Source organism: Phoenix dactylifera, chromosome 6 (genome assembly GCF_051530095.1).
Source record: "Phoenix dactylifera cultivar Ajwa chromosome 6, Ajwa_hap1_PhDact_Kaust_v1.1, whole genome shotgun sequence".
NCBI lineage: Eukaryota > Viridiplantae > Streptophyta > Magnoliopsida > Arecales > Arecaceae > Phoenix > Phoenix dactylifera.
In genome coordinates, this window is record NC_143195.1 from 2701415 (window position 1) to 2772959 (window position 71545).

Below are 71545 nucleotides of genomic sequence, written 5' to 3' on the forward strand. Positions count from 1 at the left end.
AATGCCACTTGGGATGCAAGTGACAATCTTATGGTGCCGAGCGTCTTCCGATCGAGGACCTCCCAGTCTTCATCGGACATCTTCTCTGGTTTCTTCGCTCTACCTCCAAGAGGTAAATAGAGATCCTTCTGGTAAAGATAATCCTCTATTTGCATCTTCCAAAATTCGAAGTTCGTGCCATTGAACTTCTCAATTCGCAACTTCCCTTCATCCGCCATTACAGAATACCAATAGCTCTGATACCACTTGTTGGCGACGCCCTGCACCGGAACCCACTCACACCGGTACAACCACCAACGTCGGACAAGCAAAGAGAGAAGCAAACGGATAAGCACTCTCTCGCTCCCTCGACACCGGACTCAAGGATCACCGCTTCGCTTCCGCTACGAAGGGCAAAAGATTACCCCGTGGTATCAATAGGGTAAAACACTTGAGCACCGTAGCAGATTATCAAACCAAAAGAAGAAGAAATAGGAAGAAAATAGCAAAGCAAACACAAAGATGTAACGAGGTTCGGCTACAAGTAGCCTACGTCCTCCACCGCTCCAAATCTCAGTTAGGATGAACAGATTACAGAGATAGCACACACCCGAACGATCACACGCGATCGCTCTACAAGAGATTCACACAGAATTCCCTTTGCACAAGAAGTAGGATCCCAATCCTCTTCTTCTCTAGAACCCTAGCCGCACAAAATAAGAGTCTCTCTCAAAATATCCTTGAATATCTATCCTCCTAGGGCTCTCATGAGTCCTATATATAGTCTCAAGACCTTCAGATGATCATAGCCGTCGAAACGCTACCAACAAACACCAAAAGAAAATCGTCCGTACGATTTTCTGCGAGCCCGAGTCGACTCGGCTGTGGTTCGAGTCGACTCTGGCACGTCTGGACAAAACTGGCATGATCTAGGGTCGACTCGACTGTAGCTCGAGTCGACTCGACGATGCTTCGAGTCGACTCGACTGTAGCTCGAGTCGACTCTGACAATCCAGACAGAAACATGGTTTTCTCGGTCTTCTGGTCTTTCTCCTCCCGGGTCGACTCGACTGTTTTCGAGTCGACTCGACTGTTCCCGAGTCGACTCGACTGTAGCTCGAGTCGACTCCGACAGTCCGCCAGACAGAATTATGCAGAATTGATTCTCCTTCAATTCTCTTCATCACCAATGGTCTCCACATACCCCAACAGATGGGACCGAGCTCGGTGAGAGGTCGCATCATATATTTGGCGATGTCGGCTTGTCGGGTGCTGAGGTCGCCCTAGCTTCCTCGGTTGAGTGCCCCAAGCTCGAGGGTCGGGGCGTGTTGATAGATAAGGTGCCCCGAGCTTGGTCGGAGCGGATCGGTGAGTATAGAAGGCGCCCCTAGCTTGGTCGGGACAGGTCGGCAAGTATAGAAGGCACCTCGAGCTTGGTTGGGACGAGTCGGCGAATATTCCTAGGTTCGAAGGAGTTTTTAGGCTCGCAGTTGACACAGCAGGGCGTCTCGAGTTCGGGCCCGGTACGTCATTATAAGCATCAGAAGTAGTTGCTGTAGGTCATGGTAGTGGAGAGATTCGGCCGAGGTCGACTGAGTCTTCGGCGGAGTCTGAGGTCGGGCTGGTTCTGAGCTGGACCACGGTTCTGTCTGGTCGGTGTTGTGGTCTGCTTGGCCGAGATAGGACGATCCTTTGCCCTGAGTAGGACAATCCATTTTGCCCCCCATCATTTGCCGTCCGACTTTCGAGGTCGAGTTGCTCTTTAGCTCGGATGAAGGAAGTAGTTGGATTGTTAGTCGTCCTGCGATATGGCTAAGCGCTTATGAAGATGCGCGCATCGAGTCAGAAACACTTGGTGTATTGTTGCAGCCGATAGATTTGAGTCGGGCTTTCTAAGCCGGGCTTGGGTGGCTTAGGCTGCCACGTCACTCCAAGCAGAAACGGCGGTGGGAGCTTCTTAATGTACCATGTGCGCACTCTTTTCTGAGGCATTGCTAGATGGAACACGAAGGGGGGGCAACCATTAATGCTCCGTCCTCCGAAGCGCCTTGCCTGATGGAACACGAGAGGCCGGTTATTAATATTTCGTTCCCTAAAGCGCTCCCCATAATGGCCGGCTTTTAGTGCCGCGATCCGGAAAAATTTGTTGAGATCGCTCCTAGGCCCACCACACGACGAAATTTGGCTCGCTTGATCGCTTAGGCTAGCCAATCAAAGCCGTTGTGGTGGGCAATATAAGGCATGGAGGGGACCCTAGGGTCCTTATTTGATCCCTCCTGCCCCTACTCCTTTTATTTCTGGCCGCCATTGTTGTGGTGTTCGAGCTTCTTCTTGGGTGTTTTTAGAGCTTCCCGACGACCTTTGCGACGAGGTTTGCTCTCGCCTCCCGGCGATCATTTTTCTTTTCCCGGTCATATTCTTCGGCAAAGTCTTGAGTAGGTGTTTTATCCCTTTTCAGTCGCTCGTAGAGTTTCTTATCCTCCCCCCTTCTTTTTTTCTGACTTTTTGTCAAGGCAATGAGGTCGCCTACAAGGATCCTAATGCTCGGCGCAGGTTCATCCCGAGCCCAGGCTTCTTCAGATGTGGAGGAGACTAAGCTGAGGTGAGCTAAGGTCCGTATGGGACCGGCTTGATCATGAGTGTAGAGGAGCTGGGCCTGGTTTGGGCTCGGTTCTTCTTTCCGCTCGAGTTCGTGCTTGAGCTCCCGGAGCTTGGGGCTCGAGTCACCAATCCACCTAAAGGTTGGATCGGGGTGTATACAGAGACACTCCGAGCAGGGCTAAGGTTGTTTCCTCTGCACGGGTTCATGGACGAGCTTCTGACGGCTTACCATCTCATGCCCGCGCAACTTGCTTCGAACTCGTTGATAATGATAACCGACTTCCTTGCTCTCTGCCTTGTACATGGTCTACCGCCCTGGTGAGCACCTTTTGGAGCTACTTTATATTAAAAGGCAACCCCGCAGACAAATGATGGTGGTACTTCTTCCAAGACGGCCGTAAGCACTTCCGAGGCATTCCTTCCTCTATTCATAGATGGAGAGATAAATTCTTCTTTGTTTCCTCCGAACAGTCGTGGGGGTTTAACCCGATCTGGAGCTTTTCATGGGCCACGGTGAATAACAAGCTTCCCCAGTTATCGCAATCTGAGCAAGGCATTCTAGACAGTTTGCTCGGGCTGGAAGGAACTTCATGGCTTTTCGATCTGCTCTGCGAGGAGGCCTTAGTGAATGTTGGCCCGAGCTCGGCTTGTCCCGAGGGTAAGGGCGGCACAACTGGTTGTCTTTTCCTTCTTCCATGCTAGATACTAACAAAATCTTTTACTGCCAGAAATCGCAGGAATGATCTTCAGCACCGAGACTTTGATGGCCAGGTACAGAAAGAGTGTGGCCGCCTCAGACGGAGCTCAGTCTGAAAGAAAGCCGAAGAAGGCCAAGACTGCCTCTAGCTTTGGGATCGAGCGGGGCAAGCTTGCTCAGATTGGGGCCGCCGTCCCTACTTGGGCCGGAGCAGGTTCCTTTAGTGGAGGTCAAGGCGCCCCCGTCAGCGCCAGGAGAGGGCCCTTCTTAACAGGCGGTGACCATATCCGTTGGCCTAACTCGGGAGGCTCGGGAGGCCACCTGGTTACACAAATCGAGTCTCGAGTCGGGGAGCGTGCTCGAGATCCCAACTCTTTCCGAGGTCCCGACTTCCGTTGGGGCCACGACTCCTCTTGAGGCTCCACCCTCAGCTGGGGCCTCGGCTCCTTTTGAGGTTTTGATCTTAGCTGGGGTCGACTCCGTTCCTTCCAAGCCCGGGAGGAGGCGGTTCCGGCCTCAATGTCGACTGTTTGAGGATGACATGGCCCTCGAGTCCGGCAACGTCGCTCACGAGTTTGTGCGCAGTGTCATGCTTCTGCGTGATTGAGCTTTAATGGATGGGGAGGACCTTGATGACTTCGCCAGTCAAGCTTATTTAGCCAACATCATGGTGGGTAACATAACCCTCTCGCTTCTCATTTGTTTTATTTGTAAGTGCTTGACCTCGGCTGACATTTTATCTTTTGTGCCAGTTCCTCCATGTAGTCGACATGCTAGTATCTGACATGCTTGCCTATCGGGGGTAGATGAGGGTACTCCAGCCGAGGATGGAGCATGCTGTGCTTCGGAAACAGGAGGCTGAGGCTCGAGCGATAACTGCCACGCATCGGCAACAAGAGGCCGAGGATCGAGCGACGGCCGCTGAGCAACAACGACACGAGGCCGAGCAGAAAGCCACGATCATTGAGCAGCGGCAGCATGAGGCTGAGGAGAGGGCGGCGGCTGTGGAGCTGCGGCGTCAAAGGGCCAGGAAGAAAGCATAGGCAGCCGAAGTTCTGATTAAGGACAGACTCGCCCGGATCTAGGATATGGAGGTCGAGCACGCCCGGGCTTATTTGTCCGCTGAAGGTCGTATCTTCGAGCTCGAAGATGCACTGAGCGGTCAACGAGATGAAGCCGAGGCCCTAAGATCGAAGGCCGGTCGACTTAAGGGGCTCATGGGGGAGACTGCTCGGGAGGTCGTCGAGAAATTTCGTCAATCCAAGGAGTACCTCGACGAGCTAACGGAGGGGGCTACTAGTGCTATGATCCAGGGCTTTGAGAACTGTCATGATCAAGTCCAACGGCTCTGCCCTAGAGTCGACCTTAGTGGCCTTGAACCAAACCTGGATGAAGCCGCCGAAGTAAACAACGGGGGTGCTGTAGAGGCCATTACTGAATTTGTGCCGGAGATCATCTCCGAAGTCGCCACTGGGGTGGAGTTAGAAGCTATTCCCGAGATCGGTGCCGAAACTGAAGCTGCTCCCGAGGTCGGCGCCGAGGTCATCTAAGTCGGCTAAGCCAGTTTTTATTTTCTTTTCGCAATGTCGGCCACTCGAGCCTTTTGTATCAAGCCGACCGCAAGGTCGGTTTCTTTTGCACTCGGCCCTTGGCCCTTTTAATATCAATGAAGCACACTTTTTTCCAATGCTTTGCATTTTGAAGTTCGACGAAGTATTTGAACTCGTTTCGCTTGGTACTTTGTATTAGGCTCTTGCGCTCGACTAAGTAAGCACCAACTCGAGATTAGAATCTAGCTCGAGGCCACCGGTCCGAGAATTGAATCCAGCTCAAGGGTAAGCACCATCTCGAGGGTAGAATCAAGCTCGAGGGTAAGCACCAGTTCGAAAATAGAGACGTCTCCGCTCAGATCAGGGCGCCCCTTTGGCTTGGGCGAAGGAAGTAACTGGGCGGTCGTCTTCAGATCGAGTTCTGCAAGCTGAGCTTGAAGGGATCAGGCCGCCACGTTAGCTGAAGCGGAAGCGGTCGCAGGAGTTCTTTGAAGTGTTACGTGTACTCTCCTTCTTATGGCGCCGTTGGGTGGAACGCAAGGAGTTTGCCATTAATGGCCCGTTCTCCGAAGCGGCTTTTATGACCGTTTCGGTCTTCAATGTTATGGCTTGGGAAGATCCATTAGGGGAGCTTCTGGAAGGGCCACATGGCAAGATCCGACTATTTGGGCATTTGGTTGACCCAATCTGAGCCGTCAAGATAGGCTATATAATACCTTAGGGGGATGATCTTAGAGTCTTCACTCGATTTCTTTTACTTTCATCTTCTTCCCCGGCCGCCATCCTTGCTATGAGAAGTTGCAGGGATGGTCTTCACCAATAAGATCCCGATGGCTCGACACAACGAGGTGGTTGCGTCGGATGGAGCTCGGTCTGATGGGAGGTTGAAGAGCCTCATCACCGGCGTGACGAAGGGCTTCCGCTACAAGATGCGCTTCATCTATGCCCACAGATGCCAGGTCGGGTCTACAAGATGCGTTGTCGAGGTGACAACCCACAATGCTGCGGAGGTTGTTGCTGCGGCCGGGTCGGAAGCTGCTCAAGCTAACATTTCCTAGTTTTTGTTTTCCTTTTGCTTTTGCTAAATAGGCTACTCAGCCCTTTTTGTATTTAGCCCGACTTTAGGGTCGGCTATTTTTGTACTCGCCCCTTGGCTTTTCAATCATGAAGGAAGTGGTCTTTTTTTTCAGTCTTGAAATCTAGCATGGTGTTTGAACTTATTTCGCCTAGGGCTTTATGCTTAGCCAGTAAGACCCGAACTGCATGGTTTGGGTATTAGCTCAGCCTCCATGCTGCCATGTAGCTCTGTAGAGTTGGCAAAGAGCTTGTTGAGCTTGCTGCGCCGAGCTCGGATGACACATCACTCGACACGTTAATGGCTACGGGGGCTCTTTTGGCTCGCGATTGACATAATGCATGGCGCTCCGAGCTCGGCTTAAGGGATGCCATTGTAGATACCTATGATCGCGAGAGCCATCCAGCTCACGATCGACACAACGCAGGGCGCCCCGAGCTCAGCTCAAGAGACGTCATTGTAGATACTGCAAGGCATCCCTACTCAGATTGGAGGCGTGCTTTTAGATTGCTGCGGCCAGGAGAGCTCTTCAAAGGCTCCCCGTTGACACTGCAGGGCGCCCCCCACTCAGATTGGGGGCGTACTTATAGACTACTGTGGTCGGGGGAGCTTTTCAACGGCTCTCCGCTGATGCCGCAGGGCGACCCCCACTCAGATCGGAGACGTACTTGTAGATTACTGCGGTCAGAAGGACTCTTCAACGGCTCCCCGTTGACGCCGTATGGCTCCCCCCACTTAGATCGAAGGCGTACTTGTAAATTACTGCGGTTGGGGGAGCTCTTCAACGACTCCTCGTTGACACCGCAGGGCATTCCCCACTCAGATCGGAGGCATACTTGTAGATTACTGTGGTCGAAGGAGCTCTTCAACGACTCCTAGTTGACGCCGCAGGGCGCCCTCCACTCAGATCGAGGGCGTACTTATAGTTTTCTGCGGTCGGGGAAGCTCTTCAACGGCTCTCCGTTAACGTCGCATGGCGCTTTCCACTTAGATCGGGGTGCACTTGTAGATTATTGCGGTCGGAGGAGCTCTTCAGCGGCTCACCGGTGATGCCGCTGGGCATCCTAAGCCGAGCTCAAGGGACGATTTTGTAGATTTGAATCCAGCAGCCGTGGAGCACTTTGGCTCTCGGTCGATGCTGCTGGGCATCCCGAGCCGAGCTCTAGGGACGACTTTGTAGATTTAGATCCTGCAGCCGTGGAGCACTTTGGCTCTCGGTCGACGCTGCGGGGCGCCCTGAGCCAAGCTTTAGGGATGATTTTGTAGATTTAGATCCTGCAGCTGCATAGTACTTTGGCTCTCGGTCAACGCTGCAGGGCGTCTCGAGCCGAACTCTAGGGATGACTTTGTAGATTTGGATCCTACAGCTGCGAAGCACTGTGGCTCTCGGTCAACGCTGTAGGGCGTCCCGAGTCGAGTTCTAGGGATGACTTTGCAGATTTAGATCCTGCAGCCGCGGAGCACTTTGGCTCTCGGTCGACGCTGCAGGTCGTCCCGAGCCGGGCTTTAGGGACGACTTTGCAGATTTAGATCCTGCAGCCGCGAAGCACTTTGGCTCTCGATCGATGCTGCAGGACGTCCCGAGCCGAGCTCTACGGACGACTTTGTAGATTTGGATGCTGCAACCGTGGAGCACTTTGGCTGTCGGTCGACGCTGCAGGGCGTCCCAAGCCGAGGTCTAAGAACGACTTTGCTAATTTAGATCCGGTAGCCGCGGAGCACTTTGGCTCTCGGTCGATGCTGCAGGGCGTCCCGAGCTGAGCTCTAGGGACGACTTTGCCGTTATATAACTCGTGTGGCGGAGACAACCAGAGTATATCGAGTTCATTAAAGCATTTCAAAGACGCTCTTGGAGAAGTCTCAGAGGATTACTTTTTTGATTAACATATTCTGAAATTTAAAAATCCTAACCTGGAGGCACAAAAGTCTCGTTTGGAGGTTGTAGCTTAAATTTCGGGTCATCAGACTCGGACTAATAGAGATGAGGCCTCTCCGCTGCCCCCGAGGTCAAGAAGCCGCAAGCATGTGGGATACACGGCTACAACGTTGATGATGCCCCCGATGGGACGGTGGTCGTTCTGCACGTCACGTGGACCTGGGCTCTGCCCTTCGGGCTCCTTTCCGTCGGCCTGATCACGGACAAATCGACCCAGCCGACCTTGGCAGACAAGTGCCTCGATCTTTTTACGGAGCTGATGGCAGTCCTTCATGTCATGACCGTGATTCTTGTGGAAGCAGCAGTACTTATCCGAGCGCTCCCGCATCCTTGACGGTCGTTGGAGGTAGCCACGACCCTCAATTTCCATTAGGATCTCTGCCCGGGTGGATGTATGGGGAGTGTACTTCCCAAACCTTTGGAGGGGAACATATTTTTCGGGCTTCTGAAGGGGAGATATCGGACGAACCTCACTCCTAGGTCGAGGAGGACCTCTCCTACGCCATGGGGATCTGCTCCTTGATCGACTGCGCTCCTCATGGCGTTTTGCGACTTGATTATGGAGCATCTGAATTTGTCGCTCCAATTCTTCGACTTTCTTGTCGAGCTCAGCAACGGATGAAGCTCCTACCAGCTGGAGGCCTTCAACAGCCGCGACAAGTGTTTGGACTTGCTGGGCGAGCAGGTCAAACTGCTCTGGCTGGACATGAAGGGTTTGGTCCGCCAGCATAAGTGCTGCAGGGGGTAGGCTTTGGAACGAGTTGCCGGGTGTTGGTACCCGGCTGCTCGATGCATTTGGAGCTCCGTGACTTCTTAACCTCATGATCACGACTCAAGTCTTTCCTCTAGCGCCAAATGCTGTGGTTCAAATTTAGCCCGAGGGTGACCACACCGGAGGAATCGAGGGAGCTGCCGAAATGTTGCGAAAGAGGGTGAGCCATTTCCCGCGCGACAGTGTACCTGCACAAAGCGGGTCGGCGAATATTTTTGGGTTCGAAGGAGCTTTTGGGCTCGCAGTTGACACGACAGGGCATCTCGAGCTCGGGTTCGGAACGTCATTATAAGCATCAGAATAAATTGCTATACGTCGTGGTAATGGAGAAATTCGGCCGAGGTCGACCGAGCCTTTAGTAGAATCCGAGGTTGGACTGGTTCTGCGTTGGACCGCGGTTCTATCTAATCGGCATCGTGGTTTGCTCGGCCAAGATAGGAGGATCACTAGTCTTGAGCAGGATGATCCATTTTGCCCCTCATCAATTTATATGATGAGTTAAGGTTAGAGATGGGATGGCTTCTAAACCTCTTTATCTCCATCAAAAATTATAATAAACTATAAAAATATTTTTTTCCCTATATAAAAATTAAAGTGACATAAAATTCCTTTTCAAATAAATTTATACATAAACTGAATAAAACCCGAATACGCACCGAAATTAACGTGGCCAGTGCTGCGCTTCGTCATGACTCCGACATGATACCAACCATAAAACGCGTCACTTGTTCGCGCCCTTGAGGTGGCGTTGGATATCGTTAAAATGCCTGCACTGCCAACGGCTAGCGGCGCGGCGGCAGCATGGACTTTCTTGGGACCCAAGAAACGATCCAATGGAAAATAACCAATCTGCCCCTCCCTAGATATTGGTGCATACAGTACCTCTCGGAGGACAAGTCCCGCATAGCGTTACCTTGACGACCATCCATTCAACCAGCCAAGTCGGCGATCCACTTCTGCCACCTCATAAAGCAAAGCCATCCGCGAGACACCGTAACGCCAGTCTAGTTCCGTGCGTGGACCAGAAATGATTCCGAAACGCGAATCCTGGAAGTTTCTCGATTGCTGCTCTTTTAATGGTAACGAACAACTCACATATGGAAAGTACGCTCCACACGTCTGGTTGGCACGTGCCAGTCCTTGTCAAATGGCCCCGCGGCTATAAAAATCGGCTCCTCTTTGGAGGGAGCCAGAAAGCCCTTTCCACAAACTTCCTTCTTCCCCTGAAACGCTCCCAACTTCTTGGTTTCCTCCCTTCCTTTCCCCCAATTCTTCTGAGGGAGATGATGAGTTCTCGGATGGCTGGGTCTGCCCTCATCCGGCAACTCGGCCCCCGCCTCTTCTCCGCCGGCGCCACGCGCGCCGCCGCTGCTGGCGAGCCCTCGTACACGCTCCTGCTGACGGGATCCGCCGGCCAGGCTACCGCGAAGCCCCCCGTGGCAGCGCTGATGCGGCTGTTCCCGGCGCGGATGGCCAGCACCACGGCGGCAACTCCGGCGGTCGGAGGCGAGGAGGAGTCGGATCCGTCGAAGTCCGCCGCCGCCGCAAAAGAGGCCTCCGCCGCTCCTCCCAACGAGCGGAAGGCGATCACGAGCTATTGGGGCATCAACCCCAACAAGGTCGTCAAGGAGGACGGCACCGAGTGGAGGTGGTCCTGCTTCATGGTAAGCTAGCGATTTTTTTTTTCTTTTTTCCCTCTCTAGTTTTTTTTAAAAATAAATATTTTAAGTTCAAAAACAATTGAGATTTATGGGTAACTATTTTTTTTAAAATAGCCGTGGGAGACGTATAAGGCGGATCTGACGATCGATCTAAAGAAGCACCACGTTCCGACGACGTTTCTCGACAAGCTCGCGTACTGGACCGTGAAGACGCTTCGTATCCCCACCGACATATTCTTCCAGGTAATACCATTGTCCTAGATATTTCCTCCTCCTCAAGAAACCGGGGTTTCTCTTCCGTGGCCTTCGTTATTTCGTACGATCCCATTTCCTCCTCCCCAAGAAACCGGGGTTTGTCTCCGGTGGCCTCCGTTATTTCGCTCGATCCGGTTTCCAAGCGGCAGGCGGCTGGTTGGGCCCCACTCAAACCTGTCTTCTGGGGCTCCTTGCAACGACTTATCTTGGTGGGGCCCGCCCATTTTTTATGACCTTTAAAAAAAGTTTTTTTTTTTTTTCCAATCCCAGCCGCAAACCTTCCGCGGCCGGTGGAATGCATCGCATTCATCCGAAGCATGATCATCAAAGCACAGCTGTACCATGATCGGTCACATCAAAAAGACCCTAGGCTCCGATCCCTCCCCGGTGTGCCTACGTCGTGTGTCACGACTCTTGAAGCACAGCTGTACCGTTGATCACGGGCGGTAGCGTATTTTTATAATGTTATTTGCGTGTGTTATATTTCTGCATTTGCGTTTATTTGCAGAGGCGTTACGGGTGCCGGGCGATGATGCTGGAGACGGTGGCGGCGGTGCCGGGGATGGTCGCCGGCATGCTGCTCCACCTGCGCTCCCTCCGCCGGTTCGAGCACAGCGGCGGCTGGATCCGTGCTTTGTTAGAAGAGGCCGAGAACGAGCGGATGCACCTGATGACCTTCATGGAGGTGGCGAAGCCCCGTTGGTACGAGCGCGCGCTGGTCATCGCCGTCCAGGGGGTCTTCTTCAACGCCTACTTCGTAGGGTACCTCCTCTCCCCCAAGTTCGCCCACCGCGTCGTCGGCTACCTCGAGGAGGAGGCCGTCCACTCCTACACCGAGTTCCTCAATGACCTCGACGCCGGCAAGATCGACAACGTCCCCGCCCCCGCCATCGCCATCGATTACTGGCGCCTCCCCCGTGACGCCACGCTCAAGGATGTCGTCACCGTTGTCCGCGCCGACGAAGCCCACCACCGCGACGTCAACCACTTCGCCTCGGTATGCATGATTGATTTCATATCTTGAGTCGATTGTAGGATGAGGTTATTAATTGGGTTATCATGTTGGAATTGTTCTCTCCCCTCATTTTGCTCAAAAAATAATGCTGGAATTGTTGTTTAGGATGTTCATTACCAAGGGATGAACCTGAAGGAGGCGCCGGCGCCGCTCGGGTACCACTGAATTGCTGCTGCTGAGCTTGATCTCGGTAATGAGATGATGGAGGTAATAAGAGATAAGAACTGAATTGCATAAGCAGTCTAAGAGTAAAGTGTCTGATGTAGGGTATAGAGAGGCTTGTTTTGTTCTGTTTTATTACTGACTATATATTATTTTAAGGATTTGATGATGTATTTCATAACCTGATGATAGAATTTGAGAAGAAAGAATAGAAACAGAAACTGTTTTACAAAGAAGATCTGGGATGAAGCTACAGTAATAGAGAAAACAGAAAGAATGGAGTTAATCCCTATAGTTCAGAATTACATTCATTTATATAGTAATGGCATGTATTCTGGATTGTTCTATGATCCGGTTGATCCAACTGGAGTTGATGTAGTCTGTCCAGCTGGGAATAAAGCTGAATCAGTTGATCCTCTAACTGATTCAGTTGAGTCAGTTTGCTTGAAGCTTCTAGAACTCAATACCCCCCTGCAAGCTGATGGGTGTGGAAATATCCGAAGCTTGGATCTGATAAGATGATGACGAGCAGGAGGTAGCGACTTTGTAAATATATCCGCCGGTTGATCAGTAGTGGAGATATGCCTTAGGCAAACTTCATGAGATTGAACTTTTTCCCGCACAAAATGGTAATCTACCTCAATATGTTTTGTTCTGGCATGAAAAAGGGGATTAGTGGCAAGAGCTAATGCAGATACATTATCACAGTAAAGTAGTGTAAGTGATGTCATAGCAATAGAGAAATCATTAAGTAATCTGCGAAGCCATATTATTTCTGAGGTAGTGACAGCTAGAGCCCGATATTCTGCTTCAGTGGATGACTTTGCCACAGTAGGCTGCTTCTTTGCATGCCAGGAGATGAGATTGGACCCAAGATAGATGCAATACCCCGTGGTAGAACGTCTATCATCTGTATCACCAGCCCAATCTGAGTCACAGTAAGCTGATAGAGCAAAGGAGCCTGAGGTGAAGAATAGACCATGATCAAGAGAGCCTTGAACATACCGAAGTATCCGTTTTAACATGATAAAGTGATGTTGCAGCGGTTGATGCATATATTGACAGATGTAATTTACTGCAAAGGTGATATCCGGTCTAGTAATTGTAAGATACTGTAAAGATCCTGCCAGGCTACGGTAGAATTGTGGATTGGGATATGGATCTGTCATATTGCTAGGAGCTTTTGATTTGAATGATAATGGGGAGGAAAGAGGACGACAGTGCTCCATACCCGCTTTTTGTAGCAAAGAGATGGCATATTTTTTCTGACTAAGATGTAAGCCGGTTGCGGTAGAAGATACTTGAATTCCCAAAAAATAGGATAAGGATCCCAAGTCCTTCATTTTGAATCTTCCTTGAAGAGTGGAGATAAGGTTTGTGACAGATTGCAAGTTATTTCCGGTAACTAAAATGTCATCCACATACACTAGAAGATACGTCACTGTGTCATCCTGATTGTGAATCAGTAGAGAGGAATCAGCACTGCTCATGTGGAACCCCAATTTGAGAAGAAAATTTGTGAATGTCGCAAACCACTGTCTTGGAGCTTGTTTAAACCCATAAATAGCTTTCTTCAATAAACACACATGGTCAGGCTTAGATGTGTCAATGAAGCCTTTTGGCTGCTGCATGTAAACCAGTTCATCAAGGTTGCCATGTAGAAAAGCATTACATACATCCAGTTGACGTATAGGCCAATGACAAGATATAGCAAGACTTAGAAGAACCCTTATTGTAGGAAATTTTGCCACTGGACTGAACGTTTCCAGGTAGTCAAGACCATATTCTTGCTTATAACCCTGTGCAACTAGTCTTGCTTTGCAACGGGCTATAGATCCATCGGCATTTCTTTTTATTTTGTAGGTCCATTTGCAGCCCAGGATATTTTGATTAGAGGACCGAGGTACTAGTATCCAGGTCTGTTGATCCAGCAGTGCATTGTACTCAGCTGACATGGCTGCTCTCCATCTCGAATCAGCAAATGCTTGAATAAATGTAGAGGGTTCAGTTGTAGCAGTCTTAGACCTTGTAAGCATTGTGTGTTTGTTTGCAGAATTGTCTACCGGTATCATACTGTGTTGGTTTGATGAATTGAATGAATTGTCTACCTGTACCGGTGTAGGAAGAGATGCTGAAGTTGGATGAGATGAATGTGTAGGTGACTGAGATGAAGGTGCAGAAGGTATCTGTGACAAAGCAGTGGAAATGGGACTGCCTGATGTGGACTGTAAGTCATAAGATGGTGGGACTAATAATGGAAACGGTAATAATGGAGGTAATGTTGATGTGGTGCTTTTAGCTTGGGCAAAAGGAAAGGAAGACTCATCAAATGTAACGTGTCTGGATATGAACACCTTTCCTGTTTGAGGGTTGTAACATCTATAAGCCTTGTATTGAAGAGCATAGCCCAAGAATACACAAGGATATGATCTTGGAGATAGCTTACCCACCGTGTATGGTTTCAACCAGGGATAACATTGACAACCAAACACTTTTAAAAAATGATAATCGGGCAGTCTCTGAAATAGTACTTCAAACGGTGATTTAGAGTTCAAACTCAAGATTGGGAACCTGTTTATCAGGTGTACAGCCGTTAACAAAGCTTCAACCCAGAAGTGTAGAGGGGCTGATGAGTGAATGAGAAGGCTCCTAACAGTTTCTAATAGGTGACGGTGCTTCCTTTCAGCACTTCCGTTTTGTTCAGGTATGTGGGGTGCAGATATTTGATGTTCAATTCCTGACAGGTAAAATAATTTTTGAAACCTGCCATTGCAAAACTCCCCTCCCCCATCCGAGCGAAAAGACTTAATAGTGGTAGAGAACTGATTTTCAACTAAAGCTTTGAAATGCATAAAATGCTGATATACTTCAGATTTAGCAGTCATAGGGTATATCCAAGAGTATTTTGAGAAATCATCCAAAAACAGGACATAGAAACGATACCCACTGGTGGATGCCATGGAAGATGGCCCCCATACATCTGAATGTATCAGCTGGAGAGGTTTATTTGAGCGCTCCATTGTTGATCCAAAGGGTAATTTGTGAGACTTTGCAAGGCTGCATGGCTGACAGAATCCAGAGCCTTTGGTTGAGTGAGAAACTTTCAGTAGATGAAGTATTTGGGAAAGTGTTCCAGCCACTGGATGCCCAAGGCGTTGATGCCAAATTGAAGAAGATGAACTGTCTGATAGTAGTGCACACTGGTTATTGGAAATTGCACCAGATTTTGGTGAAGCAAAGGAGAATGGAATGGTGTACAAGCCCTCAGTACAGCTCCCCTTGAACAGAATTTTGTTGGAATTTTTGTCCTTGATTATGCAGCCAGTGTCATCAAACATTATAGTGCAATTATTATCAGAGGCAAGCTTGTAAACAGATAATAAATTTCTAGAGATATGTGGCACATGTAATAATTTGGAGAGATGAAAAGAATAATTTGGTGTGTGTAAGATACCGGTACCATGCTGATTAATGGAAAGAGCATCCCCATTGCCAACCGTGACCTGTTCTTGTCCATGGTATTGAGTTGGCTTGTGAATAACGGAAGAGTTGCTGGTGATATGGGATGTAGCGTCGCTGTCCATCACCCAGTCTTGAATACGAGATGGTCCAGCAGATAAAAATGCTTGAGATTGATGCTGATTTGTTGCTAGACGATGAGGCTGATGCACAGATTCTTGATTCAGGCTATTGGTTTGTAATGAATTAACTCCCTTGTATCTGAAGTCAGTTCTGAACCAGTAATTAGCTGCTGTGTGTCCACATTTACAGCATATTTGACATTCAGGTAGAGGGTGTAGATCTCTTGTTCTACTGGTTGATGACCCTGTAACAGGGGGTTGAAAAAATCTGCCTCTACCTCGACTTCTGTTGAAGAAGGTTCTGCCTCGGCCTCGGCCTCTTATAGCTGACAATGCATATGCTGGATCTGATGCAGCTGAGGGGTGATTTTTATTGTTTATGATAAGTTCTTCGCTACTGAGCAGAGCATAGAGCTCATCTAACGATATGTTAGATGCTCTAGTGCGAATGGCAGTGCTAAAGGAGTCATATGACTCAGGCAAACCATTCAAGATGTGTAAGATCACATCCTCTGGATCTAGAACAGAACCGGCAGCTGAAAGGGCATCTACCTTGGATCTAATTGAATGAAGGCACTGATGCATTGGTAAATCATTTTTTCTGATGTTAGACAGCTCGTTCTTGAGCTGAATAATATGACTCCTAGTAGAGGAGTTGAGCCTCCGATCTAATGTCGACCATATCTGGTGAGTATGTTCAAGATTAATGATGTAGGGGAGAATCGCAGATGATATCGTTGATGTCAATGCCGTGACCAACAATTGATCAGTCAGTAAACTATTTTGGTAATCAGATGCAGTAGGATCATCTGATGTGAGTCTTGAAAATGAGTTTTCATCCAGAAACTCAAGAAACCCATTGGCTCGAAATATTCGGATAATTTGTGAACGCCATATGAGGTAATTATCAGTAGACAGTTGAGAAGATATCAGAATGTGGATTTTTGATAAGACGAACTTGAGTTTTGGAGATAAGAGGGGATCATCATCGCCTCTTGTGGTATCGTCTATTCCTTCGGTGCTTGCTCGCTTGATTCGGGTAGGAGGTCCTGAATTCATCTCTGGTTCTTCGTCTTCTTCAATATCAGGTAACGCTACCTCAAGATGGATTCGAGGCATATGATGATCATCTAACCAGTTTTACTGAAAGTGAAAACCGGTGTTACTGATTTTGCCAGATGAAGAAAAGAAAAAAAATCAAGAAGACTCCAAAGAATCTCCATCTTCATTGCAAATCTTGGAAGCTGTGGTTTCAGATCTATATGGAGGAACTTTGCTCTGATACCATGATAGAATTTGAGAAGAAAGAATAGAAACAGAAACTGTTTTACAAAGAAGATCTGGGATGAAGCTACAGTAACAGAGAAAACAGAAAGAATGGAGTTAATCCCTATAGTTCAGAATTACATTCATTTATATAGTAATGGCATGTATTCTGGATTGTTCTATGATCCGGTTGATCCAACTGGAGTTGATGTAGTCTGTCCAGCTGGGAATGAAGCTGAATTAGTTGATCCTCTAACTGATTCAGTTGAGTCAGTTTGCTTGAAGCTTCTAGAACTCAATATCTGATTCATGTTTCGTTGGGTGGGTCTGTTCATATAGATTGCTACCTGTCTTCCATTTTTTGAGCATGTATAAATTTCTTTGCTTCATTCAAATTTGTAAAGTTCTGCTATTTTCTTATTGCGAAAAGGATTAGAGGTTACTTTTGCATCTGATGTCTCAGAGGTTACAGGACATTATTTCTACCGTTCTGAAATCTTGAATTGTTGGTCTCCCGGAATCAGAATCATAGATCTAAATGAATATCTAAATGAAATTGAAGACTGACTTCGTAAAATTGTACCAGCACATAGTTATGGGATAGGAAAGAAATTAGAAACTCGATGATAGTGTTTGTGGAGTTAGAAGAATGGAGCAACAACTCGGTCTTGTGATGGGAAATCAATAATGACGAGTTGAGCCCAAAATCTTTGTTTATTTAATTCAGTTTACATTCACACATCAATTTCTTTTATTTTCAATTTTAGACTAACCACGGTAATATTTCCAGCTTGTGATGAGGCAATCAATATTGCATGGCTAGTCTAGAGCACCACATCAATTGTCTAATTATGCAAATATAAGTTATGCTCATATATGTACCCACCCTACTATCAATCATAAGCAAATATGAACAGAATATGATTTAATACCAAAATCATCATAAAACTATTCTTGCTTCATACTTATTTTGTTCATTAGCTTATCATATATATAGGTACAAAAATATTGATATTATGCAGGTCGATGTACAAAAATTCTTACCTCTTTACTGACAACCAGACAAACTAATCACATACCCACACTGCGATCTATGAATCGGGGTGCGCAGAATCGTGCTCAACGTTCTCTTGTCCAAAAGATTGTTCTCCTATATAACCAAGTCAACATCAAAATTTACTCGAAATATCTGATAACACAGAACCTTCTATTGATCCACTAAAGGGTCTGCCAACATATAGCAACCTAAGACTATCCAGCAGACCTCACATCCAATGATTGCCCTGGATCAAGCTTAGAGAGAGAAAGTACCAATAAGAAGAGAGAGAAATAAAGAGAGAGGAGAGAAAAGGAGAGAGAGAAGAAGAGAGAGTAACTCTCTCTTTCCTCTGTTCACGACATCCCGCCCCTTCCTCTCTTCCTCCCCGCAAGATCCAAGGGGGTGGCGGCCATGGTGGCCTGCCCCCACTTGATTATGGCCACGGCGGCCATAGCCCTGGCCAACGGGCGGCCGAAAGTGGCGAAGCAAGGAAGATGAAGACCGAAATAGGGTACCCCTATTTCGGCTGCAAAACTGGTGATTATCAGTTTAAATCAAAGGGATCAAAGGCCCAAACACGGTTAGAAGAAGGAGGACTCCCACCTCGGTCCAACGACGTTTTCGGCGAGGAATCAAGAGAAGAGATTCAAAATTGGAACTCGGAAAAGGAAGGAAGTCCGACGAGGATCGCTTGGGGTTTGTGAGCAAAACTTCGAAGGAAGAGGGGAGGTGCCTTTATAGACCGAGTCCTAGGGCTTTCACTGGAATCTGGTGAGCTCCAGAACTCCTCTTCCCCAACGGACTCAGGGAGGAAGACAACTCCCATTCGGAGTCCTCCTCTCCCCGTCGCACAGGCCAGTGCATGTTGGGCAGCCCAATACCCGGTCCAGCCCATTCCCAAGCTAGACCAGGCCGGCCCAGCCCAACCTATTATGGACCCTCACAAAAGAATAGATGAATCTACTTTGGGAGTTGGAGGAAGCAGAATGATAGTGTCAAACCTGGACAAAAGAAAATAAATGTCGTGCAGCTAATCAGTTGGAGTACTTTTGGCATCTGATATCTCAGGGATTATAGGACATTGGTTTTATGTGGAGGGATGTGTTGTGTACAAGGATGGCTCTGAATTCTTGAATTTGTTGGGCTCCAGAAATCATATTAACATCTAACAAGGATGACCGACTTCCTCAAATTGTACCACTACATGATTATGGGATAGGAAAGAAATCAGAACTCTTATCAAAGTGTTTGTGGAGGCAGATAATTGAACCAAGATCTCAGTGTGACTATGGATTACACCAGGGCATCAAGGCTTCTGAACGTTAGCAAAATGCAGAGACGGATAGCTAAGATGGTGGAATTGTCTTATGAGGTATAACTGGAATCTAAAATTAACAATTTACTCCAAAGAATATCTGTCAAAAAGTTGGAGTGCTGGCCAGTAGCAAGAAGCATATGATGATCTTGACAATATATTCAAGTGTAAGTTGGGATATTTGTCTATGAACTACTATTTGTACGAATGAGAAAGACCTTTTAAGCCTTTCAGTGATGACAAGTGTATGGTGGATAAGTGAACTCGAAAGGAGATGGAGGGGAGGCCTGAGAATTGTGAACAGATTAGTGAAATCGAACTTGTAGATGCACTGAAGTACTCAAGGAATCTTTTGGGACAACCTAAAAGAAGTAAAACTTAAAGAAGACTTGCTGTCTCTTGATTGAGGTCTACTAAAAGTTTATTTGTTGATAGGATGCCGGGAAGGAAAGATATGAGGTACTTCAGTAGTTGAAGTCCAAGCATGATGTGGCATTGTGATGGTTTAAGAATTTGCACTCACGATGGTTCGTTGATATGATTATTTTGGATGAGATCATGCTTTTTTGTGGTGTTTTCAAGCCTAAATTCCATATCATTGAATAACATTCAGTGCCAGCTATCAGAGGCAGTGGAATTTAGTGGGCTTAATGACTTGATTTTTTGGAAGGAGCTGCGCAAAGTTGAAAACACGAACCACAAGCTGAATAGTTGCTCATGATTGAGAAATGTTGCCAGGCATAACACTTGCTCGAGTCTTGAAACTTTTAGATGCTGTAAGGAAGAAGTAAAAAAAAAAGAAGAAGTTTTTTTTGCATGTACCCTCATATATATATATATATATATATATATATATATATATATATATATATATACGAAATTATATGAATATTCTTGTAAAGTCACTATTTGCATCTATATCCTTATAAAATACTTATTTTGTGCGTATACCATTCTTTTCTTTTCTTTTCTTTTTTTTTATTTGCATATATACCCATATCATCTAACGCGATGAAAAATAAATAACTAGAACCAGTTACTTCTACAAAGACACCTCAGAATTAACTGAAACCTCCATGAGCCGAGCTCACTCAAGAAATGAGTTAAACCCAGAGATAAACTTTTGGTACTCGAGAGAGGACAAACCAGGATCAGCCGGGACCTATGACATATCGACCCTCGATTTGTTGAAAAAAGATCGAACAAAAGTTAGACTCGAATGAAAGAACAAGTTCAGTTCCATCACTTGAGCCAAAAAGTTGTCAAAAGATCCAAACTCTTGAGGCTGAGAATGGAGGTCCTAGAATAAGAAGCTAACCTCGGCTTCACTAAGCCGACCTCAAATACAGATATCATAAGGTACAAGCAAAAAGAAAATTGCTTTTAGTAGGGCTCAAAATATTTGATCATAAAATAGGTCAACAAGCAATTTGATTACTTTCTTCACCCAAGCTAGAGAAAATAGTTCGGGCTCGAAAATTGGAAGGGGGGGCATATGATATGGCATAAAACCGACCTTTCTATTGTGGATGGACATGTGACAAACAATTTTGGAAAGATTTGAATTTTGGGCTGTTACAGCTTTGTAATTAAGAGGATCCAGAAATGGAAAGATGGTTATGGCTCATAACGAAGAAGTTATGGCCTATCCCTTGATTTCTGCCTCTAATTGCAATTGAGCCTTACTCCTACGCCTATATAAAGAGGGTCTCCTTGATCCCAAAGGGAGAAGCTCTCATAGCTAGGAGCTCACATAGCTAGAGGCTCTCGTAGCCCAAAGCTCTCATGGTAAGAACCTCTCAAGCTCTTATCAATCATTCTGCTCTTCTTTTTTTGGCAAGTCGGCACATGTCTATGAGATGCCAAAAACGAGGTGAAAAACAAGGCCGAGTTTAAGTCCTGAGACCGAGGTGTGAAACTGTAGCCAAAGAGAGAAGGTCGAGGATATTTTAGCAGCAAAGTTGCCATTAATAGTTAAGGGGGATATTATTTGTAGGATTTCCAATATTTTATGTTTTTTTTTGTTATACAATAACCTCTTTAAATGGCCAATGCACAGCCAAGAAAACAATCTGCACATTCTCATCCAGGATAAATTATTTACGTGGCACAGCATTCCGATGCCTCTTTGCAGGTTGATCTCGTTTCTGTTCCTTCCCTGTTTCATAATATTTTATTTTCTAACTTTGTAAGATGTTTTCGTAGTATGATCCTTCCCTTTTATCAAAAAAGAAGAAGAAGAAGAAGAAGAAGAAGAAAAGAAAACAGGAGAAAGCATCCATAAGTTGTCCACAACCCATGAAAGTCACTGGTTATATAAACAACAAAGCCAAACAGCCCTGCATCTCTGAGCATACCATTCTTGAGAGATACCACAACTGATGAGGCAAGGTAACAAATTTCCAGCTTCCTTTCCAATTTCCAATGGGGGACTTAACAAATATTGTACCTGAGAAGTCCAAGAGTCAATAGAAGACTTTTTGCCGGACAGACAAACTATTGAACAAATAGATACAAACTATCGAGCTCATGAGATTAAATATTATGTGAAAGTAGATGGATATATATGCCAACCTAACCTCACAGCCAAAAAAACAGAGTAGATTTAAAATGCCACCACCTTGTCACAATGCACGCTTTCTGACCCGCAATTAAATTTGCCCAGCAATTTACAGAGGTGCCCTCTTTGGCAGCTTTTACAGCTTAACATCACTGTAATGTAGTCTAGATCAAATTACAAAGGAGTGGGATGGTGAAAAGAGGGTAGAACATAGTCTGAAAAATTAACTTCAATATACTTGGGTGAGGCCCATTCATAGCTTGTATTGCTGATGTGCTCGGTTCATTTCATATACATGCTTTGCAGTTCACCTTTGATGTTAGGTTTTCATAAACCCAGTGAGCAATCTCCAGGACTCAAATTCTGGGATTTGGTTGAGGTTACTGCAGTGACTTCATCGAAGATCAATAAAATATATATATATATATATATATATATATATATATATATAGAGAGAGAGAGAGAGAGAGAGAGAGAGATGGAAAATATGCAATGAAAGACCTCCAATCTTCAAAAACATCCAGCAGCTGACAGGCTCGCTCTGCTGAGTCTGGACCTGATTTACTGCATGTTAAACAGCTCATGAACAAGGACAATGGAAAATGAGAAGAATGATATTTTCTTGGAAATAAATGCATATGCCTTTATCATAATTATGTCGACTGATGGAAAATTGAGGGGCAAATTTGCATGGAATTCACATCTCATATTAAACATATAAAGAAGGAAATAGATTAAAAAAGAACAAGTTGGCATGCTCTAAGATCATATAGATGTTAATAAACAAATAAATCAAGAGAGAGAAACAATTCAACTAATTTTTAGCTCGAACTTATTACTATTGGTATTTCAAAACAATATAACTAACACATTTTAATGTTTACTCGATGTCGCTAGCAAGAAGGCAATTTTATAGGGTGAGACCTGGATGACCAGCTGATGGGAACTTCGGATCATTGGCCTAGCACCACAAGCAAAAGTAGCCATCTTTTCCTTTCTCATGCATAGCCTTGTTGAATGTATAGCCAAAAAGACTGAAGCATAGGGCCAAAAGAACATAAAACAGAAGCATGCCAATGTTCAAGGTAATTTGAACGAAGTTGGTACGCAAATCATGTTTGTAAAATGCAACTCCTGGAACCCATTAAATTTGTTATATCCGGTTCTTGTTCCGTTGTTAATCTCATTGGTTACATATTTAGATGAGAAAAATATGTGGTAAGCCTCAGATAAAGCCATGCGACAAAAGGCCAGAAAAATGGGATCATTTTGAGAACAGGTGCAGTGATTAGCCATATGTAACCCACAATAGCTCTTCCACAATAAGTGATCTAAAGTCAAATGAATAAACTGCTGAGATTATTTATAGTCTCATACATAATTACCCAACTTCAGCATCTTACCTGAAGGTTTTCTTTTTCATATGGTAAAAAAAAACTAATACCAAAAATTCAACCATGACAATTATAAAACAACATCATGATTTCTCTCTAGGGACTCTTTCCACAATTTAGACCAATATATACAATAGCAAAGAAAAAATTGATACATAGAATGGAAAAGCAATCACAAAATAGTACTTATTATGCATGAAACAGCGGACAGCATGGAAGGCAATTAGTTACAGGAAGTGACGGATCATTTTTGGTGCTTTGTGCAAAGACAAGATAATAATTCAATTAACATATGGCCACTTATACAAGCAATGTCTCAATTAGTTTTCCAACCTTATATAGGCCAACTTGATTTTAAGTAATAAAGCTGATACAATGCACCAGATATGAACAGAAATTCAGCCATGTCGAACATTTGCAATAATTGGATCTCAACCATTGTTCCTTGGATGAATTTAGAAGCAAAGTAAAGAGACAGAATCACCCTAAAAAATATGTACTTTCTGGCTAAAAACAATGATCAGCCAGACATACCATCAAGCATGAAATGAAATGATTAAGATAACCAACTACCATACAAAATAATAGTCATACAATATTGTTGAGGAAAAAGCTACATTATTTTCATCAAAAGCACAAGGAACAACACCATAACCATTGCCAGTATCCTTAAGACAGGAGTTGTAGCCACTATCAGTGATTTACAACATGGGAAGTGATTACCTGTAGTTTTAGAAATGCATATATAAAGATATCATAAGAAAGGTTTTAAGATTCAGTTTTGGTCCCAAAACTCAGTTTCGATTTTAGTTAAGGTTTCAATTTCAGTTTTGGTTTCGGTAATCTTGCAAGTTTTGCTCCGAGTTTCAAAATTTTGTTCAAAAAAGTTAGAAAAAAATCCCAAAAAAAGGAGAAATTATTTTTAAAAAAAAGATAAGTTCATCATATTATTCTATTATGTTTTGAGTTATTCATGATTTTTTTTGTATTTTTGGTAGTTTCAGGTTGAAAGTAAATTTTATCAAGGTTTGATGTGTTATACTAAACTCTCCACTAACCATAAAAATGTATTGTATTTTCCTACACATTTCCCTAACTTTTGTAACCTTGATGTGGTATGCTAAACACTTCACTTGCCATAAAATGTATTGTGTTAGGAGAAAAACCCTAAGTCATACATCCACGGAGGCGCTCGGCCGAAGTACACCGACCGGAAAGCCGCTCGGCCGAAGAGCGCCGACCGGAAAGCCGCTCGGCCGAAGAGCGCCGACCGGAAAGCTGCTCGGCCAAAGGATGCCGACCAGGAAGGCGCTCGACTAGAGGGCGCCGACCAGAGCGCGCGCCAAGAGGTGCCCCACCCAAAATAAGCTGCTCGGTTAGAAAGTGCCGACCAAAGACAGCGCCAAGGCGCTCTGCTAGAAGGTGCTCATCTAAAGGGCGCCGACCAGGAGTACTCAAAGCAGCCCCGCCACAGGGCGCCCCATTGGGCGACCAGCTCGGCTCGGCACCCTTGCCGAGCCAATGCCTTTACCAAATGTCCAACCCCCGCCTAAAGTCCAAGGGACTTGACAACTCCTACGGCTTGCGACCTGCCACTATCTCCAAGCCATCAAGGCATAAGATCTCCGCAGGCGTTCGGCACGACCTGCCATTAATGCATGAGACTCCCTTAAGTCTCCGATGCACTCAGGCATTTAATGAACACGGCCCAAGACGATCTCCGGATCACTGAACCATCAGAGCGTATGGCTCTACCTGGCCGCCGGTTCATTCGGTAATAAATGCACTTACCATCCACAGACCCCAGGCCCGCTACGGCCGGCGGTTCAACCACTCCAACAGGTCCGATCGACCGTGACAACTCCCTGGTTCCGGTCTGATTCGGCCCCGTTCTCCACTACGCCATAAATGGGCCAAATCGTGCCCAATTATCACGGACAGGGACAAATCCCCCGGTTACCTCCCAGGTAACGTAATCCCCTCCTATAAAAGGGAACCTGGGAGAACCAAAGAGGGGGGGGGGGGAAACAAAAACGGAAACAGATCCCCGGGACTGAACCCGCCGGGAAGCACAGACGCAATTGAGGACATCATCCTCTTCGTCTTCTTTATCTTATCCAAATGTTCTTGCTGTCTTCTCCATATACTCTCTTCCCTGCTCTCTCCACATACTTGCCCCCTCTGACTTAGGCATCGGAGGGCCGGAGCCGGGGAGCCCGGCCACCGGTTTTCCTTGCAGGACTTGCACACCCCCCCCGCAGCAGAGGACGCAGCCAGCCCGCACACCGCCGTCCGCCCCCTGTAACAGCGGAGCTCCTCCTTCCCCGGCTTCGCGGCGGCCCCCGGGTCCAATTTCCAGCAACAGTTGGCGCTAGAGGAAGGGCCCGAGTTCGCTGCCATGAAGCTAAGGAGCAAAGGGGCCTCCAACGCCTCTCGACGTCCTCCACCCAGTCCTGAGCACTCCGTCCGAAACTCACCACCTCCGGCTGAGTCAGTTCATCAAGTTCGGCCGGAGCGGTTTGATGCCCTGGTGCAACAGGTGCAGGCCTTGGCCACCGCTGTCCAAAGCCTGCAACCTAGAGGCATCCCAACGGCACCACCTCCCCCGGCTCCAGTTCAACCGGAGCCCCCTATAAGCGGGCTTCCTCTTCGAGGTCAGGACTCTCAAGTCCAGGCCTCCCTCTGGAGAGAGCACCCAGTCAGAAATCACGGAGGCTGGCCACAACCTTCAGAAGCTGAGTCGGTTCCAGGGCAACCTGCACCCGGAGGAACCGCTGTAGCGATCCTCCAGAATGATGAACTCGACAAGAAGGTCGAAAAGCTGGAGCGCCAAATCCAGGCACTCCACGGGAGAAAATCGGGACGTAACGGCGACTTCGAGTTCAATACGAAGTCGCCCTTCTCCCAGGAGATTGAAGATGAACCGGTTTCCCTCCGGTTCAAGATGCCTCAGGTGGAGCCTTACAACGGCAAGGCTGATCCCCTTGACCACCTGGAGAGTTACCGGGTCTTAATGGCCCTACAAGGAGCCTCGGAAGCCATGATGTGCAAGGCTTTCCCGGCAACACTCCGAGGACCAGCCCGGCTTTGGTTCACCGGGCTGAAGCCGAGTACTGTCTCCTCCTTTGAGCAGCTCGGCAGACAGTTTGCCGGCAACTTCGCCGCTAGTCAGCCCAGCGGCGGACATCCGACTCCCTCCTCGACATTAAACAAAAGGAGGGAGAGTCCTTCAAGGAATATCTGGACCGGTTCACCGCCGCAACATGGGAAGTCCGGGAGCTTGACCAGTCAATCGCCATGTCGGCGCTGAAGACTGGAGCCCGGTCCTACAGATTCCTCTTCTCGATTGAGAAGAATTTCCCAGCGGACCTTACAGAAATGTTCGCTCGGGCCCGGAAATATGCCAAGGCTGAGGAAGCCGTGGCCGTCAGGCGGGGCGGGACCGAGCAGAACCCCAAGAAGAGGCGCCGCGAGGAACGCGGCCAGCCCAGAAGCCCATCTCCGCGACAAGCCAAGAATCCGCCCTGCCCGAGGAGTCCACCCCGACTGAGGGGACCGCCACAGCAGAGGTCACCACTCCGCCCGAGGTTCCCACTGCAGGCCCGCGCACCTGAAGGGAGGTATGAAAAATACACCCCCCTCAACACCCCTCGGGCCGAAATTCTCATGGAGATCGAGAGTCGAGATCGCATCCGGCTCCCGCCTCCGAAGCCTGATACCCGAACCCGGCGCGATAACCGGAAGTATTGCCGTTTCCACCGGGACAAAGGTCATGATACCGAGGAGTGTTACCAGCTCCGAAATGAGATCGAAGCACTCATCCGCCGAGGGGTGCTTGATCGGTTTGTGCAAGGCCGGCGTGAAGAAAAGCAGCCCGCCGAAGCAGCAGCACGGCCTGAAGGTTCGAATGCCAACAGGCCTATCGCCGGCGTCATCAACACTATCCGAGGAGGGGCCTCGGCTGGAGAAGCCTCGGAGGGAGAAACCTCATCGAAGCGCCCGCGCGCTTCTGAAGTCATCTCCTTTTCAGACGATGACTTAGAGGGAGTTGAAACTCCCCATGATGATGCCGTGGTCATCTCCATGATCATAAATAGATTTGATGTAAAACGCATCTTAGTCGATAATGGAAGCTCGGCGAATGTTCTGTACTTTGGTGCGTATTGTAAAATGGGGATGACCAAAGAACAGCTACGGAGGATGAATGCTCCGTTGGTTGGATTTACTGGGGATTCAGTCCCAGTAGAGGGCGAGATCAACCTTCTGGTCACGGCCGGGCTCGCCCCTCGTGAAAGCACCGTGGGGATGAGCTTCCTCGTGATACGTCTTCCTTCGGTCTACAATGCCATCCTCGGAAGGCCAGGCCTCAACGCCCTCCGAGCAGTAGTCTCCACTCACCATCTGCTCATGCGATTCCCCACCAGCCGGGGGGTCGGCGAAGCCCGAGGAGACCAAATGGTGGCAAGGCGATGCTACCTGGCGACCCACGAGGCAAAGCGACCCGCCGAAGTGCCTGCCCCAGTGACTGACCAGCCCTCAACCAAGGTTCTGGAGGCACGGGTCGACCCTCAGAAAGAGCGGGTAGAGCCCGGTGAGTTATTAATTCAGGTTCCCCTACGTGAGAACTCTCCTGAGCTAACCGTGCAGGTCGGCTCCGGCCTTGACGCGCACGAGAGGGGTCGCCTCGCCAACTTCCTACGAGACAACATGGATGTTTTCGCATGGTCGCCTGCAGACATGCCGGGGATAGATCCAGAGATCATGGTCCTCCGGCTCCAAGTAAAGCCAACCAGCAAGCCCGTGCGGCAAAAGAAGCGGGGCGCCGCCCCTGAACGACAGCAAGCAGCAGCCGAGGAGGTCAGCAAACTCCTCGAAGCTGGATTCATCCGGGAGATAGCTTACCCGGAGTGGCTCGCCAATGTGGTCCTCGTCAAGAAGGCCAACGGGAAGTGGCGTATGTGCGTGGACTACACTGATCTGAATAAAGCCTGTCCAAAGGACAGTTTTCCACTTCCCAACATCGACCAGCTCGTGGACTCCACTTCGGGTCACGAGCTACTGGCATTCATGGACGCCTTCTCCGGATACAACCAGATCCGCATGGCGCCAGAAGATGAGGAGAAGACAGCCTTCATCACCGATGGGGGAACCTATTGCTACAAGGTGATGCCATTCGGCTTAAAAAATGCCGGGGCAACTTATCAGAGGCTGGTTAGCCGGATCTTCAAAGATCAAATAGGCCGGAACATGGAGGTCTACGTGGATGACATGCTAGTGAAAAGCAAGGTGGCACAAAACCATATAGCCGACCTCAATGAAGCATTCTCCACGCTCCGAAAGTACCAAATGAAGCTCAATCCAGCTAAATGTGCATTCGGAGTCACCTCCGGCAAATTCCTCGGCTTCATCATTACACAGCGAGGAATCGAGGCCAATCCAGAGAAGATCCGAGCCCTTCAAAAGATGACGCCTCCTAGGACGGTCAAGGAGGTACAACGGCTCACAGGCCGAGTTGCAGCTCTCGGGAGGTTCATCTCCCGCTCGGCTGAGCGCTGCCTTCCATTTTTTGCGGCCCTCAAGAAGCCGAAGAACTTTCTGTGGTCGGACGAGTGCCAGCAATCTTTTGAAGAGCTCAAACATCTCCTGGCTTCCCCTCCCCTGCTCACAAAGCCGCAACAGGGTGAGATCCTCTACTTATACCTAGCGGTCTCCCCTGTTGCGGTAAGCTCGATCTTGGTCCGAGAGGAGGACAAACTTCAAAAGCCAGTGTATTACACCAGCCGGGTCTTGAGAGACGCCGAGACCCGATACGCCAAGCTCGAGAAGACCGCCTATGCTCTGGTCATTTCGGCTCGGAGGCTCCGACCCTACTTCCAAGCCCATACAGTGGCTGTGTTGACCGACCAGCCGGTCAAGCAGATCCTACAGAGATCAGACCGTGCCGGCCGGATCACAAAATGGGCCATTGAGCTCGGGGAATTTGACATCGAGTACCGACCCAGACCGGCAATCAAAGCACAAGCACTCGCAGACTTTATAGCCGAGTGCACCATACCGGACGAGGACGAACCCGAGCCGGAGCCACTCACGGAGCAGACCCCGAGTTTGACATGGACTTTGCATGTCGATGGCTCGTCAAACTCGGGGGGTAGCGGAGCAGGGCTCATTCTCACCAGCCCAGAAGGGGTGGTCGCCGAGCAAGCCTTGCGCCTGGAGTTTCCTGCCTCTAATAATATGGCGGAGTACGAAGCGCTCGTTGCCGGGCTCAAGCTAGCCAAGGAACTAGGAGTGAAGGACTTGAGGGCCTACAGTGATTCTCAGCTCGCCGTCAACCAAATTATGGGCAACTTCGAAGCCAGAGACCCGACCATGCAGAAGTATCTCCAGAAGGTACGGGAACTCGCCTCGGCCTTGGACTCTTTCCACATCCAACATATTGCCAGGTCGGAGAATCTCAGGGCCGACCAGCTGTCAAAGCTGGCGTCCTCTCGTATGAGCGAGCTTCCCAAGGGGGCCGTGCTGGAGTATCTTCAAAAGCCCAGTACAGACGAGCCCGAGCAGACCTTCTGCACCGAGTTCGAGCCAAGCTGGATGGACGAACTCATCAGCTATCTACAAGACGAAGTCCTCCCCACTGATGAACGAGAGGCTCGCCGAGTGAAGCGTCTCGCCACCCGGTACATACTATACGAGGGAAACCTCTATCGAAGATCCTTCACTTCTCCACTCCTCAGATGTCTCCGCCCAACAGAGGCGGATTATGCCCTGCGTGAAGTCCACGAAGGGATCTGTGGAAACCATCTAGGAGGGCGAGCGCTGGCCCACAAAATTTTGCGCCAAGGATATTATTGGCCGACACTACAGAAGAATGCCATGAACTTTGTCCAAAGATGTGACCGGTGCCAAAGGAATGCCAATGTTCAGCGCCGGCCCTCGGCTCCCTTGACTTCTATCAGTTCCCCTTGGCCTTTTGCCCAGTGGGGAATTGACATCCTAGGGCCATTTCCACTGGCCACCGGGCAAAGAAAATTTCTGGTCGTCTCCGTCGACTACTTCACCAAGTGGGTAGAAGCCGAGCCCCTTGCCCGGATCACCGAGCAGAAGATGCGGGATTTTGTCTGGAAGTCCATTATTTGCAGATTCGGACTTCCCCGCATCCTTATTTCTGACAACGGTCGCCAGTTCGACAACATCCACTTCAGAGAGTTCTGCTTCAAGCTTGGCATTGACCACCGCTTCACCTCGGTCGCGCACCCTCAGACAAACGGAGAAACCGAGGTAACAAATCGTACCATTTTGCAGGGTCTTAAAGCCAGGCTCGACAAATCCAAAGGACAATGGGTCGAAGACCTATATAATGTCCTGTGGACTTACCGGACCACGTTCCGTGTCCCCACCGGCGAGACTCCCTTCAACTTAACATATGGAACGGAGGCCGTCATCCCACTGGAGATTGGGCTTCCCTCTCCAAGAGTCGAGCATCATGATGCCAGCTCCAACTCTTCGCAGCTCAGAAGTAACCTTGACTTGATCGAGGAAACAAGAGAGGCCGCCCGAGTTCGTATGGCGAGGTACCAGCAAAAGACAGCTCAGTACTACAACGCCAAGGTCAAAATCAAATCCTTCAGACCAGGGAACCTTGTCCTCAGAAGAGCTGAAGCCTCCCGACCTGCTGAGCAAGGAAAGCTGGCCCCCAATTGGGAAGGACCGTACCGAGTCACGCGCGTTCGCCGGCCCGGAACTTACCAGCTGGAGTCCCCAGACGGGACGCCCATTCCGCGAAGCTGGAGCTCTGAAAACCTCCGCGTGTACCATCAGTAGAACCCTAAGGGGTTCCCCATTATTCGATTATTGAACCTCGTTTTATGAATTCCATTTTATAATAAACTTACGGTCCGTATACCCATTTTGAGCTCACCAATTTCTCCTGATTATCTCATGATGTCAGGTTTATTTCTCCTACCCTGACCACGGTCAAGATGCCCTGCCGCAACGGAATGCCCCGATCTGTCGGGACGGCCCGAGACGTCGGGAGATGAGTTAGCGGTCCTCTCTGACCGGACGAGCTCGGCTCGTGCTCCATCGGCTATGAGTTAGCGGTCCTCTCTGACCGGACGAGCTCGGCTCGTGCTCCATCGGCTATGAGTTAGCGGTCCTCTCTGACCGGACGAGCTCGGCTCGTGCTCCTACCCTGAGACGTCAGGATGCCCCAATATATTGGGATGCCCTGCCGCAACGGGATGCCCCGATCTGTCGGGACGGCCCGAGACGTTGGGAGATGAGTTAGCGGTCCTCTCTGACCGGACGAGCTCGGCTCGTGCTCCATCGGCTATGAGTTAGCGGTCCTCTCTGACCGGACGAGCTCGGCTCGTGCTCCTACCCTGACCACGGTCAGGATGCCCCGAGACGTCGGGATGCCTCGATCCGTCGGGATGCCCCGAGACGTCGGGATGCCCCGGCTATAGGGATGCCCGAGACGTCGGGAGATGAGTTAGCGGTCCTCTCTGACCGGACGAGCTCGGCTCGTGCTCCATCGGCTATGAGTTAGCGGTCCTCTCTGACCGGACGAGCTCGGCTCGTGCTCCTACCCTGACTATGGTCAGGATGCCCCGAGACGTCGGGATGCCCCAACTATAGGGATGCTCGAGACATCGAGATAAGTCAGCGGTCCTCTCTGACCGGACGAGCTCGGCTCGTGCTCCATCGGCTTCAGCCAACGAGTCCGGCCCGCTCTTCGTCATTGGATTTCTCTGGTACCTATGTATTTGATGTTTCTACATCATTTTATCTGTTTCTCTGCCGATGTCCTCAAAGAACGGACACCGAGCAGAGGAGCGTCTTCAATCGCCTCGGCGAAGGAGTGCTCATAACACCGACACATTATTGTACTAAGTCCGGTGAATCCCCGTCACGAGCTGACGAGTATCCAATCCATTTGCAAGAGAAGAATCCGGTTCGCCCCGGCAACTCGAGGCCCGGATTCGAAATTCGCCGCATTAAGAAGTCTTAAGTCCTAACGACCGCCCTAGGGCTTGGTCGAATTCTGGACTAGGCTCGGAAAAACTTTCCGAGCCCAAATCCTTGGTATAAGCACAAGCGTTGTTATACCACTAGTCGAAGAACCGAGCAATGGAGCTCGGCAAGCCAAACTCAAACTCAAACCCTGTGGCGGGAAAAGCTGAGGCCCTAGAGCCCATATCCTCGGAACCTAAAACGGATCCGAGCAGAAAAACTTAGGCTACGACAGACGAGTTTTCAAAAAAGAAATGTATATTCATTTCAAAAAGGCCCGTAGGCTAAGTACAAAATCCGGGTTTGGCCCTTACAGTATGGGAAGCCATCCCGACTTAACAAGAAATGACAATTACATCGGAGGCTCGAGCTCGACCACCTCGGCTTCGGCAGTACCAGGAGTGGTTGGCTCGGCTGCCGGTACCTCTTCAATGGCCTCGGCAGCAATAGGAGTAGCCTCGGGGGCGACCTCGGTCACTTCGGGGACAGCTACGGCCGCCTCGGCCCCCGGAGTTTCTGCCTCCACCTCCGGAGTTTCTGCCTCTGTTTCCGCCCTCCCTGCTCCCGGCTGGAGCAGGTTAACATCAAAATCCGGGAGAAGCCGCCGCAGCTGATTGCGGAAATCCCGGAAGCCTTGGATCAGCCCGTTCACGCCCTCCTCAGCCATGAGTTCGTGAAACTCTTCCGACTCACGGAAGAGCTTCACTGCGTTTTGGGCGTTCTCCCGGGCCTCTATCTCCCGAGCCTCGTGGTAAGCGGCTCTCCGCTCGAGGCCCCTCAGCTCCTGCTCGAGCTCCGAATGTCGGAGGCGGGCATCTCCCACCTCCAGCTCGCGGGAGGCCAACGCCTGCTCGGCCTTAGCCAATCGAGCCTCCGCGGCGCGCAGCTCGGACCTTGCCAATGCGTGCGCGCCCTTCTCTTCATCGAGCTCGGCGGTCAGAGCTCGAATCCTTTCATCGGATGCTCCGACCTTCTCTTGGAGCACCCGTTGTTCGGCCTCAGAGGCCCGGTACTTCTCTTCGGAGGCTTGGTACTTCGCCTCGGCGGCCATGTACCTTCTCTGGGCCTCCTCATAGCCGCGCTGGCACCTCCGGGCTTTCTCCCGGTATTCTTGAACCAGGTGCATCAGCATCTCCGTCTCGTGCAAATACTGTAAAGAAGACAAAGGAAAACATAAGGCGCCGCTAGTAGAAAAGCAATACAGATTACTCAGGCGAAAAATTTTGCTTACCCGGACGGAGTTGCAGCGCGTAGCGTCCATAAAAGCGTTGTAGCTCATGGACTGCACTATGGCCCGGTCGGCCGGGAGCAACGCGAGCCGAAAAACTTCGCGCGCCACTCGCGGGTTTTCGAGGGCCGAATCGCCCTCGAACACCGACCAGGTGGGTGCGAAGGGCACCCGTTCTTCCGAGCTCAAAGGGCCCGGGAGGCCAGCGCCATCTGGCCTAGGTGGAGCCGACCCCGAGGCTCCTTGACTGCTCCCCGGCTGGGAGCTAAGGGGCTGGGGTCGGGCGAGCGGCTGGTCTAACCGCCGCACAACTATAGCGGGGCGTGCAAGCACGGGACCCGCTGAACTCCTCCCCTGGTCGGCAACTGGAGCGTCCTGCCGACCAGGGACTTGCATCAAGGGCGCCGGGCATGGGGGCGCCATCGGGGTTCTGGAGCCCGAGCCCCCGGAGCCCGCGCCCTCTCTCCGATCAGCCTCAAGGCGCGCGGGCTGAGAAGGCCCCGCCTCGGAGATAGCGGGGCGAGAAGGCCCCGCCTCGGGATGCGTAGGGCGGGAAGAACCCGCCTCGGCCACCACCGCCGCCGAGGGAGTCGAGGTTACCGAGACCTTCTGCTTCTTTCTCGGCTCCGCGGGCTCCCCCGAGAGCTCGGCTGCCCTCTTCTGGAAGCGGGCGTAAAGGACTTCACTCTTGGTCACTATTTTTGCGATGTCTGCAAAGATAAGCAAAATTAGAACATTAGAACAATAAGGAAATAAAAAGTTGCTGTAACTATCCTTACCCTGAGGACGTGCCGAGCTCAAGCCCACGTTCACCAGGGCGTCCTCGCTAATGAGGCCATTCAGCAAAATCCCGTCCCCAAGGCTGCGGATGGTGTCAAAGATCTCCTGCTCACGCGGAGAAAGCTGGGGGAGCCTGTTGATGGATTTAAGCTGGGCCGGCCTCCACCTGGGGTCAAACCTCCAGGACCGTTCAGAGCCCAGGAAGAAGAATTTCTCCTTCCAACCATGAATGGATGAGGGGGCACCATGAAAAAGTGGCCGACCCGCCCGGAGGGCGATGTAGAGCCACTCCCCGTCTCCCGGGTTCGACTTAAAAATAAAAAGTCGCCGGAAGACGTTGACAGAGGTAGGAATCCCCTGTAGTAAACACAGTGACAGGAAACCCATCACTGTCCTCCAAGCGTTTGGAGTGAGCTGCGCCGGAACCAACTGGCATACCGCCAGCAACTCATTCACAAAGCTGTGGAGAGAAAATCGGAGGCCGGCCCAGAGTGACTCCGAGTGCACTCCGATCCGGCCTACCGGAGGATCGGTTACCCGATCCCTTCGCCTGGCGGGTTCCAAACGGAACCCGTGAAGAGGGAAAAACCACTCTTCGGCCATCTCGACCTCCAGGACACTCATGGTGGACACTACTTCGCTAGGCAAAGAACCCATTACAAGAGAGGGAAATCAAAAAGAAGGGGGACCTGGGAAGGAAGCCGGAGAGAAGGGACTTCGGTTTGAGGAAGACTGGGAGAATAGGAAGCTGGAAGCAGAAAGCAATGGAAAGAGAACAGGGGGCCGGGGGAGAGTTTATATAGACCTCCCCAACGGCCCGGATCAGCGAAAAAAGCGCTGCGTCCTGGTTAGATGATAACACTTGTCGGTCTAAAAGACAGAGCGATGCATTTAATTAGGGCTAGCGCTTCGAACGTCGAAGCGCCCCATCGGATCGCGCGGAAAGGCGTCCGCAATCGAAGATCGTGCGGCCCCATCATGAGCCCACGACGCAAGGACGCTTCGCAAAAGGTGTCCCAATAATGAGGCTCTTCGAGAAAGAAGAGACGCCGCCTATTAAAGGCACCTCGAAGCGTTCGATAGCTCAAAACGCGCAGTAAATCGAAATTTTCGGAATTCGTAATAACCCAATTAAAGCTACTTCCCGCGCTCCAGCTGATAGCCAACTGGAGCTCGGAAGTCGGGGGTAGTGTTAGGGGAAAAACCCTAAGTCATACATCCACGGAGGCGCTCGGCCGAAGTACACCGACCGGAAAGCCGCTCGGCCGAAGAGCGCCGACCGGAAAGCTGCTCGGCCGAAGAGCGCCGACCGGAAAGCTGCTCGGCCAAAGGATGCCGACCAGGAAGGCGCTCGACTAGAGGGCGCCGACCAGAGCGCGCGCCAAGAAGTGCCCCACCCAAAATAAGCTGCTCGGTTAGAAAGTGCCGACCAAAGACAGCGCCAAGGCGCTCTGCTAGAAGGTGCTCGTCTAAAGGGCGCCGACCAGGAGTACTCAAAGCAGCCCCGCCACAGGGCGCCCCATTGGGCGACCAGCTCGGCTCGGCACCCTTGCCGAGCCGATGCCTTTACCAAATGTCCAACCCCCGCCTAAAGTCCAAGGGACTTGACAACTCCTACGGCTTGCGACCTGCCACTATCTCCAAGCCATCAAGGCATAAGATCTCCGCAGGCGTTCGGCACGACCTGCCATTAATGCATGAGACTCCCTTAAGTCTCCGATGCACTCAGGCATTTAATGAACACGGCCCAAGACGATCTCCGGATCACTGAACCATCAGAGCGTATGGCTCTACCTGGCCGCCGGTTCATTCGGTAATAAATGCACTTACCATCCACAGACCTCAGGCCCGCTACGGCCGGCGGTTCAACCACTCCAACAGGTCCGATCGACCGTGACAACTCCCTGGTTCCGGTCTGATTCGGCCCCGTTCTCCACTACGCCATAAATGGGCCAAATCGTGCCCAATTATCACGGACAGGGACAAATCCCCCGGTTACCTCCCAGGTAACGTAATCCCCTCCTATAAAAGGGAACCTGGAAGAACCAAAGAGGGGGGGGGAAAAAACAAAAACGGAAACAGATCCCCGGGACTGAACCCGCCGGGAAGCACAGACGCAATTGAGGACATCATCCTCTTCGTCTTCTTTATCTTATCCAAATGTTCTTGCTGTCTTCTCCATATACTCTCTTCCCTGCTCTCTCCACATACTTGCCCCCTCTGACTTAGGCATCGGAGGGCCGGAGCCGGAGAGCCCGGCCACCGGTTTTCCTTGCAGGACTTGCACACCCCCCCCCCGCAGCAGAGGACGCAGCCAGCCCGCGCACCGCCGTCCGCCCCCTGTAGCAGCGGAGCTCCTCCTTCCCCGGCTTCGCGGCGGCCCCCGGGTCCAATTTCCAGCAACATATTGTATCTTCCAACACTTTTCCCTAACTTTAGTACATTCTCTATATTTACTCTTTTTTAGTATTATACTAAACTTTTCCCTGTACATATTTCATTTTATTTCACTTTAGTAATTTATCTAACCAAGGTATGTTGTCTCGGTACTAGACCCCGTACTGGTGCTACGCTATCAAAGTGTCAGTACGGTATGGTACGAAGCCAATTAGGCATACCGAGTATCGGTATGCCCCCCGTACTATATACTAGTACCGAGCTAGTATGGTACAATACGCCCCGTACTGCTCAGTTCGGTATGGTATAGCGTACCATGCATCTAACGCAAAACCCATATAAATATATTTCATTCTAATTCCACTTGGAATAACTCGGTAGAGCAAGAAAGATCCATATAACCCATCTAAGCATGAAAACATCCATCCAGTAATATTCCATTCTATTCCATTTTAATAATGCATCTAAGCAAAAAAAAGGAAAAAAAATAAGAATGCTTCATTCTATTTCACTTAAACAACCTATCCATATAAATAAAAAGAAAAGAATCCATATAAATAAAAACATATTTAATATCATTATTTCAAGATACAACTTACCCATCATAATAACAAAGGTTCAACAAAATTAACATGAATTTAATAAGTAGAGCCTTTAATACATGTTTAATAGCATTAGTCAATTTTTAGATAATATTAAACATATTAACTTGTCAAATGAAAAAGTAAATATGTAGCTTCGGTTGGTTTCGTCCAAAACTGACCAAACCGAAAATTTCAGTCAATTTCGGATCGATTTCAGTTGAACTTCAAACCTTGATCATAAGTAGATATAGAGAAACATAATAAGCATTAAATGATGCAACTCTAATGCTAAATGGTCCATCACATTAGACAATGCTTAAAGAAAGATGTTCACACTGATCTTCTAATCTTTGAACATAAAGATGATTTTTCAACAGACTAAAAGCTACCATGAGCCTTGTTAATTAACTAAAGAAGATATGGGTCTAAGACTGCAAAAGTATCATGGTTCATCTTGTAGCACATAAGATGGGATCGTTCTTGTTGAGAAGAAAACTAAATAAGGACATGTATATCTTGCTCGTAAAATTCCATTAACTATAACAAGATGGTAAGATACTATTACATAGAACAAAATTGATATCTATGTGGTTAGGTGAGTCATTGTAAGGCAAGCATGTCAGACGAACAGAAAAGAGTTTAAGAATAGATTAACATATAATCATGGATTCCATTCAAGTGCTTATCCTTACAAGTTTTGGTGTTATTATATTTTAATCAATGTAGAGGTGCTATTGTTATTAGATGCGAACAGACAGTAGGTGTAAGAGAACAACTATGCTTAAGCAGTAAGGACAGTTATGACAGGCTTCATTACCTTCCGACGGCATGTCCAAAGCAATCCCAGAGCCCTGAATAGAGAAGATTTGGACAGCATGTGCCAACATGAGGCTATACGATTCTACAGTGAACACCTCTGAGAACAATGGTGACCACCGACCAGCATGATGATGGCAGCAAAGAGGATAATTCTTGATATGCAGAGTTGCCAGAGCTTTTTGGTGTCTATAGCCGCTTGATGATAGGCACTGTTGCCCTAGAAAGCATGCATTATCTTGTACCTGACCAAAATTAATTTATTTATTCCTTGGCAACTACCCACCCAATATGCTGGCCAATTCAACACAATCTAGAAGATATTACCCCCGAGTCTAGACTCTAATTTGGTTCAATCAATCAATCTTCTAAATTGGAACTCAGTAATGCAAGTAAAGAACTGTTGCATATGTAACAAATTAGCAAAGATTTGCCTAGGATGTATGAGAAACATGTAGCCAGTAGGAAAAGAATTAAAACCTATATATCTGGCAAAAGTGCCTGAAAATTAATAATGCCTGAAACCAGTAGCCTTGCCTTCCAAACTTCAATGACAATTCCCTTAAACAGGCAGAGGAGTACTACCTAAAACCAAGATTAATGAGCATTAGTTTTTCATCCCAACAACTCTCTATGGGAAGTACCCAAACACAATAAATTTACACCAAGAAACACCATAGTCAACTCTTGTTCCATATGAATGGAATATCATAAATAATAATGGCAAACTCACCAGTGCTAACAATATGACAAAATAATATGAGACATGGATAGGATCAAGTCTGATGATTTAGAGCATGAAAGGTCAAGGTTTAGTCATTAAAAAACCATATCTAGGTCTAAACTCTAATTGTTTTCAAGTAATCAGTACAAATTACTGGAACCGGGAAGGTTAAATCATTGAGATGATTTGTTTACACCAATATAATGTTGATGATAACTTCTAAAAATAACACACTTCTTTGCATACGATGCACAAGAATTGAATGGGAATCAACTTTCTTGGCATCTGATTGCCACGCAAATAATTACTAAAATGATAGAAAGACTGACTACCATATTTCACAAGATCAAAAATGATATTCATAATGAAAAAAAAGAAACTACTCAACATTTTAGATTTAGCTCCTTCCAGAGGAGCAAAACTGAAGTGTTTTCAAATTGGAAGTACCTCTGGCTCTGGTATGAATTCTATGCTGCATTTCAGGGAATAACAAAACTGATACAAGCAGGATTGCTAAGCCTCCAAAGGATTGAATCCAGTATATTATATATGATTGCTCCTGCATAAGAGAATAAGAATTCTAGGAACCCTATACTAATTTCTTAGACAGGGGTTGAGTTATATACTTTCATTATAGAACAAGGGTCCAATATAAAGAGAATAGGGCTTGCCGAGCTCAAATTTAAAAAAATGAAGGAAATAGAAATAAAGATCAGGCAATAAAATAAGGCTGCTCTTTCAATGTTGCACAGTAGAAGGATAGAACAAGTAATTCTGGAATTGTTATATTCACTCATGATACAGCCTGATCCAAATCGATTGAAAGGAACTATCTGAAAGTTCTTGTTGATATGACTTGTTAGTATACAGGTCCAAAGAGCACCTTAGGATCCTCTCGCAGTGTTTGCAATGGCAAAAATGGTCCTTGCTGATTCAGCAAGGGCCATCACTGGGGAAGAAACACAGCCAACATCCAGACTTCATCCCTGACAACCACTTTTGAAATGGTCTTCTCAATTTTGCCCAAACTGAAAAGAGTTATTAATGAAAATTATTTAACCACTCATCTAGATAAGTAATTTCTCAGGCATCCGTTGGTGTGTGCTAAATTAGACTAGATGTGTGTAATTATGACATAACCTGCAATATGGTGAAGGAGACAAAGCACACATGAAGCAGGCTAGAGTATAAGCAGATTCGAGTATTTATAGGTGTAGCTGAGCTTACCTACAAAGACACCAAAAATTCTTCTAAGTATTTTCAACTCAACATTTGTCAAGTCGTCTACTAACGTAGAAGAGAACTCTAAAACAACCTGAAAATCTTCAAAATCTGATGTAATGATTCGGACTCCTTGTCAATGTTGCTTCCCGATTTTAGAGTCTTTGAATTCAATGGTAAACGAATAAGCCAACAAAAATGACCTAGAAAAAAGTTGAGGAGTTTGAAGTTCAGCTTTTTCTTTGGTAAGTGAATTCAGCTTTGACATTTCCCTTTAATGAGGCAAGAAGAACATCGTCTATGAATTTAACCCAAAAAAATACCAATCTAGCCAGCACATACTCATCAACCAGTACAACTTAGAATGAACCAAATATCCATCCTATCAAACATAAAGGAATCCAATCCAAAGGTGACATTTTCACCATTATAAAATGCACATATATGATATTAACAGATTTGAAACGGTAGTCAATAGGTTCTGAGTTTTCTTTTCCTATTGGCATATGAGATAAAAAGAAACATTATAAGGAGGTCCAGCCCTCATATTGATGACCGAGGATATGAGATGACACCCATTCTCAAATCATCCAACATAACATAAAAAAATTTATAGACCAATCAAACTTTGGCTCCTGTTGGTGTAGACAGATATGCTACATTTCATAATCTGTCAACTAAAACTTACCCACTGAGGTTTCTCAATCTGTTAGCCAAACCTTGTTTCTCAGGTAAATATAACAATACACTGAACAATGGAAACCATCAGAAACAAAAGATTATAGAAAGGAAACAAGGATAACCAGAAGCAAAATTTTGATATACATTGACCAGCACAGTGACAAGCAACTATCAGAGCAAGCACTAGCAGATGGACTAATAATTAACTTGTCACCTGTTGGAAAGCATAAAATAAAATAATCAATATGTAAGCTATAGCTATTCAACAATTAGACTTAGGAGTGGCATGTAAAATATTGCTGCTAAAATATCTTCTGCGGCAAGTTGGGTACCAAGTGCCAATATAACATTACCTATATCTAGCGACAAGCAAGGGTTGGCCACCACCAAAATAGGCTTTTGGTATCAATTTCATGTAGCACTTTGAAACTATACTTTGTCATAGAGCCATTTGCTTAATATCAATGTGCAATTGGATATGCAAGATATTAACTTGTCACCTGTTGAAAAGCATAAAATAAAATAATCAATATGTAAGCTATAGCTATTCAACAATTAGACTTACGAGTGGCTTGTAAAATGTTGCCGCTAAAATAGCTACTGCAGCAAGTTGACTACCAAGTGCCAATAAATAATAACATTACCTATATCTAGCAAACAAGCAAGGGTTGGCCACCGCCAAAATAGGCTTTTGGTATCAATTTCATGTAGCACTTTGAAACTATACTTTGCCATAGAGCCATTTGCTTAATATCAATGTGTAATTGGATATGCAAGATATTTTGTCTATTGTCTGGATGTGTTATGAAGGTTAATGACCAGTGACTTTGTGGGATGAGATCCAACATTTCACACTTAGAAGGAGCCCAAAGAGTACCTGATTACAGATGCTCACCATCCTAGATCCGAATATTTGGTGCAATGTCCATCATGTTACATAACCACAACCATATGTAGGATTCTCGGACTCTTCAGTATATCGCATTGTGGATGGCCAATATTAAGAATCAACGAACCTTGATATCAAAACCAATGCATGAATCAAATGCTCACAACTTCTGATGTAACTGATGTCAAATAGATAAAGGGTTTTTTGCCTGGGACTATAAAAATCTGTGAATTAAAGAATCCATTAATCTTCTAACTTCAAGGAAATCTCATGGTTACCACTTGTGCAATTGATAAGCAACTTCTCAAGCAAAGAACTGCGGAACATGCTAGTAACTTGAAAAAAAAAAAATAAACCAGGAAAAACTTGGCAACAAACGAGTCTTTAAAGTGAATTGATCTCATTAATGAGATTATAAACATCTGCATTCTGGTCAAGGCCGATGAAGTTGTTAGTTGACACAAAATTTGCAACCTGAAGCCAAAGAGATCATACTGAATTCAACCATCATACTAAAATTATATATAACATAGCAATCAAAACACATGAAAGTTCAAGAGAGGTGAGATGAATATATGATAAAGTCATTCGAGCATCACAAATCATGACATCAGAGTAATATACTAACATTTCAAAAAGAAAAAAAAATAGAAACTTGTTGAAATGACTATAAGATATGTCCTCAGATTCAGGCATAGCTCAAACCAGTGAAAACAAAAAAAATTAAAACCTCGGGTTCATGGGATTGCAAACAACATGTTCATCAAGGCAAATTTGACGACAGTGAAAAACATATGAAGGCACCATTTTGAAACCTGATTTCACTGATAGAAACAATGAAATTCTGGAGCACTATCAAGCACCAAAAAGGAAAAATCGATGGTTAATATGGCCAATATATGCACTTCAAAAGTGGAATTTGCATATTTCGATACAATCAAAACTTCTCTGTTAAGTACAATATGTTCTGACAGCCAAGGCTTCAGAACCTGGGTGCTTTTTGAAAGGAAAAGCTTGCTTTAAAAGGGTGAGAATGTCTGCTCAGCCTCAAAGTGCCTCTTTGAGCTGAAAAGTCCTCAACATAGCTCTAGCTTTGTCATACTCATGAAGAGCAACCAACACATTCTTTAAACGGCGAGCAAGACCACGGGTCTCCTCCTCGCTCACGCCCAATGCTTGCCGCCTCTCCAACTTGCTTCCTAGCTCTGCAACGCAATCCACCAAAGGCCGCAGCTTCTGACTGGGTTCTACAGTAATCCCAAGACCTGACCAAACCCCTGACAGTGATGCAACTATCCTTTCTGTCCTTGTAATAGCATCATGAATATTGGACATGATACTTCTAACATGAGGCAGAAGTTTCCCCCTCAAGAGCTCTTCAAGAGCAAGCTTCTCTAAGACTGGCAGCGCAAGGATATTTTTCCACAAGCAAATATTTCTGAGCAGACGAACAGACATACCAAACCTATTAGCCGCAATTTGTGCAGCACCTGGCACAGCATTTGTTACAACTGTACCCCAAACAGGCACACTGAGATTGGTGATGGCCTCTGTCAAACGACAATGAACAACAGCCAACAATTCACGTACTGCCTTACTAGAAGCTGGAACATAGTTAATGGCCATATTTGTGGCAAATACTGCATTTTTAGTCATTTGGGTGCTCAACATGTCCCAGCAGTGTGCAATTTCATGTTGTAAAATGGGAAGAGCTACCTTTTCAACTAGTTCTGGAATAAGATTAGCATCGGCATCATCAGGATCGAAGTCATGATCTTTCACTGGCAACCCATAATTAAATAGCAGCTTGTGCCACTCCATGTCAAAGAAATCTGTTGTGCCATACAGAGGGTCCCACTTCAAAAGCTCCAATCTCACAAATGGAGAGAATATTGTTGGCGCAGTTAGAGACACATAAGCATCTCGATAAGCCGATGAATACTGATTCTTCCATCTTTCGAACCTTTCCTTAACAATTTTAAGGCTGGAGTACTCCTCAGATGCATCACTAAAAATCTGTTCAGCAGCTTGTAGCAACTCATTGCGGCTAGACTCATATGCACTATTCTCGCTGTCACTCTCATCGGTGCTCGCCTCTCCTTCAATCAGCTCAAATACATTATCCTTCCCAATTGACGACATTCTTTTTGATTCAGACCGAACCTTCCTTCGCTTCCTGGCTTCAGTCCTCTGCGTAAATTCCATGCGCTTCTGTAGGTTGACATCCCTACCAAACTCATCCAATTCAACGGATAAATTGGAATTTTCTCGAGCAGCAGCAGCAGCAGCAGCCTGTGCTGCAGTTGTCGCTGCAGAAATATAAGCAGCTGAAGAGCCTTTATTTAGAACTGATATTGCTGCATTTACAGCAGCTTCCACTTCATTTGCTTCATCAGCAATATCAGCAGCTCTTCTTTCTACAACAGCTAAGGCCCGCTGCTCATGAAGCTTCTGCATCTGCTCTTCCAGCTCCTCAATGAAATAGGCCTTGTCATGTAAGAAATCACACATCACTGAGATGAAGTCACGGAGCTGTTGCATGAAGACATACTTCTCATCAGCAGCTTTCAGAGACCTCTCCAAAGAGGTAATTTCTGAGAGCGCCTCAGAAAGTTGTGTATCAGTCCGAACCAATGAATTCATGCTTATGTTGTGGGTTTCCTTTAGCCTGCTGATGTTCTCCTGCAGAGCACGGGTGGCGACCTCAGCCTGTTGGGGAATGGACATGACCTCCGCACTCCTTGAGACTCCAATAGAAGCTGGCCCAAGAGATATATTGCTCATTGAGGACTGAAGAGCACCTCCTGAGTAAACAGAAACCTGTGGCTGGATGGGTGGAATTGTTGGAATGCTATTAACCCCTCTCTGAGTTGATGCCTCATCAATTCTCCTTCCTAACCCCTTCCTGAACTGCTCCTCTTCCCATTTCCTCTCTTCTTCATCCTCATCATCATCTCCATCATCAGCCACCTCTCCGTATCCACCATCAACAATCCTCGCCTCGGCTACAGCAACTCTCCCCTCCACACCCTCAAAAACTGCCTTCTTTGGCCTACCATCCATCTTGCCTCCAAACAAAGCAACCCTGCCCTCGAAATCGTTCTCCTCCTCATCGCTAGACCCACCCGCCAAAGGGTCACCCTCAAGAGAGATGTAATCTGGTGCAGGGCGACGTGGCTGTTGGAGCTGGGCTCTCTTGGCCCGGATAGCATCGATCGTTGCCCGATCAGGTATCGGTGGCAATTTTCTCCCCTTCTCCGCGGCATCGTGCCTCTCCTCATCTTCATCCATCCCGTCTTCCTCTTCTTCCTCTTCATCTTCCCGACGTTTCGAAGCAGCTCCCTTCTCACCATCCTGCCCAGGGGTTGTAGTGGAGACTGGTTTCACGAGGCCTTTAAGGATGATAACAGGTTCTGCAGGGGGATCAGGCTTCTTCTGAGGTTTGGGCTCGGAGAAGGAAGGAGATGGCTTAGGCCGGGGCATGCTACCGAGGGGGCGCGCGTTCTTCTGGAGCTCAAGGAGCCTCTCCTTGGTGTACTCACCAGTCTGCGGCTGGACATTGGAAGGGATGTGAGGGGCCAAAGATGAGATTTTTGAGCGCTCCTTGGCGGAGGAGAGCTTATGGATCGAGGGAACGGGTTTGGAGGGCCGGCGAGGGGCCACCACGGCCCCGCCGTCCTCCTCCTCATCATCAGCAAAGCTAAGGCGTTTCGGTCCCTCCGGTTTCGAGCTCTTTGGTTTCGTTATGGCCAGGGTTTGGCTCTTACTGATGGCAGAGGCGGAGGTGGAGTTTGTGGCGGCGGCGGGAGTTGGGGTGGACTTTTCCTCTCCATGGGCATCACCGTTGTCGGAACGGCGGCGGAAATTCTTGGCTCTGCTGCTCATTAATTCCCAAATCTCTAATTCCTGCGTAGAAATCGTAAGGAACAGAATAAATCCAAGGGATCGAGCCTACTGTGCTCGTCTGAATCTAAGAATTTTCTCCATTCCGATCCCAAAGTTATAATTCGGTGGGAAGGAAAGGAAAAAACTAAAAGTCTAAAACCCTAGATGAAGAGCAACAAGAAATTCTCGGGAAAATAAAAGGAGAGGAGAGAACCAACCTCTCTAGGGTTTCTTTAGAATCGCTCCTCAAGCGTGGAGTATAGTTTCTAGGCTAACTCCCTCTCTCTTCCTTGTCTTCTTCCACTTCTTCTCGGTTTGCCCTTTGTATGGGAGCAGAGAGAACAGCCTCCAAAACTTGAGAAACGGGTAACATGTCGGGTTGAGCGATATATGTGTATTATACATACATACATACATACATACATACATACATACGTACGTACATACAAACATACATGCATGCATGCATGCATACATACATATTATATTATATTATATATATTATATATATTATATAAAATAATATATATATATATATATATATATATATATATATACGCGCACACTGATTTTCAGATTCAAGATGAAGCTATTTTCACTAATGTGTACCACAAACGGTCGTTTGCACCTGCAAGATGAGTTAAGCGAGGTAATACTGGGATTGGTTCGATTTGAAAATGGAAAAATAGAAAAAAAAAAAAAAAAAAGAATGCATGAGGTTGCGTGAGCTACTAGAAAAGTGGCAATCGGGTTGGATCAAATATGGGTTAGATTGGATTGGAAGCAAAGTAGGATTAAAAATTTATCAACTCAAATCCAATCAGTTTATTCAATAGGTCAAAATTTCAAATCTGAATTCGGCTATTTTATTAAATAGGTAATCCAACCCGACCCATATAACTTATTTATTAAATAGGTTTAACAGGTTAAACGGGTTAGATATATTTTTAATGAGTTAAATGGAATTAAACAAGTTAAACAGGTTAAGTGGGTTGGGTATCAAACAGATTAACCCAACCCAATTATTAAAGAGGTCAAAATAAGTTAAAAAGATCGAAGATTTCAATATGAACCCAACTCATTTAATAAACAAGTTTATATGGGTTGATTCATTTACAACCCAAATCTATTTATGTCAAATCCAAACCTGCTTAAAGTAGATTGTTTGTAGGTTGAGTTGACAGGTCGGATCATAAATTGCCATCCTTGGTTACTAGGGTCAATGATTTTTTTTTATAAGTGGATTATATTCAGTCAACTTTTGAGTGAGAGCTACATGTTACCCATATTTCTCAAAACTAAATCTCTAACATAAATGCCTCAAGTAATGCACTACGCAGCTTTTGTTGAATTTTCATACTATAATTATGAATAATTATTATTTTGATTATATTTCCCGTTGAACAAATATACTCAGCTTGCACTTGTGCTTGAAGCTCTTTTTTAATAATCCTAAAATAGCATCAAAACAACCCTCAAAGCTACAAAAAAAGCAATAGTACATCTCCTTCCTCCCTGACTTGAGTTTCCTACCGCCCCCTCTTCAAATCAAAACCTATAAAAATAGTAGGAGTTATTACTTACGCCAGCTCCTAAAGAGCTTACCAGAACTTTCTTTTGGAGCACGAAGAGTTTGACTAAGACAAATTCATGACATGAAGAGCCTTTAGATGAAGATGTTGGGTTACCCACGCATGAGTTGCGACGATCGCAGCGAAAATACACGCGTGGGGTCGTTCATCATATGAACGTCCCAGGGAAGGTAGAATTCAAAAAAAATTGGAGTTCTCTAACTCAGAAAGTTATGAATTCAAAGGAAAAGACTAAAATTAAAACTTGATTAATTTAAGAACTATAATAAAATAATAGTAAAGATCATATCTTTACCTTTGAGCAGATAGATCTTCACCATTATCTGATGATCGTGAATGTCGGGTTCGCTTGAAACCGCACAAGTGTCCGGCCTCTATGGGTATCCACACGAAGATCTGGATCGATCAAGGTCGTGATCTCACCGGGGTGCTAACTCCCTTTCAAAGATCCTTTTTCATGGTTGAAACTCCTCTAAGCAATCAACTCTTGATTACTCTCAAGGGGAGGAGGAAGGAGAAGGAAGAAACACTTTCTTTCCTTTCTTTTGCCATGGAAGAAGAAGGAAGAAGGAGAGAAGAGAGGAACACCTTCCTCTCTATGTGTTCTTCCATGCGGAGGAGGAAGAAGACTCCAATCTTGCTGCACCTTTTCTTTTCCCTTGCGGATGGAAGAAGGAAGAGAGGGGAGGGATGGAGGCCGCCAACATGAAACAAGAAGCAAGGGGGGTCGGCCCCCTTCTCTTTTTCTCTTATGCTTACCCTAGGCGTGGCCTCCTCCTCATATATATATAGGAGGAGCCACGCCCCAAAAGGGATCTTGAGTCCCGAACATCCGGGACGCGGATCCCAGGAGTGTCTAAGGAAAGGAGGGGCTCTTGCCCTCCCTTCGAATTCTAATCAAATTAGGATTTAGGTGGCCCTTGGTTTATTGAATCCTAATCTAATTAGAAACCAATTAGTCTTCCTAGTTGATTCAAGATCCTTATCCATAAGATTAAATCAATTATGACTCTTGAGGTCCTAATCTAATTAGGATCCAATTAGAATATGACTCAATTGAACTCTTTAATCCTAATCCAATTAGGAGTCATCTTCATTTATTAGATCAATAAGTAATTAGGACTCTAGGAATCCTAATCCAATTAGGACTTATATAATTTTAGTCCTAATCCAATTAGGACTTTAGAAATTCTACTCCAAGTAGGACTCTAATAATTTGAAGTCCTAATCCAATTAGAACTCTAGGTGTTCTACTCCAAGTAGGACTCTTGAACCTTATCAAATAAGATCGAGCCCAATCAATTAAGTCCAATTGATTCAATCCAATTGCAATTAATTCCTTCTTCAACTCACTAATTCTTAGTGGGTTAAACCAATTATCAATCAAATTGACAATTACAAACTGTTATGATTCCAAATCACAATCTAACTATCAGATCGATCAGATCCTCTATTGTGTGTGACCCCATAAGTTCTATTCTGTCTAGTAGTGAGATATATTGTGATCTCTATCACAATATCATTAAAACTTCTTTCAATAGGTTGGAACAATTCCAACTCTTCTCATTCGGATTCACTAATAATCAAATGAATGCCTTTGAGTCTTACAATCCACTAGTGATACGTAGCAGCACGTAGTGGCTATCCAGCAGAATGGAATAGATAAATCTTTAGGTGCAGTTAGCGTATGATACAGTCCCTCAATCGTGGATGCTGACATGATAGAGATCATGGATAACTCGTCAAACACTATTATCTGTCATATATCAAGTTTATTCGACTCTAGTTCGAGATTGGAAAACTCTTTTTTCAAAAACTATCTTGGCCAAGGATTTACGAACTCAGTCTCATAAATCACATAGGATCTCTCCTAATCTATCAACGTCGATAGATTCCATCTAGATGCACCTCTACTCCTACAATGAATCTACTGCAGCCAATCTGCACCACAAGGATCCAAATGGATAAGGCCCATGTTTATGTGCTCGTCAAACTACAACAACCTCATTGTGAATAGCTGAGGCATCGCAGGTCAAAGGACTAGTCATACAACTACAGTATCCAGTAAGCCACTGACGAGTGGATAGACATCCAAGTGACTACTTGCTATGGTCACGCTTAGTACCCTTGTTCTCTAGCAAGCACTTGCACAATTACTTTAGTGTCCCCACACTATGGACTCAAGACTCGTCCATCAAAGAAAGTAATCTATGCACTAATCTCAGCGGATCGATCACCATCCTCGTGATGATCCATCGATTAGGAGCAATTCAGAAATTAATCACCAATGACACATGCCTCAAATTCTCAACTCTTGAGAATATACATCATTATCATATTAATATCTTGGATGATTCATGGACACATAAGAACATGAATGAAAAGAATGCCCAACTTAATAAATTTATAATTAGGTCAAGTACAAATTTATGTCCCAGAACAAAATAATGCGTCAGCCAAATTGGCTTATAGGGCATACTTCTAACAGAATAACACCCTACTAATACAACTCAAGATCTATTGCCTACTAAAATTTTCTGCAAATGATGTGAAGATCCGTGCAAGCGTGTGTTTAGTCTCACATTGGTTATTCGCTAGATAGATCTTAAGTATTTATACATAATCAAAAAACTTAAATAATATCTTTCGGCTAGCCTTTTGAATGAGATCTTGAATTATTACAAATGGTATAAAAGCGGACCTGGCCCATAATCTATGGCTAAGAAAATAATAATGATGAAAAAATAATTAAAATTTACAATAGTGGACAGGCATGGCTAAGGAGGAAAAGGAGAAGACAAAGGATAATCAATAATTATTACTTTTTAAAATGTCACCTAGATTCTTATTAACATCACCATTCTTATCTTTACCATGAGAGAAAGGAAAGGAAGTTTTATGTATACTTTGCAGAATAGATAATTGGGCCTATCTCTTATACCCAACCTTGTATTTCAAATTCGTTGCCACTAATGTTCGTGGCCAATTCGACCCATTCCTGTCCCTACTTGTCACGCCCCGGATCCGGATCCGTGACACGGCCGTGCTATTGCCGACTACCGCCCACAATAGCACGCAGCCTCATACCTGGGAAATAGGGTAGTCAAACCAACCAAATCTTTTCATGTGTATTCATCTAGTACAACATGCTGGTCAGTACCCAAATACAGAGCTTCTACGTAGTTTATATACACAAAAGTATATACTTGCTTTACCCCAAAAGAAAGAAGCGCTAATACCAAATTAACGTGTCTCTGGCAGCTATCAGTGGTGAGGATCTGAAAGAAAAAAGTAAATAAACGGATATGAGCTACACGGCTCAGTAAGTAATCCTGCATAATCCTACCGGATCAACCAGTAGACTAAACATGTAAATCAGGGTTTTGAGAAGCTGACATGCATGTTTATCTAATAATCATCATGGCATAATAAGTATGCGATTTAAACAAAGCAGTAGTGCAAATCACAACAATTTTCATAATATATGCATATGAAACCGTGCCCCCCGGCATGCCGTGGTCCTTTTTCTCTCGGATGCTACTACGAAGTCCATTCGGCCACTGGCGGGGCCAGCTAGTCATTCTCGGCCACTAGCAAGGCCAGCGAAGTTATTCTCGGCCACTAGCAAGGCCAGCTCAGTTGCATTCGATCAGTAGCATCTTTGAGCCCGTTACAGTGCCTCTTGGCTAACTAAGACTTTATAAACTTACATGCATGATTAAAATATCAGTATCATCATGTCGCATACATAGCCATAGCTTCTGGGATCATGCAAGTTACTTATGCATTGTAACATATCAGGCATGAAACATATATACTTAAAATAAATGCTTAGGAAACATTAATAACATAATATGATCCATAACAGGATTAGGACAGGTTACTTACATTCTTCACTAATCATGCATACAATTCAAATTGTATAAAAAAACACTGGTTCATCTTATAAAATGTATTACAAGATCTACGATAGGATTAAGACAGATTACTTACCTCAATTCGCTTTCCAAATTGCTCAAGTCCAGGTGACTAATCCTCAATCACCTAGCTTTTGGAAGAAGTCACGAGCCTCTCCTCCGGCGACGGAAGTAGGTTGGCAAACCCTCTCTCTCTTTCTCTCGTTCGGTGTTTAGGGGGGTCTGTCATTTGGGGTTGCCGGCAGAGGCTTAATTGATTATTTAGAGGATGAGACCCCCCTCTAAGAGGTCCCATCCTCTCCATTCCCTCCTGCTCCGGGACTGGCCGCCGCCTCCCCTTGTCTCCGGCGCGCCGGCAGCGGCTGTCAGCAGGGGTGAGGGTCACCCCTCCCTGTCGGTCTTATCCCTTCGTTTTTATTTCTTTTTTTTTTTAAATATGATAACAGCACTGCCCACGGTGAAATTTGGGCCCAACCCTTAACTGGGCCCATTTCTTATTGGGCCTAGTAGGTTCTGGGCCCGGACATTACATCCTACCCCCCTTAAAATAATTTCGTCCTCGAAATTAGTCATACCTTAAGGTTCAGGCTTTAAAAGTATTCAACCATCGAGTCACCCTCTAGTTCTCGGTTAGTCTTCCTCTTAAAATGTTTGCTGATAAGATTTTGGCAAAATCATGGCACCTCAAAACTTGATCCCTTCTATTTATGATATAGGAGTTCTTTTGATCTCTTCCAAAAGAAGACTAATCTTCCCACCTTAGATGCTATAATCCTTGGCCCGAGAAATTAATTGCTTTTGATTAAGTCCACACAAAGATCGTAATCGGCTTAACAAAAATAGGTGAGAGCATTAGCATCAAATACTTTTCATAATCTATAATCTTCTTTCTTCTCTTAACCTTGCCTACAATTTTATGATCAACTTTTATCCTAGCAAAACTTCAAACCCCTTTTAGATAGGTAGATCGAAGATGTCATAGCTAGGAGTAGGGAACATTTCAGGTCTAAGCCCAACCAAGGCACCATCAATCCGTTAATACTAAATTTAAGATGCCAAGATTCTCCCGGGAGTTACCAATAATAGAAAAACTCACGGGTGAAGATTATACAGCTCTCTCTCCAGATTATTCATAAAATCAACATCTTAATTCTGAATAAGAAGATCAAGTTTCTTTGTCAAAGTATCAACTGCTCTCGATTACCCGATCTATCACAAGATTGGATCATAAACAACTCTAGTCCACTCTTGATTGAAATTCATCATGGTCTACTGATAACCTCAATTTCTTTTAATCAGATGGAGAGTTGATATTAATTAAAAAAAATTCAAGCTTCACATTTAGAAGGACGGAGGTTCATATCAGCATATTTCAGATCTGAGATCAAAATCGATGATCCATTAATTCTAGTCAAAAGATGCTAAGAATTTCTTAGCACGACATAAAACTGGAGAATCTAGGATAGCACCGTGCTATCCAAAATCAGAACATTCTCTTTTTATTTATCAAGAAAAAATCCTACTACACCAAAAAACATATCAAAACTTTCCGAATTAAAGGAATCGCACTTCTAACCAACTTAGATAAATAATTCAGACCACTATATTTTCGCTGCGCACTCTGATTCAAAACATCAAAATCCTTTGAATTCACTAATAACTTTTGATCAACATACTATTTGCCTACAAACAGAACTATTTAATTCCTCATCTGTATTTGCACTTCAAATCTTTCCTCCATCTAGATCGTATGTTACTTAGCCAAAACTTCTTTTTTACTTTTCCATGAGCGAGCAAAGAAAGGGTACCCCAACATAAGATCCTCTTAAATAAGCGACAACGCTTTAAAATGAATTTTACATTTTCAACAACTTCATTCATTGAAAATAAGCCTTCTTTCCTAATACGAGATAAGCTCTCAAATCATCTTAGGACATTTTAAGCTCGAAATTGTGTAAACTTCTGAAAATTATTTCTCAATATCCCAATCTTATATTAGGTATCTTTAAATTGCATGAACAATAATCTGCCCTACTTTAGCATTGCTAGAAGGTGATTCTGGATCTCACATCCCCGTTAAAAGAAAAGGATGTATACTTTTATTGTAAGATCTCTATTTAAAAATCTTCTTCTATTGTACTCTTTCCACTAGACGATGATATGTGGAATTATCATCCATAATTTTTTTTTCACCTTCCTCATAAAACAATTTAGACTTGCTTCTTAGTGATAAATGAAAGCATTTAATAATTGCCCCTCTATTAGAGATAAAATAATTTATTTCAAATCTTACAAACATGATCACTAAATACAAACTCCTGCAACATCATGTGCTATTGGGCATGTTCCCGTATCAATTCTATTGCTGATTCCACTCGCATTTCCTAATGACCCCATGTCATCATCATTCTCTCTCTTTTTTTTTTTTTTTATCAAAACATCAACTAATATTTGTTTAATTGATTTATCACAGGATCACAAACTACTGCACTTTATCCAATGTAGAATATTTGAGCCTAAAATATTCTTCAACATTGAAAATTATTCTCAGAATTTACTAAATGACTTCCAATCGAAATATTAATCTTGCATTATAATTTGCAAAGATCTAATATTTCACATTCCAAGTAAACAAAGGGGAAACTCTTAGATCTCATTTCTCAAATATACTTTCTTTCTATATAATAGTTGCCTGCATAATTTGTCATACAGATTTTATCCTCGAAGAATATTAAAAATATCTTTCCTTGTCCAAGCCTGAAACAACTTATGAATAAACCCTATCCTGCCATCAAAATAATTAACTTCAAACTAGAAGTATCATCCACAGTACCCAGTACCAAGTTAAACTTCCAATATCACCTATATACTGATACATAAATAATCACAATGTACTTTAATATTCCATGGCTAGTACTCCACTTAATATCAGTCAAAATATACTTTAATCATAATCCAAAATACAAATTACTCCATCGAGAAATCTCCAAAATAATTTATTCTTATTTTGGCATGGCTTGCTAGCATTCTGATTCAAAACACCAAAATCCTTAGTAGTCTTAAATCTTAAATTCTGATACCATACCTGTCACAATCATGCCCCTAGAATGGTTTTGTATTAGCCCTAACATCTTTCTTTTTGTTGCTCCTTGTCACCTATCAAAATATTTGTGTCAAGCAATTTTTGTGACAGACCGATGATGCGACCAATAAAATCTTTTCTTTCCTTTCCGGTTATGCGGAATCTCACTAAATGAGACTTAACTACCCATTTCCTTATTAAAGCTTAAAATTTTTACTCATGGTTAACCTATTGCTCTGATACCACGAAATGTCACGCCCCGGATCCGGATCCGTGACACGGCCGTGCTATTGCCGACTACCGCCCACAATAGCACGCAGCCTCATACCTGGGAAATAGGGTAGTCAAACCAACCAAATCTTTTCATGTGTATTCATCTAGTACAACATGCTGGTCAGTACCCAAATACAGAGCTTCTACGTAGTTTATATACACAAAAGTATATACTTGCTTTACCCCAAAAGAAAGAAGCGCTAATACCAAATTAACGTGTCTCTGGCAGCTATCAGTGGTGAGGATCTGAAAAAAAAAAGTAAATAAACGGATATGAGCTACACGGCTCAGTAAGTAATCCTGCATAATCCTACCGGATCAACCAGTAGACTAAACATGTAAATCAGGGTTTTGAGAAGCTGACATGCATGTTTATCTAATAATCATCATGGCATAATAAGTATGCGATTTAAACAAAGCAGTAGTGCAAATCACAACAATTTTCATAATATATGCATATGAAACCGTGCCCCCCGGCATGCCGTGGTCCTTTTTCTCTCGGATGCTACTACGAAGTCCATTCGGCCACTGGCGGGGCCAGCTAGTCATTCTCGGCCACTAGCAAGGCCAGCGAAGTTATTCTCGGCCACTAGCAAGGCCAGCTCAGTTGCATTCGATCAGTAGCATCTTTGAGCCCGTTACAGTGCCTCTTGGCTAACTAAGACTTTATAAACTTACATGCATGATTAAAATATCAGTATCATCATGTCGCATACATAGCCATAGCTTCTGGGATCATGCAAGTTACTTATGCATTGTAACATATCAGGCATGAAACATATATACTTAAAATAAATGCTTAGGAAACATTAATAACATAATATGATCCATAACAGGATTAGGACAGGTTACTTACATTCTTCACTAATCATGCATACAATTCAAATTGTATAAAAAAACACTGGTTCATCTTATAAAACGTATTACAAGATCTACGATAGGATTAAGACAGATTACTTACCTCAATTCGCTTTCCAAATTGCTCAAGTCCAGGTGACTAATCCTCAATCACCTAGCTTTTGGAAGAAGTCACGAGCCTCTCCTCCGGCGACGGAAGTAGGTTGGCAAACCCTCTCTCTCTTTCTCTCGTTCGGTGTTTAGGGGGGTCTGTCATTTGGGGTTGCCGGCAGAGGCTTAATTGATTATTTAGAGGATGAGACCCCCCTCTAAGAGGTCCCATCCTCTCCATTCCCTCCTGCTCCGGGACTGGCCGCCGCCTCCCCTTGTCTCCGGCGCGCCGGCAGCGGCTGTCAGCAGGGGTGAGGGTCACCCCTCCCTGTCGGTCTTATCCCTTTGTTTTTATTTCTTTTTTTTTTTAAATATGATAACAGCACTGCCCACAGTGAAATTTGGGCCCAACCCTTAACTGGGCCCATTTCTTATTGGGCCTAGTAGGTTCTGGGCCCGGACATTACACTACTTATTGACAGGTCTGCTCCGAAGAACAAATTCTAATTTTAAGCTTTTAATTTTTCTCTTGATGGTTGTAGCTAGATTGAACGAGGTGGAGGATTGAGTTTATGTTGATATAACTAGTTTAAAAAAGTATGTCAAATTTGTGAGATAGGTCTATATCACTCTTACATTCATTTAGCTTGAAACAACATAAAAAGAAATCCTTAGTGGATGGAGTCGGCACCATTTAGTTTCCTGGAAATAGAAGCAATAATACTGAATATAATGATGAAATGAATCACAAGTAGACAAGGAAAAAAGTTTGATGGTTATGGCTATGTAATATCTTTATTAGTCAACATTAAGGAAGAAACTTGCATTCGAGTCTGCAATGAAGAAAGCTTGATCAATTGCTAAGCAGATACCAAGTGGTCTAGACTAGTCAGTCTGCAATGAAGAAAGCTTGATCAATTGCCAAGCAGATATCAAGTGGTCTAGACTAGTCAAGAATATGGTCTCAAATAAGATTGAAAGACAGAGAGATAGCTTAATTGGACCATCTCAAAATAGAGAGAGATAGGTATGTTGACTCTTATCTCTTGCTATCCAAACAATAGTCAGACTTTTAACAGTTTGCACCTTCATAAGGGAATTGAAAATAAAATTTAAATATAAAAGAGTTCAAAAATAGAAAATACTACAACTCCAAAGCAATGTAGCATTTCTTGCTTTTCTTCTCCATGCAGATTTTTTATTTTTTCCGCGATGTCTTCGATGTGCATTACAAATGCCAAGCACTAGTTATGCATGTCTTAACATTCTGAACTCCAAGAACATCATACTATAGCAAGTGTAGGCAATACTAAAACCGCGTGACTATTTTGATTTTCATATAGAAAAGTTGGCATGTTGGAGCATCTAACCACCAATTAGTGCCTATATTATTGCCCATAACTGGACATCGGTGTAGAGTTCGGCCTGGTAGGGCTTCACTTCAAGCATTTGATTGACGCAAAATTCTTGATCATTATTGGCACTATCCCTGTGATGTGCAGTATGCAAAGCAAATTCACATTCACAGCACAATGCTTTTCCTTGCACTTGCACATCGTATTAAAGCTGATCATCTTTATGAAGAACTATTATGCCGTTAGCAAATGTTGCCCATTTATTCAAAGTTCTCTGAACTCTGCAGTGAGTGTAATTTCCAGCAGCAGGACAGCAATCCATCCTGCAAACAAGCAGAATGCAGAAGTAAAAAATTTACGGTATCCGCAACCAAAATTCTCGATGAGAACTTTTGGATAATCGCAGCTCAAACAAGACCAGCCAAGATGATCTATCCTCCATGTGAATGTATCCACAGGTCCAGCTGACTTTCTCTTGTTCCACCAAATAGCTCATAATTTCCTTTCACATTCAAATCCAATAGGAGTGAACCTCCATTTGGTGCAAGCTTGATGTGAGGACCCATGCGGGCGTGTGTTTAGTCCCACATTGGTTGTGCACTGGGTAGATCTTGGGTACTTATACAGGACCAAGGAATCTAAATAACACATTTAGGCTAGTCTTTTTGGGTGAGGTCCTCGGTTGTTACACCTGATATCCTTGTTATCTTCTTTTTGTTCTTGGTGAAGCTCGAAACCTGAATTGTTCTTTTTGTTTTCGATATCCTTTTTTTTTTCTTCATGCTCTTTTGAGTTACATTGTCCAACAAGCCTGAGAGTGCAAGGCCGAGATCTGTAATCTGTGGTCTGGTTGCTTCCAGCTCACAGAGTTCATGTCATAGGAGAGACTTTTCTGGGCTTTCTCTAGTATCGCTTGCAAGTACTTCCCTTGAGACTCTATTCTCATTTGTAGCTTCTTCTGAACCTGGACCAGTACACCAGTTCAGTCAATTTTCCTCAAAACTTCAAGGAAAAATATGGCCTAGTAGGAGGAACAACATTGCCTCAAGTTGTTCATGTAGTTTCCTCTGCACTTCAATCTGGTATCTTAGTGCCTCAGCAAGTGGCATTTCTCTGTGCAGTGTTGCAAAGCAATGAGTCAGATCAATATCGTACATGTAACCAGAACAGAATTTTAAGTAAAATTAGCATGCTACATTTCACACATTAAAAATCAGCAAAAAGTATGATGTAGCAACAAATGCAACCTCTATTACCTTAACCTGCTTGAGGTGTAAGTGTAAGACATGCATTAGAAAATGTAATACACCAGCACTACTAAAATTGTATTGGATTCTCCCAAATGAAGAAGGCTGATCTCATTAGCACGAGACACAGAATCTCAACAACCAATTAAAAATGTGATATCTTACTCTTTTTTATCCTCTTACCACTCCCCATAACATTAATAGAACAAATTTGAGTAATGTTAAGAAGTAAGAATATAAGAAACCAGAGAGGAGTAATTTATGAGAACTAGAAGATTTTAACTTGGGATCTTACAAATTTATAATCTCACAGCTCGGTGATGATGTCTACAAGATGCATGTCATTCATGGGTTGATTATATCATGCTTTAGCTCAATTGATCGTAAGAATATATTTTATATGGCACAAGTGATTCATCTCTCAGAATATTATCATTATCTTCTGAGAATAGTTTCACTTTATTCAAGTAAGGCATCAAATTGGAGCCTTGTTTTTTTCTAAAGAAAGAGAAAAGGATTACTAAAAGGCCTTTCTTTTGATTTGCAGACTATGAACAAGACCCAGTCCACCCCAAAACCAATAACAAATGACATAGGGAGCACATGATGTCAACAAGCAAACATGAACACCATGTTGTTATCCTCGAAACAACATTTTTTTTAAAAAAAAGAAACATTTGGGGTAGTTGATCAATAAGTATCAGGATTTGGAAACAAGTATAAGTTTCGCATTACAGTAAAAAGAAACAAGTATTCCAATTGCAGTCCATTATGGGGATAGTTGGTGATCAGAAGCATACCCAGCATTGTTTCCTCTAGGGATGTTGCTAATGGTTGCACAGGAATAGCTAATCCCACTTGAATGATTTCCTGTATCTGGAAAACCCAGTGCCAGAATAAGAAGTTTTAACTGGTTCACTTGTGATCCAGATAAGATTAATACATAATGCTTAATTCCCAACCTATCATAACTAAAGATCTAAGTACTCTATCCTTCCCCCAGTTATAGTTTAAAGGGGACCTGAGGATGGCTCTTCAGATGGAACAGTCTCAATCCCTTCATGCCCATCACTCTCAACACTGACTTTGGTGTTGCCTCTCACACTTTGCCATACAGTCAGGAAAAAATGAACATGTAATTTAGGATGTAAAATTTATAGAACATTATTTGCCACACAAAATGAGGAATATGTAATTGTCTTGTATGTTATTCTTCAAAAGTAAATTAAAGTTAAAAATTCCATTTCCCTCTTAGTGTCCAATCCAACTCTCGAAACTCAAAATGCAACCTCCACATACTCTGTAGTGCGACTTTTGCATAGCAGAATCTTATAGCAAACCATGGACAGCCACTACATCATCTATCTCAGAAATAGATGACTCTCATTTATCCTAAAAATATATTCAAGTACTTTTCAGTATGGTACATGATGCATCATTATGGAGACGATGACGTGGTAGCTAAATCGATGATGGTACCATACTCTACAATTCTAAAGTTGAGTTCAATTTTTTCATCTCTAGTTTTTCTGTTTTTTTTGTATTTTTGTTTCGGACCTTTGGCCCTTCCAGTATTAAAAAAAAAAACCAAAAAATAGGATAAGATTCAAAGTTTGGACTATCGATGGGAGAGGTTCGGGTTGTATCTTTTACATGAAAGAATGATCACATAGCTACACCGAATTCATCTAACTGCATAGCTCTCAAAGCAACTATTGTATGATCCAATAATAGATTGGTGCAGAGGAAGGCGAATCCTTCGCGCGCACGAAAGACAACCCTTGTCCGAACGAGACTCTCTATCTCCTGCCTTGCATAGATCTAGCTTTCCCTTGTTAACAACTTGGGTGTTGGGTGAGGCGTGAAAGGTTGGCATGCACCCATCTGTTGAGCTGCAAATGAATCAAGATATTTGTGATTAACTTGGACTCGAGCAGGATAACAAACTCCATCAAGCTCATTATATTAGGAAATGAGTTAAACCCAACCTCTATCCTTAAACTCTACATGTAAACAAGTCAAGCTGAGCATCATGGACTTGTAAAAGTAAACAAAAGCACGGCCAAGCTCAATAGCAATTGCTCATTCAATTAGTGAACAAGTCAAATTTGAATAGCCGTCAAGCTCATTTAAGTTCAGATGGCTTGAAATTAAATGGCTTACAGCTTGACTTCTTTACGTATTTTTGAGCTGCCACCTAGCTTTTGCATCAATAATGAACTTTTATGGTTGTCTATTAATTGTCACGTTTTAAACAGGCATCTGACTGTATCTAGATGTTAAAAAACAGGTCTCAAAAAAGTATTAAAATAACATTAGAAGCACATTTCGATTTGCTAGTCCATTGTTTAGTTAACAGCTTCCTAACCACTAAGATGATACTGAGTAATGTTGAATAATGATGATTCATTATAGTATTAGTGTTATTAAATTTCAAATATATTGTGATATTTTAATAATTAATATTTTCAAAAAGTTTTCTAATAAAAAATAGAAAAAATGAATATACTTTATTTTATTTTTATGATATTTTTAAAATTTTAGTATTTAAAATAATTTAAAAATGCCAATAACTTCTACATATTCTTACATTTTATATAATATTTTTATAAGTTTTTGGAAAATCAGATGATTCATGATTATTGTCTAGTTAAATATTAATTAAAGAGTGGCGTGGAATATGAATCCATATAATTTGATGGATGGTATTTAATATTAAAAATTATTAATATTTATTTTTTGTTATTTAAAATAATTATATTTTTAAAATATATTCTAAATATAGAATCTGTTTGTGCCCCATCTCAACAATCTAATTGATAGTCAAGAGTAAGCACCAAGTGGATCATGTATGAAGAAGCTAGGGTGGGTAGGATTCACATAACCCTTACTAGAATGGGAAGAGTTGGACCACAATGAATTTCATCAAGCGTAGAGGTATAGACTAAAAGAAAAGAATTCAGTCAAAAGCAGGCTGAAAGTCTAGAACATGACTATGATCAACCGCAATACATGGAAATAGACCGAAATGATTGAAGCAATCCCAAGAATAATCTCAAATATAAAATTAGATCTCAGACTGAAAGTTTATGATTATCGGCCTAATAGTTTTAGAGCAACCGTTTTGACGAACGTGTATAGTAGATGATAACTTGTAATAGTTATCAGAACCACTAAAAGTAAAGGTCGAACGACGTGGGAACAAACATTAGAGTTTATCTAATAGTATAAATAAGTAAAAATTATACTTTATGAAGGATCCTTTGACAATCAATCCAATATATCTTTATCTCATATTAGTTTTACTCTATTATTTATCCTAGGAGTAGGCATAACTTAAATTTCTACTGTAGTCCAACACTACACTTTTATCCTTCAATGGTACTATGATAGTGGCGAAAGTTCTTAAAGATTAAAGCATCTGAACTCACGCTATTCTCTATCCTCCCTTTAAATACTTTTCGGCTAATCTAACAATGATGGCACTTCCTATGCACCAACCTTTGTTATCTAGCATATCACTACTCTCCTCTACCGCACTCGGATGGAACTTTGCCAATGGATCTTGCAACACATCCAGATGGGACGAAAGGAGCGCTAACAAAATTCAATCTAATAGATTAGCACTACGATCGCACTAGGAACCCAGCGACCCAAACCCTTAGCTATATCAGTTTGTAGGGTAGGTTTAATAGGTATATCTTAGACTGCCCTTACCTAATTAGTCATGCATTGCGTGCGGTCTGGTTAGTGGATCTTATTTCCATCCTTTATCATCATATATTGAGTTTTGCTAAAAAAAGTTGTGCTTTTAGGATCTCATCCTAATTTTTAACTATTTAGGGATGGGGCTGGAAAGCAGCCTTGTTTAAACGGTTGAATGTCCATTATAAAATATTTTGAGGTTTCTAATGTCTTTTGCAAAGCCTCTGACCCTTGTGTAAACCTTTTTTTTTTTCATTTTTTCTTAAAAGAAAGAGGGAGGAAGGAAGAACTACGAAAGTAAATTATTCAAATTGAAATATTTCGGAATATACCATCCAAAACTTAAACTTGGAGCCTCTCTTCTCTCAGAGAGAGGAGGGATGCAAGCATGGAGACCTTGCCTAGTTTTTGTGCAAAGCTTTCACTGGAGATTGCATGGAATAACTTATCTCCGAGTGTAGCTTAAACTAGTCAAACCCATACTTTGAATCCTATGATGCCGAAGTTACAAACTGATTGAGTATGGTTTGAATATAATGCCAAGTCGGCACAACATTTAGGTCTAGGATTAGATTTTGGATGTATTCTAAACCCACTCAGTTGATTGGATCTTGTCAAGTCTCTTCACAAGTTAGGTGTGAGACCCTGGAACTGGGCCTGATCCATTTGACCGGCCCAGTCCCAGACCTTGGCCTCATGTGCAACGCACGTGAGGCAACGGGATGGAATTCCTTCCATCCCGAAGAAGAAGGAAGCCCTGTTTTTAGGGCTTCCTCTCCTTCTCCTTGAGGCCACCGAGGAGAGCCGCCACACCAAGAAGAGGGAGAAGGGGGGGATTCTTCTTCCTTGGGCTGCCGGCCGAGAGAGAGGGGGAGAGAGAGAGAGAGAGGAGAGAGAGAGAGAGAGAGCCGAGCAGCCACAGCATGGACGATCCTTTCCTCCTCCGTTTGCCGCCGGAGAAAAAGAAAGCCGCCGGATCTTCGCCGGGGCTGAGGTAAGGTTCCTAACTTCATCTCTCTGTTAAACCATTTGAAAAAGAAAGAAAGTAAGAAAGAAAGAAAGAAGAAGAGAGGGAAGAGGGGACTTACCCATATGCGGCCGCGAGCACCGCCGACGCTGCGGGTCCCCGCCGCGAGCTCTTCCTCTCTTGAGCTCTCTCTCTCTCCTCCATGGGAAGAAGAGAGGGTCAGTCGCCGCCCTTTCGAGCCCTCTCTTCTCCACGGGACGGAGAGAAGCCGACCACCGCAAGTCGCGGGCACCACCGACCGGCCGCAGGCGCCGCCGGCCTCTGGCTGCCACCCTTTTCGAGCCTCGGCATGGGGTCGCGTCTTCCCCTCCATGGTCGCGGGAGAAAAGGGGAAGAGAAAAAGAAGAAGGAAAAAAAAAGGAAGGAGAGGAAGCTTCAGGAGGAGAAGGAAAAAAGTGTGCGGTCAGTGGGGTATTCTCTCGAACGGGAGCTGGGAGTGTGTATGGACGACAAGAAGGCGCAGGAGAGGGAGACAGGGAAGGCCGGTAGGGTCGAGGGGCTAGGGCATCTCCCTCCCCGGGCCGAGATGAAGGAGGCGACATGGGCGGCGGTGGCGAAGGGCACGGCAAAGCAGGGAAGTTGGACTCGCCACCGGATAACTGAGCGGGAGTTGGGGAACTTGCAGAATCGGTTCTCTGAGGTTCTGGAGGTCCCCGAGGAGCGGCTGGAGATGACCAGAAGGGAATGGCAGTCCACAACGGTCTTTATGCAGAGCGTAGGTCGAAAGGTCCCGGTCGACTGGGTAGTGAGGGAGCTGAGACGGGCAGGGAATATGAACTATAATGCTGAGGTATTTACCATGGCAGAGGAGGTGCTGGCGGTCTGTTTTGCTTCCGAAAGAGATCGGGAGGCGATGTTGATGAGGGGTCCGTTCCTGGTGGTTGGTCAGCTATTCACCATGGAACGTTGGCGGCCGAACTTCGTCCGGGGCTCCGGCGGCGCCGGCCGAGTCGTAGCATGGCTGCGTCTCCCACGGTTGCCTCTGGACTTTTGGGCCAGGGAGACTATTTTGCAGATTGCTGCGACGGCCGGAAGACCGCTTGCCTTGGATGCAGCCACTGATCAGGGGACGAAACGGGGCTTTGCGAGGGTTAAGGTGGAGCTTGATATCAAAATCCCTCTGCGGCCCGGAATATTCATGAAAGGGGTAGAGGAAGGCATTGAAAGGAAATTTTGGCAAAGTTTCGTTTATGAGAACCTACCCGATTACTGCTACAGGTGTGGTCGCATCGGCCATGGGGAGGCGGCATGTGAGTTCTCCCCTCCGGTGACGGCAGGAAAGGAGCTGGGGGCTGATAGCTCGGCAGGACGGACGGAGACAGGGAAGGAGCCTCGGGACAAAGAAGAACAGTTGGTGTATGGCCCATGGCTGTCGACAAATTGGATAGATGGCCCCAAGGATCCTAAAGGGGGAAGCCGGAAGCTGAAGTCGGGTGGGGCTAGCACGAGCTCTGCTCCGGCTCCGGTAGCCAAGGCCGCATCCCTGGGTCACGATGAAGGGGGACCGAGGATGCCTGTTTCCCCGCCGGACCTGGAGGGTTGGCAAAAGCCAACCAAAGTAGCCCGGCGGAAATCGCCGGAGCTGATGAAATCGGGAAACCCAACTGAACCGGTGGTCCAAGGGCTGAGTCAACCCGGAGGCCAAACCGAGTCAAATTGCGAATCGGTGAGGGGACTCGGCGGGGGGCATAAGGCCTCTGGATCGGTTTTGAGCAGTGGGCCGTGTCCAAGCCCACTGAAGAGGGCCCGTAGTCCACCGAAGCCCCAGCGAGCTTCGGCAGTCTTCGGCTCCGGGTCGCCGGGAAGCTGCCCGGCTACACCTATCCGGGCTCCCTCTCCCAGTGGAAGTGTGGCCGGAAAGGTCGGAAAAGGGCGCTGGAGAAGCAAAAGCTCGCCACCCCACCTCTCGCTGGCGATCCCATGCATGGCCAGGCAAATGGAGGAGAGGAGTGGTCGGCGTTTCGGGAGGGGCAAATCGCCCCGGCGGGGGCTGGCACGGGCAGCATCGGTGGCGGCGGACCTGTTGGCGAGGGTGACTGGTGAGGACGCACCCGCCAACGCTGGGAGGAAGGCGATGACTGAAGACCCTGTGGCTGTGGAGCTGGCTGGCTGCGGACAACCATTTCATGAAGGAGGGAAGGAAATGGCCAGCGTGAGCTCTACTGGAGGTGGCTTCGGGATAAACCAGGTAGTGGCTTCCTCTTTCCCCTCTGTTTTGTGTGGACAGCAGGAGACTGTGTGTATGGAAGGTGAGGATCTCCATTGTGCTGCCAGTGAGGGGGGACTGGAGCATGCGTGCCAAACGGCACAGGTGAACAGTGACCTTCACTTTCAAACTCTGAACCGATTGAAAGCTTCGGTGAAGAGTGTGAGTCCCAGCGTCTCGAGCATTGCTAATGACGTAATAATTGGCGATGGTGGGGATTCGATGACTACAGGTGGCAACGACCCCGGGGGTGTGGGCGGTGCCGGTGATCAGTGTGCATCATGAGAGCACTTCTTTGGAATTGCCGTGGCGCGGGGAAGCCCTCTTTCGCCCCGGCTTTTCGTAGGTTAGTGCATCTGCACAAACCGGAGATATGTGTTCTGTTCGACCCGGTTATTCGGGCTGAGTTTGCAGAAGGTAAGGAGGATGCTTCCGAAATCATGGGGGTTCTATGCTGTGGAATCTCAGGGATTGTCAGGAGGTATTATTGTGACTTGGTTACAGGGTGGCTGTGAAATTGATGTCTTTCATGTTTGCAACCAAGAGGCGATCATTGTGATCTCAGAGGAAGATCACAGACCGTGGGTCCTTGCAGCTGTGTATGCTAGTACAAAGTTTATAGAACGGAGGCTTTTATGGGAGGAGGCATCTCAGCTCATCAGTCAGGGCTATCCTATGTTGGTGGCAGGGGATTTTAATTGTATTGCTCATCCCCATGAAAAGAAGGGGGGGAGGGCTTTTACTTACAAAAGGGAGATCAGGAAATTTCAAGACTTCATTATGGAGAATGGCTTGATTGACTTAGGCTTCTCGGGGCCGAAGTTTACATGGTGTAATAACCAGCAGGGGCAGGCTCGGGTCTGGGAGAGATTGGACAGGGTCTATGCCACAGCCGGGTGGATCCAAAGCTTCCCTGATCATCATGTTCGTCATTTGCCGAGGATCGCATCTGATCACAGTCCTTTGCTGGTTAGTACCGATACTCTTGTCTCAAGTCATCCCCCATTTAGATTTGAGAAATTCTGGTTATGCTACCCACAGTCTTGGGAGATAGTGAGGGAGGCATGGGGTATGCCGGTCAGAGGGGATGCTATGTATCGGGTGTCACGCAGATTGGAGTTAACAAAGAGAAGGCTAAGGAGGTGGAACCGTGAGGAAGTAGGGAATATATTTAGGCGGATTGAGGAGTCTGAAGTGGCCATTCTTAGTTTACAGTCCCAGGAGGTAGAGGGGGGGGGGGTTTGGAGGATGAGGAGATGAGGGAGCTTAGATCACTTCTGTCATTACATGATTCTCTTCTGAGGCAGCAGGAGATTTTTTGGAGACAGAAATCACGGATACAGTGGATCCGGGAGGGTGATCGGAACACCAGTTTTTTCCATCAGGCGGTGGTGATCAGGAGACATCGTAACAGGATCAGGGCTATTAGGGATGAGGCTGGGCAGATAGTGGAGGACCCCGACATGATCCAGAGAGTGCTGGAGGGGTTTTTCAGGGCCAGGTGGTCCGAGCAGTTAGGCAGTGGGAGTCCAGAGGGTTTTGTCCCGCCCTCGGCACGTATGGCAGAGGAGGATACTATGGCACTGATCAGGCCGGTATCGGAGAGGGAGATTCGGGAGGCTGTGTGGTCTCTTGAGGGGGACAAGGCACCGGGGCCGGATGGTTTTTCACCGTTGTTCTTTCGGAGGTACTGGATGATAGTAGGACAGGATGTGACGGCAGCCATACAGCAGTACTTTAGCACCGCAGTTATGTCTACAGATTGGCAGAGGACCTTGATCACTCTTATACCGAAGCGACAGGATGCTTCGGAGCCTAGTCACTTCCGCCCGATTAGCCTATGTACTACCATGTACAAGGCGACGGCGAAGTTACTAGCAGTCAGACTGAGGGACATTCTTCCGAGGATTATTAGCCCGGAGCAGGGGGCTTTTGTGGGAGGTCGGAGCATTTCTGATAATGTTCTTATTGCTCAGGAGTTTATGTTTGATCTTCGTAGGGCATCGAGCAGGAGGAGTTTGATGGGGATCAAACTTGATATGGAGAGGGCCTATGATAGGATGAGATGGGACTTTGTGCAGCAGTCTTTGCAGGAATTTGGCTTTCAGAAGATATGGATTAGATGGGTGATGGGGTGTGTCAGAGCTCCTTCTTTTGCCATCTTGGTGAATGGGACGCCCTCCCGGTTTTTCGAGTCTTCCGGGGGATTACGTCAGGGTTGTCCTCTATCTCCCTTACTCTTTATTATATGTGCAGATGCTCTATCTAGAGCTCTTAGACAGGCAGTGAGCAATCAGGAGCTGGTTGTTTACAGGCCCGTGCCGGACGCATCACCGACCTCCCATTTGCTTTTTGCCGATGACTGTCTACTTCTAGCCCGGGCTACGAGGCAGGATGCACGGGTTATTCAGAGGATTCTCCGGGACTATTGTTCGGTATCTGGTCAACGGGTCAACTTATCCAAATCAGCAATATGCTTTAGCCCGAAGATCAGAGTGGCGGTGAAGACTTCTATATTGGAGATTTTGGGAGTGGGAGAGCAGGAGGGCATGCTGAGGTACTTGGGTGTGCCACTTTCGGGTCAGCGGTTACGCAGTAGGGAGTGTTCCTCTCTTGAGCTCAGTATTAGACACAGATTGGAGGGGTGGCAGCTACATTCACTATCCATGATGGGCAGGGTTACCTTGGTACGGTCAGTTCTTTCTTCGATCCCTATTTACTTACTGTCCAATTTCCTTATCCCAGTAGCGACTGTGCGGAACCTTGAGCGGATCTTCAGGAATTTTATCTGGGGAAGGAATGGAGGTAGAGGGGGGATCCATCTGATGGCGTGGGATGTTGTATGTCAGCCGACCAGGTGTGGAGGATTAGGGGTCCAGTCCCTAGTGATGAGACGGGAGATTTTGCTGGCACGACAGGCTGCTAGAGTAGTACTAGAGCCGGATGGTATGTGGGCTGCCTTGATGAGGGCCAAGTATGGTGCTCTAGCGCCTGGGATCCGTGGCGGCCGCCGCCATTCACCGATATGGAGGGAGATCTGCACTAGAGCAGGGATGGTGCTACCGGCAATCAGGTGGGCCATTGGGGATGGGCGGTCCATAGATGTGCTGGAGGACAGCTGGTTGACAGAGCAGCCTATCAGTAGGTTGCCGGTGATGGTGGACACGGCGAGGATAGCTGGGCTTAGGGTCAGAGACCTGATCGAGCTGGAGGGTGGTCGATGGAGGGAGGAGCTGATTCAGGAGGTGTTTGGGGCGCAGCTGGCAGAGATGGTCCTGGCCCTACCAGTTCCTGCCAGGGAGAGGCCAGACAGACTAGTCTGGGTGCCGATAGGGAGGTCTCAGGTGCGTGCCAGGGATATCCATCAGCTGATGATTAGTGAGCCAGGCCGGCAGATAGAGGGGGGATGGATTTGGAGGATGCGGACTCATCCGCGGGTGGCGCTTTTCATCTGGAAGGTGGCATGGGGCTGCTTACCGACCAGGAGTTTATTAGCACGGCGTGGGATGAGGATCTCTCAGGGGTGCGAGGTGTGTATAGATACGGAGGAGACTATTGATCATGTTTTATTGCAGTGTCCCAGAGCTAGGGAGATTTGGAGGAGGTCACCGGCCCTATTGCCCCACTCAGTTGAGTCGGCACAGGATTTGATTCATTGGTTGAGGGTCTCTATGCGGAGGCCCAGTACTGTTGATGCGGGGATTTGTTGGGCATACATGGCTTATCATATATGGTTGGACAGAAATTCTGGCGTATTTGAAGGTAGAAGATTACCGCTGAGGATGGTGGTGGATAGAGCGACTCGTCATGCGAGGGAGATCATCACAGCTACCGCGAGGTTCTCTTCTGGGATGGCCGGGGACATCTGGGGTACTTCTTCCGCTGTCACAGCGCCCAGGTTCGTCCTTGTTTCTTGGGTACCCCCACCCCCTGGTTATCTCAAAGTGAACTTCGATGGTAGTATGTCGGTGGACGGAGTGGCCGGAGGCGTCGGTTTTGTGATCAGGGATCATCATGGGAGGATGATAGCAGCTGGTGGTCGGCGCACGCCTGGACTTACTGCTGTTGGGACGGAGTTGCGGGCAGCTTGGGAAGGAATATCCTTTGCCAGGCAGATACTGGGTGCTGAGCGGCTCTGCCTTGAGGGGGACTCCTCTGTGGTGATTGATTGGGCTCGTGGATTGGATAGATATGGTGATGGCCATCCCCTTATCCGTGATATCCGTAGGTTGGCTCAGGAGTTGAGCGATTTTCAGGCTCTACACGTTTTCCGGGAGGCAAACCGTGCAGCTGATTGGGTGGCCTTCTATGTAGCCCGACATTCTGGAGAGATCATTTGGACATCGGTAGGAGGGATACCCCCTACCTTGTACTCTTTTTTTGCTTCCGATATGGCAGGATGTACTCAAGTTAGAGCTATATGAAATGCCGTTTTCACCACAAAAAAAAAAAAAGGAAAAAGGAAAGGAAAGAAAAGAAAAGAGAAAAGAAAAGAAAAGAAAAGAAAGAAAAAGAAAAAAAGAAAGAAAATAATAATAATAATAATAATAAAATAAAAGGATGAGGGTGGTTTACGGGTATGAACCCGAATCCGAACCCGAACCCGGGGTGCTAGACACTTCTGCAGGGTCGGCCCTTGAAGAATGTTAAAATTTAAGTTTTATATATATTGTGATTAATTTTAAAAAAATATGATTTTTGAATATTAGGTTCTGCGAAGAATTTGTGAGATTAATTGGATTTGTTGTGGATCGCGTTCAAAGTAAGTAATGAACTGCCTTCTCTAGACTCTTCATTTATATAATATTATTTTTGCATCGAATAAATTGTTAATGAATTTATATGTGATTTATGAATTTTACGAGATGATGCTTTGAATGAAAAATGGATATGTGAATTGAAATAATATTTTTCGGACTATTGTTATATTACTGTTTTTGCATCGTATATACATATTTAGATTGGATTATGATATATCTATTATGTTACAAGAAATTTTGATGTGCATCAGATTTAGAACTCTCAGCCTGGATATGTTCTGGACCCTGCCAATAGGGGGTTATGCATTGGCAATTCTGGCCCCACCACAGGGTATAAGTGTGGTATTCTGGCCCACTCCGCAGGGTATAAGTGCGGTATTCTGGCCCACTCCGCAGGGTATCAGTACGGTTCTATTTCTGGCCTAGCCACAGGGTATAAGTGTGGTCGTAGCTAAAGGCTGATGAGATAAATGTGATTTGTTTCGAATCAGATTTATGATTATGTATATGGATATTTGAAAAATACGAATTTTAATGAATTTGTGCTTGAAAAGGAATTGATTATGTTATTATGTTGATTCATCATAATTTGTATTTTTATTTTATGTTATTATATGAATTGACTAGTTAGGGTGTTTATTACTTACTGGGCTGTTTAGCTCATTATACAATTTTTTGTTGTTTTACAGATTCCGAGAACTAACCTATCGGAGATTTAAAATGGGAGAGCGACTGGAAGAACTGAAGCACAAATTATCCTAGATTAGGCTTTATTTAAATTGATGTTTTATCTTTATTGTTCCGCTGCGTATTTAGAACTGTGAGACTATATAATTTGGGTCAGTCAATAGAGTAAGATTGCATTTATTTCAGTTGAATTATTTTAGAGATATATATATATAATTGAGATGTTTGGTTAAGATGCCTTGCATGCTCGTGGAGAGAGTTTCCTACGGGTGTGCGGTAGTTGGCGCGGACCCCCGGCTCGCGATCTCGGGCCGGGGGCGTGACATTAGGTCCATGTTAAATCTAAGTCCAAAGAACCAGAACTATATATATATATTTGATTTATAATTGGTTGAGTCCACACAAGTCTATCCGATCTTGTCCAATTCCTCAACATCTTGGCAAGCACTAGTTTGCTTTTGTGTCTTAATTGGACTCACTACTCATGAGTTTGAAACCTCAGCATTGTTGGGTCTTAGTTAAGCAAAATATGGTTGCTCCAATGTTAACATGTCTCTAATGATAACTACAATTTTTTAATCGATATCAAAAGAGTTCGATGATACTTTAGCCTTATAGGCATCTAAGTATCTACTTTTTGAAATTAGGAGTTACTACTTCTATCAAAATCGATTAGCTGCTAAGCGAATGTTCAGCATCGTTGTTGTTTTCATATTTTTATTGCTACAATAATTAGTTGAAACTTCACATAGAAATTGACATTGAGCATGACATTTGCACAGAGGTTCTACTATTTCTTGTCGTTGTTTTTACTTTTTTTTTTTTTTCCGAAGCAATAAATCTTTACTTCCAAAAGCTCTAAAAATTTTACAAAGAATCTGAAAAACCAGAAAGGCTTTAGCGTACATATTTAGTCTAGTTTATTTTTCTTCTTTGGTTTTCAAAAACAAAAACAGAAATTAAGAGCAATACCAAATGGGCCCTAAAAATATTTTTGGTTTCTTTTCCCCCTTTTTTTTCAAGGGAAGTAAGATAAGAAAAGTCCTTTTTTTTTATTTTTTAGAGATCATGAAATGTAGTGAATGCATGATTCGAATCTTGGTTTCCTATATCACCATCAAAAAATTTTACCAGTTCCGACGAACTAGCTGGTTGCTTTCCTATTTTGTGTTTGTAAAGCACACTTGCAATGTTTTGAAGTGCCATTATCTTAAATTGTTATGAGACCATAAAAGTTTTACCAATGTATTATTTTTGTGTTTAATGCTGGAAAGGGTTGGAAGCAGGAGGACTCTTAACCTTGGTCAATTAAACCTTTTCAATCAATTAATCCATCTAATTTTGAAAAGCTTAACATGAACCTCCATCCTCTAGGACTATGATTTTACCAGCCTTGGAGGCTTGAACGATGAACTAACATTTTCTGAACTTAGAAACAAGCCAATGATAATGAGTTTTTCTAGTTGTCTTTGTCAAAGGGTTGCTATAACTTCATTTGAAATCATGGTTGAGTAGCAGGTGCCAAGCTTCAAAAGTCCTTTTTAGCTTTAGAAGGTTTGTAACGCTTCCTGAGCTGTAGTCATCATCATGGAATAATTTGCAGCACAACACCCAAATGGCCCCTAAAGTGGATCGGGACAATTGCCTCCAAGACTCTATATATTCCGAGGC

The 71545-nt window shown here is 45.4% G+C and overlaps 2 protein-coding genes and 1 pseudogene across 3 annotated transcripts; 1 reads left to right on the forward strand and 2 right to left on the reverse strand.

Annotated features, from left to right (window-relative positions):
- Positions 1 to 3959: 3959 nt before the first annotated feature.
- Positions 3960 to 11939, forward strand: LOC103703814 (ubiquinol oxidase 2, mitochondrial-like; annotated as a pseudogene). The gene is made up of 4 exons (XR_015987794.2): positions 3960 to 10274; positions 10386 to 10514; positions 11035 to 11523; positions 11647 to 11939. The product of XR_015987794.2 is annotated as a ubiquinol oxidase 2, mitochondrial-like (transcript).
- A 9464-nt stretch (positions 11940 to 21403) lies between these two features.
- On the reverse strand, positions 21404 to 34535 carry LOC149753240 (uncharacterized). The gene is made up of 2 exons (XM_089923788.1): positions 33102 to 34535; positions 21404 to 33020 (listed from the first exon to the last, which is right to left on the reverse strand). The coding sequence occupies exons 1-2, from the start codon at positions 34533 to 34535 to the stop codon at positions 32223 to 32225; spliced, it is 2232 nt and encodes a 743-aa protein (XP_089779914.1). The 3' UTR covers positions 21404 to 32222.
- Positions 34536 to 42090: 7555 nt separating this feature from the next.
- LOC103703815 (transcriptional repressor ILP1-like) lies at positions 42091 to 45471 on the reverse strand. The gene is made up of 2 exons (XM_089923787.1): positions 45294 to 45471; positions 42091 to 45096 (listed from the first exon to the last, which is right to left on the reverse strand). The coding sequence occupies exon 2, from the start codon at positions 45073 to 45075 to the stop codon at positions 42238 to 42240; it is 2838 nt and encodes a 945-aa protein (XP_089779913.1). The 5' UTR covers positions 45076 to 45096; positions 45294 to 45471; the 3' UTR covers positions 42091 to 42237.
- Between the last annotated feature and the right edge of the window lie 26074 nt (positions 45472 to 71545).

Coding starts and splice junctions, on each gene's coding strand:
- LOC103703815 (XM_089923787.1), bottom strand. CDS start 45,075: ATGAGCAGCAGAGCCAAGAATTTCCGCCGCCGTTCCGACAACGGTGAT.
- LOC149753240 (XM_089923788.1), bottom strand. CDS start 34,535: ATGGGTTCTTTGCCTAGCGAAGTAGTGTCCACCATGAGTGTCCTGGAG. Junction 33,021..33,101: donor CGCGCTGCAACTCCGTCCGG/GTAAGCAAAATT, acceptor TCTTCTTTACAG/TATTTGCACGAGACGGAGAT.